The sequence below is a fragment of the Molothrus ater genome, chromosome 10 (assembly GCF_012460135.2).
Source record: "Molothrus ater isolate BHLD 08-10-18 breed brown headed cowbird chromosome 10, BPBGC_Mater_1.1, whole genome shotgun sequence".
NCBI lineage: Eukaryota > Metazoa > Chordata > Aves > Passeriformes > Icteridae > Molothrus > Molothrus ater.
The window spans coordinates 12,935,877-13,007,965 of NC_050487.2; the positions used below are offsets into that span (position 1 = coordinate 12,935,877).

The 72,089-nt window shown below is 38.7% G+C and overlaps 1 long non-coding RNA gene across 1 annotated transcript; it reads right to left on the reverse strand.

Moving 5' to 3' along the window:
- Positions 1 to 18,961: 18,961 nt before the first annotated feature.
- On the reverse strand, positions 18,962 to 53,284 carry LOC129046779 (uncharacterized). The gene is made up of 3 exons (XR_008508550.1): positions 53,227 to 53,284; positions 29,663 to 29,786; positions 18,962 to 18,977 (listed from the first exon to the last, which is right to left on the reverse strand). It is a non-coding gene; the product is annotated as an uncharacterized LOC129046779 (long non-coding RNA).
- Between the last annotated feature and the right edge of the window lie 18,805 nt (positions 53,285 to 72,089).

Sequence of the window (72,089 nt, forward strand, 5' to 3'; positions counted from 1 at the left end):
AACTAATAAACTAGCTGACAAATTGAGATAAGGAATGCCTAATATCCAAGGTGTTTTCAGTGAGCAGGTAAGGACTCACTGCTGCTGTGGTTTCAGATGTGTAATAGTAAAAGCCATCCTACTGCAGTGTTTCACAGACCAGTTTAAAACTCATAACATGTGTCTGTGACATTTGCCTTCTGCAAACAGGCTTGGAGCCTTGCTGTCAGAAAACACAGGATGAAAGACTGTGCTCAAAGCAAATTTGCTTAAAAAATCAGTAAAAATGCCTTAAAACACTGGGACAAGTTGCATAGCCTGAAGGCAAGGAACTCCTTCAGTAACGTTTCTAGCTAATGCTTCTGAAGCATGCAAAAATGTAATGCAATTTTGTTTAAAAGCTGTAAAAAAAAGATGATTATTTTTGTGTTTTGGATGCATTGGAGACAGTAACATGTCTACTCAGGGCAGCATTCTGCCTCCTGTGTACCTCATTCTTGGTGCTCTACCAGAAGACGCTTGCCAATTACAGCAACAGAGAAGCTGAAACTAGAATTCAAGAAGCCTGTAGAGATGTGTGGACATGGTATTAAAACAAAAGGAGAAAAAAAGCTGTTTGAAGCAGGCTTAGGTAGCTCTGCCCTCGAGCTCAAGCCAACAACTTTCTATAGAGCAACAGGAAAGCAAATAAATCACTATAATTTATTTATACTAACTTTTAAAATAGTTCATTCTGATTCTTTTTGAGTACCATCTCACAAACCTGGTTGTTAAATATAAATTAAAAGTATTTGAGAGGTAATATTTGCAAAGCACTTTTGCATCCGCAGATGAATGCTGCTGTATAATATGAACATTGACATATTTGACAAGGCAACAGAGTTAAGTGTGATACAGAGTCAGACAAAAGATTTTTTTTCTTGTCTGAAAAGCCCTTGTTTTGTTGCTAATATTAGAGCTACAGCAGCCTATTTGACAAAAAGCACCTCCTAATTTGAGAGCTGTAGCTCTTAAGCTCCATAGTAGCAGCTATTTACCTGGTTGGCTCACTCTTCACAAAATGTGCCCATTAAGCTCAGGGGATAAAGCAAAAAAAAAAGCCAACCACTCTACTGAGCATGACTGAACAAACAACTGTGCTGGTATGTGTATGATAAGAGACAGCAGAGGAAAAGGAGATAAACCTTGGGGTGCAAGACAGGAGTTACATATTCTATTTAGAGCAAAAGGGAAGGCTATTATTGACTTTACTGGGAATAACTCATGGTAGCACAAATTCTGGTTGCTGGTGTTGGGAGGATTTTCCCTGAGGGAAGGTTTATGGTATATATACATACATACATATACAACACCAGTTTATGTCTAGGGAATTTATGCATGCAATCTCAACCAAGAGTAAATTTTAGCCCTTTTTTTCTTCACTGATGTTTTACAAGCATTTTCCCAGCTTGGCAGGGCTAAATTAAATTGGGCAACGTTCTGTGTGTGTTTGATGTCTGCTAAATGAAGTGAGGGTCCAATTCGTCATATTTACTCAAGCTCACTCAACTCTACTAAAAATTAAAATGTTCCAGTTAATTTAACGAGATAATTCAGCTCTCTGAAATCTTTCTTGCTCAACATTTGTTGCCATTTAGAAGTTGAGGGTATGTGCTGCCATGTAATTCTTTGGACAGATCTGAGGACTTAGTAATAAACAGTAGGCTTTTAAGACACTGGACTGACTTTGTATTTAATCTCAAGCAAGTTCCTGAACTGCCACTGGAGAGGGGAAGTCTAGGATCAGACCCTTTAGGTTCATTATATAGAGAAAAGGGATCACACAGAAAAAGCCATGGAATGTTTAGGCAAAAATCAGGCTGACTTAGGTAGCTGTTGGAAGATGAAAATTAAAAAACTGCCATGTTGAGTAACTTGGATAAAAAATATAGAGTAGGCAAGGGCTGTAAGAACCAAAATAATCAAGTATCCACTCATGCTTGGTACTTGGAAACAACAGCTCTGCCTTGAGGTGAATACAATTCTTGATCTTGCACTCTCAATTTTACGTCAATACAGACAACAGAGCCAAAACATCATGCAGTATTTGTGGTACATATGTGATAAAGTCCACTGAAATTATTACTCCGTGAAACAAACCAAGACTGAGAATTTACAATTCCCATACCCATAGGACTGAGATCTACTCACAGGAACTTGCAATATTGTCTCTCTGCAAACTGGCAGCACTTGAGCATTCCTCATGGACGAGGGGAAACCCAGAGAGATCAGCCTCCTGATAGTGCTGGGTGTCTAAAGCTAAGCAGAACCATTCCAAGCAGAACCATTCAGATGCCTTCAAACACCCTGCCTTCAGTCCTTCAACTTTCTATGAGACTGTGGAGGAGACAGAGGCACTTAGGTAAGAATCCATTAGGCATCTCAGCAGCTTGGCAATGTTCAGTACACTTTGAAGAATACACAGGTAGGTGAAATGTAAAAAGCCAGTACACAAATGCAGAGCAATTTAAGCATATTGGTGCTGGGGATTTGAACAAAATTACAGCGATGTGCTACTCTTGCTGCAGAATCAAAAGCAATGCAGAGCACACCTGGTTTCATTAGAAAAACCATGAGCAGCCAAAGATGACTATCATTCACCCCTGGAGAGATGTAAGTCAGATGGGTGAAGAGCGACCATGATAATAAATCTATTTTAATGTGCAAATATATGGGGTTTTTTTCAGGCTTTTTGTTTTCTTCTAGTGATTCTTAAAATGTTTTCATTTTCTATTCAGAAAGACAAATGACATAAGCATTATCAGTGATAGTACTGAATTGCAGTGAAAAAAACAGCAAGTACATTTGAAAAAATTAAAATATCACTAAATTACTTTATCAATAATAAAGCTCTTTCAGAAATACATCATTATTTCTAATCACTTTGAGCAAAAGGTGTGATGTAGAGGTAAATTGGAACCTGATTTAAAAAAATTCGATAATTACGAATAGCAAGAATTTCAAAAAAACTCAAACCAACTCTCACCTGAAGAAAAGTTAAAAACACAGGGTTATTTACATTAGAAAGGAGACACGTAAGAAGGACATGATCCAAGTATGAAAATGGAATAGCTGGAAAAGGTTAGAAACTTCACCTTAGAACAAGGGGTTTACTGAAATGAAAAGATGGCAAATGCAATAATGATAAAAAGAAACTTATTATCTTCATTCCCTAATTGAACTATGGTAGAGAGCTGAATAAAATATTTTTCAGTTTTCTGTTGTATGGTGCACTGTAGTAAAAATAGGAGCATTTGAAATAAAGTATCAATAACAATATTTACAAATGTTATAAATATAACAAGCACTGTCCAAAGAAAGTAATATATTACATTTAAACTTGAATGTGTTGATTCATTGTCTTTCATTGTATCCTATATGAGATAAATGGTAAAAAGAAACAATCAAATGCTATTGAAGCAAATTATCTCAGTGATCAACAATTAATATTCTGCAGCAATAATGGGAATGGGAATTCTTGAGAATTTTTTCTTTCAATTTTTGTTTTTTATATTTGCGAAATGGAAATTCTCATTTCCAACTACTTTGGTGGTCACTAACACTAGATTTCTTTGAGAGCAATAATTTACCACAGCTGAACGTTAAAAAAGGAAAGAATATCCACAGTGATTGGAGAGAATGGGAAATAATACTTTGTAAAGAGCATTAATTCTCTGAGACTTCCCCTACTTTCAGGCACTCTGACTTGGTTCCTGGGCTGGTTTACTGTGTTTGCCACTAAAACTGTTTCCTCCATAGCAACTGTTGGAAAAAGGACACAGGGCTGGAAGGAGCACTGAGTGTAATGGACTCATGGTCCAGCTAGGCCAGTTCCTCAGACATGCAGTGCTGATAGGAACCCATGAGTTCAGGATATCAACCTGTCTTTTCTGTCAACAACAGGGGAAACAGCTCCCTGGAATGATGCTGGAGCTTTGCAACTCTCCTGGGAATGAAGGAGAGAGCTGACACCAAAGGAATTTGGCCAAACGCTGCCCTTTAGTACCCAAGAACTCAAAGCTCGTAACAAAAATGAAAGAATAAAACTGGAGCCAGAAGTGGAGATAGCAGAATAAAATACATTTTCAGTTCTTTAGAGATTGAAAAAACCTATTGTCTGCCCCCTATGCTGAAGATGGAAAAAGAACACACATGAGCTGAGTTCATAGGCTGAGCGTTACTTGAAGCTCTGTCAGATGATGAAAAATGCAGATGAGGCTGATAAGACGACTCAGGGGTTTCTGCTGGGTGCTGCAGCATGAAGAGGTTGCCTTTCATACAGGACAGAAAGCCAAATTAGGTCCATGTAACTGTTCAAAATTCATTAGAATGACCTTAGTTAAGCTTTGCTTCCATGCATGCTATGGTATATGATAACATAGCCTGGAGCAACAGCAGTAGTGGTGGTAACACTTTCTGAAATATTTCCACTACTTGAAAGCCATTGGATTTGTTAAAATTTCTAAAAGGATTATAACAGGATGAACTGGGTTTTTCCCTTTTACTTTCTCAAAGCCACTATAATAATATTACACAGAGCTTTTCATCTTCAAAGATCTTTACAAATCTTAGCAATTCACAGTAGCTGAGCAGTTATAAAACTATAGTAAAACTCATTTTTGCTGTCTTGCTAATTTTTTCATATTATTTTTAAGAATTAACTTTACATAGCAATAATTTCTTTCATTGCACTTGTTCTGCAAATGTAACATGAATCTCATTACTAAGGGAATTTGAACAGTCACATCCCCCATATAATCATTAGTCATAATACTAATAAAAATAAAATATATTCTGACTCCCTGCTATTCCAACAGAAGGTGACACACTTTCGGTGTAGACATTTAATTCATTTCTCTTTCACTATTTAAACCACATGCAGGAATAACATTGAAACAAGCATTACCAAAAAAATCATTTTACCAGGTATGACCATATATAATATCTGTGTAAGGTAAGAACAAAAAGTAATTTTGTTATTCCCCTTTCAATTTCTAAGCAGTTGCTATACTAACATCTAAAATATCGCCACAACATTCGAGTCATTGCTGCACAAATAGGCAATTTCACTACTTAACACTAAAGGTCTGAGCTTGCCCACTGTGGGCAAACACCCTCTGCTCCTGCTCATGTCAGTGGATGCTGAAGGCACCCACCAAGCGACAGGACTGACTCGTCTGGGCTTTACTTCACATCAAAGAAGTGCATTACAGAACATAGGGTGTTTCTCAGTGCAGGGAAGGGAATCTGCATCCAGGCCTCGATGGAGCAGATTTGTGCACCTGAAGACTCCCAGGCACCTTTGCCCACTTATTCCCAGCAGCACGAGGGGAGCTCAAAGGCCCCCAGCCTGCTCTGGGTACAAGTGTTCCAGTTTGAACATTCTAATAATACTTAGCAATAACTTCTTTGAAGCCAAAATAGGGGTCAGGCTTTTGGTGGCCCTAAAACATTTCCTAAATGAGGCCAAATTCTGCAGCCCTTTCTCACACTTAACTAGTGCTAGTAGGACTTAACTGTCCCAGTGATGACAAGGTGACAGCTTGCATGGAATTGTCACTGCAGAGGCAGAGAAAGAAAATGTAAAAACTAAATTTAATCATAGAATAACTGGGCAAGGATGAAATACCTGAGTCTTATGTGTCACTCATTCCTTTGTCTTAGCTTGCTCCACAGTAAGAAGGCATTTCATATCATCAAACTTCCCTTTGCACAAGGGTCCAACAAGGTCCCATGAACATTTCATAAACCCTAGAACTGCCCTAGAGAAAAATAAACTCCTTTCAATGTTCTTCATTGCAAATAGAGTAGGGAGGAGAGAAACAGGATCTCCTGACTTCTGGACCAACTCTGGTCTTGTAGCTCAATGCAAAATGTGGAGAGGAGCAGAACAGCAGAATACATACCTAAAATAATAGAAAACAGAAGAGTGGCAGGTCATGATCATAAAAAAGTCTGCAAAGGAAAAAACACTCTTTTTTTTTTTCTCACAACATCCTTGCCAATATGGGTTTTTTCCTGCCAACTGCTTCCAATCCTGAACACTAAAGCCTGGGTTCTGGCCTCCTGGTAATAAGTAATTTGCAAGAGCCTGGTCACACAGACGTCAGAAAACCATGTAAATTGCTTGGATGGGAAAGCCTCTTTCACAGGAGAGAGCTGTAGGTGGTAGAGAGGCTCCCTGCCACAATTTTACATTCCCTGGACACAGTGATATAGAAAGAGACAACAGAGCAATGCTGATCTTCTGCCATCGGGCAACCTCCGCCTGCCCTCTGCAGCAGGGATGGGTAAATAGTGTGAGTGGCTCCTGTTCTTTAGAGCAACAACCTCAACACACCTTTTAGAGGTTGGGCTGTTTTAAACAGTGTCCAAAGGCTGAAAATGTTATAGTGAGTTTTACTGTATAGTTGCACATATTTAATTTTTACTGTCACTTACCCATAGCAGGGGATTTACTTCCTGTATTTGACAAGGTTTACTCCTAAGGGATTTAATGTGGTGTTTGCATTTAATTCCACTATGAATGCAGTCTGTGATATGAGGAAAACAGAAGCTAACAGAGCATGCTCTAGGAGCTCCTATTTCTTCAGCCGGAGTTATTCTCATCCATATGCAGAACCAAGCTGATGGCTTTATCTGGGGTAACTGTTAGAGGGAAAGACCTAATTCATGGAAAAGCAACATTCTGGCACGCTCTTCACTTCTGGCCTACCTGAGAGGACCAGGACCATTTTCCATGGCTCTTATCTCCTCTCCCATGCCATGCTGTTGGCCTCCTCCATTCTCTCTGCAGACCTTCTGGGAACATGGCTGGGTCAATAATGGGAAACACTTGAGTAAGGAGCGGATACTGACATGATGCACAAACCCCACTTCCAGGTTATGCAGCTTCCTTCCACGTCAAACAAATGTCTCACACTGAGCATATGGCAAAATGAGCACTCAACTCTGCCAACTCCATTGTTCAGCTGCATCTCAAATCTTGCTTCTTTGGTGATGGAATTACAGCAACCGTGCCGAATGAGACTAAAATATTTTTACCTGTCAAGATACATGTCCTGAATATTGTCTTTTAGATCTCACTAAATACACAACAAGCCACAAAATACCTCAATCAGCATTATACATTGTATTACTACCAAAACAGAAATGTCAGAATCAAATGCAGTTGTAGCACAATAAACACCATTACATCTCCCTTCTAAGGTCATTTCTTAACCAACCTTTCTGCTAAAATCAACATGGCTAGTCTGTGTTATTTAATTATTGTCTAGGCTCAAAGATCACCCTTTTCTTTTCTTTAATTTGAAAAAAGAAAAGCCTTTTTTTTTGGATTAACAAAAATATTAAACAGCAAGACTGTGGAACATAAAGGCCATCGGTTGCATTTTGCACAGGATAGGTTCTGGTTGAATGAGATCTGGGATGTGTGCCAAATTAATAGAAAAAATCCTGTTCTTCCTCTCCAATAGCCACAATGTTCATTATTAAGAAAAGCATATGAACCGCAGGATTTGATTTTAATAACACCAATGTCTTCATTAATCTGTACTTTCCATTTAGCCTCATTATTAAGTAAATGCTGAGTTAATGCAGCACCTATTATTGTTGGATTTTCCATGAAAAACCTCCTTTCTCTCTTCTTTTCTAATTCATTCAAGGACTATCAGGTGTGTGTGTCATGTTTTTAAACAGGCCATCCTCTGTCAATGGCTGTTTTCTTCCCTCAGGTCTATGCAGCTACTCCACTAACGTGTGGTCTACAAAGCTGAAGAGTTACAAAAAAAAAAACCAAAACAGCCCAAGAGAACAAAACCCTGATAAACCCGCTCCTAACTCAAAACTGTATTTGTTTTGGTGGTGTTTTAAATGCTGTCATGTGAAGGAGCCTCTTACTATCACCTGCAACTGAGCTGATCTTCCCTGGATGCTCCACGCAGCCTCCTTCTAAATCACAATTCCTGATGGCCAACACTGCTTTGTATCTGCCGAACAAATAGTGGCCTTTTGTCCAGCACAAGTTCCTAAACAAACTTAATCTCTCTAACACTGTGACAGATGACATTTAGATGTCCTTGTTACCCTTAAAATGAGTTTTATTGACAATCAGAGAACAAAAAGAAGGCCCAGATAAAGCCCAATGTTTTATAGGCCTGCTAACAACATCTTAGTTCTTAGTGCAGAGGGTGTAGAGAAAGCCTGGAGTTGCCCCCATTTTCCCCTGCTTTGCTATATCACCATGACAACAGATATAGAAATCACTTAGTGACTCCTAGAAAGAAAACACAGTGACACAGTACCCCTTGTATGGCGAATCAAACTAAAGCTTGCATTCAAATGGCTATTCAGCTTGGGCATTCATGTAGAGGATGGGGTGGATTTTACACAGGTAACAACAACAGAAAGGCCAGCAAGCACTCCAGCCACAGCATATGGTAAAGTCTCTGTTTAATTAATGCATCCTCAATAGAATTTATCCATTTTAAATTTGTTTTCTTTTACTTGAAACATCATTAATGTAAAGGGCAACATTAATCAACATCTTACAACTTAAAAGGGCATTAAAAAGTGATCTTTCCCCCTCCACGCCACAGAATCTTTTCAAGTACTTTTGCTCACTGCGACTGATTCCAGGCAGTCGGAGTTCTTAATCATAAGGCAAATCTAGAGAGGCCTCTACTGGCCAGCCTCTCCAGCTGCAATTTTTCCATTTTTAAATGACTTGGAAAAGCGAGCAGTGGAGTAGCTGCAAGCTTTTATCTTAAAGTTGCACACAGAACGGATTACTGATAAATATATGGTGCAAAACACAGGATAATTGTGCTTTTTTGAAGCTATCATGTAAGGTATAACTTTGCTGTTTTAAAAAAGTAAGAAGAGTAGAAAGGTTTATCCTGACTGTGATGTGTTTGCCTCCATGACATTTTGAAACATTTTAAGATTATAGGTCTAAAAATTAATGGGTAATCATTTTTCTTTGTGGACAGGGCTCTCCTTAAAGTTGGGGCTTAAATCCATTTACACTTGAAATTCTCATATGTATGTGGCATTTTATATATGCATTTCTCACAACTGGAGTAAAATATACATCAAAGCTCAGAGAAATGAAATCAAGAGCACAAGAAAAGGAACTTACTGAATGACAGAGGATCCCTGCTTCTGTGGGCTTTCCACAGTGACAGGATAAAGACAAAGAACTTTAAAAACCCCTTTTGGGCAAAATTTAATGTTTCAGGCAATGGTCAGTGTGCTTTGTGCTAATATCAGCAATTTTGTTTGGAAAATAGAAGAGTTTCTGCTGTATCCTTTAAACAATAATATGCTGTGTGAGTTTGAAGACATTTAAACTAAATTGACTTTCTTCCTTTAATTTTTTTTTAATTCTACTTATCAACCACATAGCATGGGAATAAAAAGTACCTACTAGGCAGAGAATGCAATTCACTAGGTTTTAAGTTATTGCTGTGAAGATAGGAAACTTCTAAACACCAAAACACATGGAGAATGGGCAAACTGACAGATCTGGTGAAATGAATCCCAAAGTTGAAGAAGACACTGATTCTAAAAACAAACTGCAAAATATTGATGGAAAATACAGTTACAAGGTAACCTACATACCTTGGATTGTGGTAGGCTGCTCCAAAATCTTAGGCTAACTCACTAAGATTATTTTTTTCTGTGGAAAATACACACCTTGGCATCTCCTAATACTATTATATTTTTTTAAGTCTACAATCTCTAATAAATGCTTAGGAATCCTTAGGAATTCATACAGGTTATTTATATTATACTTACAGTTAAAAAATTTTCAACCCATGGGTGATCTGCAAGTACACTTTTTTTTTCTTAATAGAAGAGGATTTAATAAATATCAAATATCTTAAGAGTATTATCTAGTAAAATTTACATTTATAATAAACATATACAAAATGTTTAACATTTACATAAATTCATCTGCCCTTCAACTTGAAAAGTATTAAAATGAAAGAAAAGTTATAGCAGGACAACTCCTCCCTGACCCAATACGATTTTTACAAACACCTAAAGAATAGGCAAAAAAAACCCAAAACAATTATTTTAACAATCCTGGATTAGTTTGTATTTCTCACAGTACCCAGCACCGAATATCTTTTTGTATAATTTCTATTTGTCCATAACACGGTACAAGGCAGCAGCTGATTTACCTGCGGTTACCTCAGGCGGGAAGGGCAGGGAAGGAGGCGTAGCCCAGGGCAGCTCCCCCCTGACGGTCACGGCAGCCGGTCCCAGGCCGGGGCGCTGGAGCTCGCCCGGCCGGTGCCCACAGTGCCCACAGTGACCCCTCCTGGGCCAACAGTGCCCGCAGTGCCCACAGTGACCCCTCCTGGGCCAAGAGTGCCCACAGTGCCCACAGTGACCCCTCCTGGGCCAACAGCGTCCACAAGTGCCCACAGTGACCCCCCCTGGGCCCGCGGCCCCCAGCGCCGCTCGCCCCTGCCCGGCCGCGCCGGCAGCGCGCCAGGCCCGGGCCTCGGCCGCGCCGGGGAACCGCAGCACTGCCGGGAGGAACACGAGCAGCCCCCTTTAGTTACACCCGTTTAGTGAGGCAAGAACAGCAGCCAGCGGCCGTGGGGACGGACAGTGTGAAACACTAATGTTATCCTTCAGGTATTTCCTTAAAAAAAGGGATTCTGTTTGGAAAGTGGTGTTCCAGGAATAGTTCAGGGGTATGTCCAACAACTGTGCCCACAGCGCAGGGCTAACATTAGACTTTACTGCTTTTAGTGGGTTTGGTTTGGTTTGGTTTGGTTTGGTGGGGTTATTTGTTTGGGATTTATTTTTGTTGGTTTGTTTCTTTGTGGTTTGTTTGTTTCTTTGCTGTTTGTTTCTTGTTTTGGTTTGTTTGTTTCTCGTTTTGGTTTGTTTATTTCTTGTTTTGGTTTGGTTTTGTGTAGTGTAAGCTCACCTATGCAGAAAAGCTGGAAACATTTTAAATGACAATTTCAAGTGGTCTCGCAGCATTTCATGCTTAACTTTTAAAAACTACAGGACAGATAGCTTACAGTCTGCAAGTGCAGTTCTGCAAACTCTAGGTAACAGGCGCAGATCTTCAAACAGCAGGAACCCAGTAAGGACTGCTCATCACAAAGATTTTGTCACAAGTCACAGTGTCCTGAACGCAAATTGATAAAACTGGATTGGAAGAAAAACATATTGCAAATATGCCTGGATTTAGAATATCCTTTACTTGCATTTGAATTAAAACAGAGGAAAAAATCGCAAGTTTAACTCAAGACCACCCCATTGCAAGAGGAGCAGTTTTTCCTTTAGATACTCACAGAATTAATGTTGGATAAAATTATTACCAATCAGTTCATAATGACCAAGATATCCGCAGTGGTCTTAGATGTCAGACTAATAAAAATAAATCTTAAGAATCGTACATTTTTAGGAATATGGACTGTCAGCATTACATCGAGGAATCTCTGGCATGTGGTAATTTCCTGGCAGAGATAGAATTACACAGATTTGGTGACATCAAAGTGTAAAAGAGCTCACACAAATTGGTTGAGAGGGTTTTTGTTTTCTTATTTCTACTGAGTTCCTTATTACTATTTAAAAATCGAAACAAACAGCATATGAAATACCAATTAATAAACATTTTCAGTATATGAATTTCCAGGAAATTGTGTGAACAAAAGTGATCTCAAAATGATACACAATTCCAGTCAAATCTAACAAGTGATCTGACGGCTTTTTGGGAACTAGCACAATAGAAAGTGCATAGAAGCACCCAGGGGGAAAAATCTCTACAGATCTGCTTTTGCAGGTAAAGCTGCAGTGGAATGCAATAGAATTTTCTGCATTTTTTATTATAATAATTCACAAATATGCAATTTACTAATTATAACAAACAATCCAGAATTAATAAACTGGAAGTTAGAAATCCACAAAGGAGAAGTTAATCACCACTCAAGAAATGGGTTTTTTTTCAAATCAGCTAGGCAAAAAAAGGGAAACAATGCAAAAAATATATAATATTATTAGCTGATTGAATAAAAAGCCCAAGAGTTTTACTTATGAGTATGTTTTTTAAATATAATTCTTCTAATTTTGTTCAATGAAACATTTTTAAAAGAAATATTTTATATTGGCTGCATAGCAAAATATGTATCTAATAGAAGAAATAATGTTTGAAAAGATTTTAAGATAATTGTATTCACATGTTCAATACAGAATATGCAGAATTACTTAAAACTGTATTTTGTACACCTTCTTTATATTTTAAAGCAGAATTGAATTACAGGTAAACTGGGAGAAAAAAAATCTGCCATTTCTGTGTGAAGTACAGAACTCATCTTTTTTTGATCTTATAGTTATATTTAAGATACTGTGTTGACTTTCTGATGGTGTGATGTTGTTAATATATCATAAAGAGAGTACAGTCAAAGTGTTTGCACAAACCACAGATGGAGTAGCAAAGATAAAAGAGTTAAAAAAAAAAAAAAAAAAGCGGGGGAGGGGGGAGAGAACTAAGACTAATACCTGGGGCTGTACCTGGCTCTGCCTTTGTGATGAATATTACAGCTTAGGGAAACCAAAAATTGTGAAATGGCCAAAGTTTCCCCAGGTACCTGAAGCAGTAATTCACCTAATGTCTACAACAGCCAGGGAACAGATTCCCTCTCTGCTCTAGAAGAGCCCATTTATCTGTTTCACAGGGGATTTGTGCAGTGCAAAGCTTCCCAAAGCCCATGGGCTGACAGAGGGAAATGGCATCCAGCAGCACAGGGCAGCCCAGGCAGCCCATCAAGAGCAAAGCTACAAAACAGAGCCAGAGGCAGCTCCAAGGCTGCCAACACAACTGCCTACAAAAGCTGCCAACGAGCCAGAAACTGCTTGTGGGAAAATATCACTTACCCTTAGCATCTGGGTCCCGTGATTACTGTCCAAAGAAACACAGGCTGGTAAGATAATGGCAGGATAAACAGCACTTCATTGCTCCTTTTTCTCCCCCTTCACTCCCAAACATTTTTGATACATCACCTCCCAAACTGGGAACAATTTTTTAAAAAATCAGTTGTTTTAATCTTTGTGTTACTCATGAAGTAAAATGAGTCTTCCTGCCTGATCTCTAAAAATAGCTTTCGCACGCGCTTCCCCTGGCTCTCGATGTACGACACATAGTGGGGCCATTTGTTACCATTATTGACATGTTTGTGGTGAACTGCAAACGTGTTTACAGTAGAAATGAAGTCCCTGCTCTCTTGGAGGTAATCCTGGGGTGTCTAAAAGACTCATGGGAGTCCTTGACATGGATTCTCTGAAATGAATTTCTGTTCCCATATAAATAAATTATCTCAGGGCCAAATATTTATATTTTCCTTCTATTTCAGGAAGGCAGCAGATGCGAAGGCTCCTGATGGTTCTAGCAATAGTGCCCTGCACAAGCTGTCTGCTGTTGGATGTAAGGATGAATGGGAGCAAAAGAGGAAGAGGAGGGCTTTGCACTTACCCCTTGCAGTGTAACAGAATGAGAAATGGGGCTTTTGCAGTTAGTAAATAGGGCAAAGTGAGAACTGGCTCCCTGAGGTGATGGGTGTCAAAAATGCTAGGGGACCTAAAGGCCAGAGATGCCTCATGGCGAGTGAATTGGCCCTAACTTCCCCAAATTATCCCAAAGGTTGACCAGAAAATTTTACAGTCATTAGCTTTTGATCGGAGTGGATAGATTGCCATTTCTGTTCACTGCAGTTTCTATTAAAAGTACACAATTTTGCCATCTTACCAGCATAGTAAGGATTTTATTCCTGCAGAAATTCACTAAAAGAAGTAAACTGCAACCAGAATTGCAGTTTGTACATTTGTACCACACTGAAACACACCCAGGCAATCACTCATTAAAACTGTCCAGTTATGTGTAACATATATGGGACTGTGCAACATGCCAGGTGTTAAACAAAACATGAGGTGACATCATTCTGCAGACTGGGCTATAGAAAATACAGTCTCTTGGTGATCTACAGAGAAAAAACTCACTGCTTTTTGGGGAATTTAATAGAAAATGACAGAAGAGTTGTTACTGTCATATATTTTGAAATTGGGAAAATCTGTTTCTGCATTCACAAATTCATGTTTATAAGCAGCAAGCCTACACTAAATCTGTTATTAAAAATATTCTTTCCAGTAAGGAATAAGGAGCTTAGAGTAAAATGAACAAAATGTATGGGAATATCTGTGAGCTGCAGATAGATTTAAGAGTACAGCCAGCAAGAAAATATCCAAGGAAGGCTAACCAATAATATAAGAGGAAACTGTAAACTGAAGTTCTTGTATAGTAAACAATATGGAGCAATATGGATTCAATGCCACAATCTGTTTTCCTGTGGTTTTTTAATCCTCAAAGACAGAAAGATGTTTGGCTACAGCTCCTTTGATTGATAGATTATTTGATCAAATGTTGCTGAGAGATGATTATTTCTATTCCTGTGCAAACTAATGAATTCCAAAACCTGCTCAGATTTGTAGTGTTATTAGTGCCTTCATTAAACAAACAGCAAACGTCATTGCTAAACAGTTCAGCTCCCCCTGATCCCTTGGACAAGGACTATATTCAGAACCAAATGTATCTCCACTGTGAGGCCTGAGCTCTGAGAGGAAGTTACTGTGCATATCATTAATATTAGCTAGTCTTGTCCTTGGAAACAAGAGAAGAAATAGATGTGCAAATACATTTGTGTCAGTGAAGCAAAGTACAGAAAACTCACCAAGGTACCCATGATGGACTATGTGACTCTTGCTTTCAATGCTGTGGGAAGATGAGTACAGAAAATGTTGTTTAATAGCTCTGAGTATGGTGAGGAGAAAACATATCTCAGACAACATCACATGTATGACAAGAGACAGATGATAGGCTAACTCAGCTCTACATTAAGCAGAGAAGTTGACAGTAGTATAAAACCACTAAAAGGCTGTAGCTAAAGTCAGGCTTTACATGCAGGCTTTTGATGCAGTACCATAGTACTGGATTTAGAATAAATCAAGGAAGAAAAGTAGGTTATTTGTTCCTTTTAATAGGAAGCCACTACACACAGCATTTAGCTTGCTTTTTCTGTTCATGCACACTTTGTTTACTGCTTTTTTTTTAATCTTAGTGTCTTGAATATTTAGTGGTGTACAGATCTTGCTCACATTCAACATTTTCATATTTCATTGTTCATTTTAATTACTACAAAACCTTATGCATAAGCTGCATTGTAATATTATTTGCTTCCACTCCACTGAAAATCATGTTCAATTTCTTGATCATGGAAATATTTTAAATTTTTTAATATGGAGCTGTCTGAGAAGACAGTTTCAGCAGTGAGGCCTAGTGTTGCAAATGAAACACATACCTATGTTTTAGGACAAAAAAAAAAAAAGGCATTTTTGTCTTATGTATTTGAAAAGAATGCCAGTGCCGCTTCATCCTTCCAATCTTATAGTTCCTACATGACCAACAGAAAAATGTTGAAACTGTCACTAGTATTCATCAATAAAAAAAAGAAGATTTTGTCCTAAAATATGTTTATGTTTTTTCCTACAGAAAGACACGCTTCTATAAAGACAGATGTTTCTTTTCTCTTATGACATCAGCTGCAACTGCAGAGAACTAGTTAGCTGCACACACACACTCCATGTTCATCCTGTATTCTTTGGAATAACTGTCCAAATTGTATTAGGATTTTCTTATAATGATGTTATATGATGTCCTTGTGATACCTGCATATGTAGAGATCTTAATATTGATTTACTGTGTCTTTTGCCCATACTTGAGCAGTGTAGATAGCAATTACAGCTGTTGGTGGTATCTATTTTGTCTGTTCATAATTGTCATTTTTAGTTCTACTTAGGATTAAAATATGAAAATTGCATCACGTGCACATGAGCAGGGCTTTAGCCAAGTTATCAGCAATTTCACAGCAGCATCATCATTTTAAGCAGCATCCTCTTCATCTTGTTTATGAAAACCACATACTGTAACATAAACTTTTAGAAGGAATGTATCATCATAAGAGCTGCCCTGACAAGAAGCCCTCATTCAGATCATTAATATCTTCCCCCAAAAAATCATCAGGGACAGAGAAACACCTGTACAGCTGTACCAGATGTTTCTGAATAGTTCTGCTTGGGTTGCTGAGATTGATCAGTTCAACACTTCTCCTTAGCTGGATCTAAAATCGCTTACAAACTCCTTATTGTCAGCACTTTGCTCAGCTAAAGTTGCAAAAGTGCAGTGGCACATGCACTTTCTTAACTGCACAATGGATTTTTAAAAAGCAGTAAAAACAAACATTCTTATGAATAATAAACATCTGTTCATTCTTCCCAGTAATCAAAATAAAACATATTCCAAGGATGTACTGGAAAAGAGGTAGATAATATATGTAAAGAAACAGCAGAAAATATTTTTTAAAACTGCCCAAGTTTCTGTTTTTAGAGCAGTGATTTTCTTCAGGATTAGAGAAAGAAATCCTTGTGCAGGGTTGACTTGGTGCTGGTTTCTGTATATTCTGTTCATGTACAGTGCACAGCTGAGATAATGGAGAGCAAACATTACATGCAACATCCTCACAAGCATCAAGTTTGTGTACCAGTTCTCCCAAGCAGGGTATCTCCTCACTTGCCAACTTCTATTAAAAATTAAGTGGAACGAAGGAAAAACAATCTGAGAAGGTGTTTGGTTTTGTTTTTTGGTTTCGTGCCTTTTTGTTTTTTTAAATACACTCTGACTGGTATTTTAAAAGAACTTTTGCACACATTTGGATACAGATGAGAACAATTAAATGCCCTCTAATAATTGATGTATATGCAATCTATAGCGTGCATTCTCTTCTTATTAGAGGCTGTGGGTTTTTTGTTGCAATCTAGCTAATAAAGGCTTTCTTTTCCACAAGAGAATTTTGACAGGGTTGACTCCAGACGGCTTTCCAGCTGAGGTCTGGGGCCTTGCTGAACCTTCAAAATTTTCCCATTTGAGCTGCATCAAAGTGAAGGAAATTCAAGGATCACTAACGTCTCAGATGGTAGCACTTGCCCTAACAACCAAGGTTCAGGAATTCTTTGGAGCAGGCTGAGGTCATTTTTCTCCCCTTTTCTCCTAATGCTTTTCTCTATTAATCAGAGCTCACAGCTCAGATTGGTCTTCAACTTCCTCCCAATCCTTGCTAAGCCTGTCATTTCTAGCTATTATTTACTTTAATGGACTTTGGCTGATCCCTTATGAAGCTTTGGATCTGAGAATAATAAGGCTGGAGAGTAACGGGCACAGACATGGGTGTGGGTTTGCCTGCAGATTAACCGTGGCAGATGGGCTTTATTGCGGTTTCCTGTGTGCCGAGTGTTGATTGAGAGGGTATAATGAGAGAGGTGGTGTCTGCACAATGGCTGCAGCCACTTCATTGCACCTCGCGTCTAAACAACCCCATTTTTCTAAATCTTTGGGTTGTGAAATTTTAGGAAGTCAGAGCACAAGAACAAGTACAAAAACAACTGTAAATAACCATGAATGTTAATCCAACCCTAATTGGTCCCTTCTTTCATTATGGGTGCATTTTGCTGAGCTCCCCCCAACCCCCCCCCGCCTTTTTCTTTTAACGAATGATATGGACAGCTATGCATACATTTGACTTTTATAACAGTTTAACACAAATATTACTTCATATCAACTTATGTTATTATTAATATTAATTTCCCATTAGCTTTTGCATTATTAACATCAGCAGCAAAAGCTTATCTTGCGATCATCCTGTTATGCTTTAGGTTTTTGTCATCTTGGGAAAATTTGTTTGAATTAAATTATCTATTGTCTAGAGACTTATCAAAAATAACAGCAGGAAAATTGCTTAGTATCTGGCAGAATGAGTCAAAAATATGCTTTTCTAAGCCCAAATGCCATTAACTTTCAACAGCGATCAGATGATAAATTATTTTCAGCTATAGGTACTATCAAAAGATCTTTTACAAATTCCCCATTTTAAGGATTTTACTTAATTCCTCCCTTTCACTGATGGATTAAATCACAACTATTGATTCTTTTCTTCCTTTGGGGCTTTACCCATCTGTCCTAACGCTTTCATCCCAGCACCCCTTGGGCTGAGAGAAGTGTTCTACAAATGAACCAGTGAAAACCTGGAGAAGATTCCAGGTCAAGTTTGTGTACAAGAGTTTAAATTTTTAGTGACAGTCTTCCCTTAGCACAGACGAAAGTTTCCACACAGAGCCGCACAAGCTAGCCCCACCAATTATCCTCCTCCTTTGAAAACCATTATCAAGTTTTTCAAAACTTCTTTCATTTCACTGTTGTCACTGGATGAAAAGGAAACTAACCACCATGTCAAGACAACTCGGCTGCCTGGCAACCAAGGGCCACATTTTAATTCTGACTTGCTTCTGGTCTTGACTAATGGAAAGTGACTATGTTAAGCCAGTCAGAAGAGTTGTTTGTCACTTCTGAAATGCAAACAAAACTATATTGTTTCGAAAGTCCTGGGCGTGATTGATGTAAAGATTTACAGTAACATCATTCATTTGCCCTTGTGTTTTAGTGGGATTGATGTCATATCTTTTCATGCTTTATTAAATGCTTTCGGAGAACGCAAATATATGATGCTTTTTGTCCTAAAGAATCTAAAGAGATTTTTCTTAGGCAAGAAAACTGGACTCCAATATAAGAGATTAAATGATTTGATGCAACATATGACTGTAATTTAATAAGAAACATCAGTTGAGAAATGTGAATATACAACTTGATAAAAAGAAAAAGAAACCAAGACAGGGAAAAAAAAATAAAATCAACAGTTTGGGGGAGGGGAAGGAAAGATACACTTACTTGCCAGCAGTATAGCTTGTTTGGACAGCCATTCCCACAGCTGAGTTAATTTTTTTCACTTTTAATACCAGAAGAGAAGTCCAAATTCTGCTCCCCACCTCTTCAACTATAAATATATGCAGTCACAATTATAAAATATGCGTCCATTTTTCTATAAAAAATTACTGAAAATATTACAAGTAATATCAACATCAATTATCCTGACTAACTATGACAGATTCAAAGAGGTTTAAACAGCTTGTTTCCAAAGTCATTAAAAAAATCCCCTCCAAAAACAATTATATTACAAATTATTTTTGTAAAGGCCAGGTTGACTTTTCTATTCAATTAAGAATCAGGAAAGGATGAATGAGCCCACAGACAGTTTTCTTGTCTGCAACAGTGAGACAGACTCATACATTCTCTATGTACAGATACAATTTTTTGTCATTACACATGCAAAATATATATAAATAAATATATATGTGTGTGTGTGTGTATGTGGGAAACAGAAAGGAAAAAATAGCTGATATGGCAGTTTCTGTTCTATTTCAAGTATATAAATTACTCTTCAAATGCCTATTATGCTTTAAGGAAATAATGAATATTTAGGGTAGTAAGCTTATGCTTTTGAAAGTGTACTTTTATTAGCATCAATGTTATGCTAGAGCTATTTTCCAAAATGAGTACGATAGCTTTTTGCTGTTCTGACAATACCTGTTAATAAGCAGACCCTTGCCATTACCTTTTTTTTAAACAGATATTAAAATTTAAGCACAGTAATAACATACACTGTAATTACTGTTGCCATCTGGGATTCTTAGGGGTAGTCCAAGAGGACTCCAGCATGTCAATTCTCTGGGCAGAAATTCAGAAGTTTAGATGAATAGAAGGTGTGTGTGAAGAAAGGAGAAGCAATTCAGCCTTCCTGGTCCGTAGTGGATGGTGTTCTATTCCAAGCCCTCTGACAAATCAAGCTGTTCTTTACTCAGCCCATGCAATACCAAACCCCTGCCTAGAGCCCTGAGCTCATGAGATGTGGGACTTTATCCCCAGTGTTATCCAACCTTGAGAAACAAATGGTCCAAAATGTGAGTGGTCAGCTCAGCACCAGCACTGTGTTCTACAGGGGGAGAGGATAATGGGTATTGGTTACAGGTGTCTGTCAGGAGCTACTGCATGGCTTCAGTCCCCAGGACATGACAGTGCTGCTGTCAGTTGGGTGAGCAGCTGCCAGAGCTGTGTGAGCAGCTGAGGGCCATGGGGCAAGAGGGCAGAGCACAAGCAGAGGGAGCCCAGCACCAACAGCACCACTGCTGCGGCTGACCTGGGGAGAGAGAGGGACTCCTGGCACCAGACCTGTTGGTTTGCTGATGCACATCAATATGGATGCATCTCTGCTTTCCAGAAAATAATTAAGTTCTCTGTGTGGCCTGCTACTTCAGGATTGCTCACTGCATGATTAAATTGAAGCATTAGTGACCTCAAGGAAGGAGAAGGAGGAGAAGGAGAAGGAGGAAGGGAAGCAGCTGCCCAGTCTTTCCATTGAGGAAAAGTCAGGACTGGCTCGGGCACAATAACTCCATTGAATCAGGAAAATAAATATGCATTCATTCAGAAGATTATCTAATCAGTCTAGGTCTAGATACTAGGTCAATGGGTTACCTCAGTCCACCACCAGTCTCATCAAGCTCTGCATCTCCAAGAAGAAACGATTTAAGAACACGCACATTCCAGGATCACAGCATTTTTACAGTCCTCATCATAGCCAAAACGCAGAAGCTGGGTGTAAAACTGTCTCTCTACAGCCAAATTACATACAAAGCATGTTGTAAATCAGCCTCACCCCAGGGAAGGCAAGCTGTAAACTGCCTATCATTTTACACAGCTACGTCGAACCATCATGGCGGAGGAAGCCTGTAAAGGTCAAGAGATTTTTCTAAACTACCTGCACCTCCGGAGTAGCTCAAGAAGCCACATCATCTAAAGTCCTCAGATAGTATTTCTCTGACTTTTTTTTTTCCCTATGGAAACAACTGTGTAACATTCTAACTGCCTTCAGCTTCTGCGGAATTAAACACATTCCAGCGTCTCTAGAGCAGCACTCAGACAGTTGCACTTCCCTTTGCACTCTCCTGGGTAATCCTTCTGGGCGAAAGAATACATAACGAAGCCCTCAGCTGACAGTTTGGGAGGCCTGCCGCTGCTTATTGCCATCAGTTATTTTTCAACTGATTCAAAGATAACACAAGGGCTGAAAGCTTGTAGCTATTTCTTTTGAGAAAACAGTCCAAAGAAGCTCCTCTTAATCTGGGGGATTACTCAAGAGGTTCCAGTACTCTACCTTAGACCAACTCAAAATTCAAAAAAAAAGGAAAAGACATTCTTCTTTGCAGTATTTGAAGGCCCATGTTCCTTTCCAAAAACAAATATGCGAATAAAATTGCAGTGCAACTGACTGAAACTTTATACAATTGTTCCAGGTTCATAAACATTTCATGAACTCAGATTAAATTTCAATTACAATACAAGTACTTCCATGAGCGGCAGAATGAAAGATGCTGTTCTCCCCTGGCTTTGTGCTCATAGTTAGATTCCCTGGGACCTCAGGGGGTGCAAGTCTCCAATGGAAAGTGTTGCTCTAGGTGGAACATTCCCTGTTCTTCAAGGACTCCTGATACTTTTCCCTCATCAGAAATTATGTACATCTTCCCTTGCTACCAATTTCCACAAAACCTGTAGCAACTGCTCAGCAGATTCATTTCCCATAGGGCACAGACTGACACAGACATTAAATATACACGAAGATATGTGATTGTATAAAGCATATTTACAAACAGGATAAAAACTAGATTTCCTTGAGTCTAGACAAAACAGTAAGAAAAGGCCAAGGTTACACAGGCAAGGACTGACACAAACAGTGAATCAGTAGTGTCTCTCTCACAGAAAGCACCTTTTTCTCTGGCTCCTGGCTAAGCTGCCCTTCATCGGACTTGTCTGCCTTTCGATCTGGTTTAGCCAAAGCTCTTTCATCTTTTACCTTGCATACTGCAGCTTTCTCTCTTGGAGCCCTGCCTTTCACTGCTGCTGAGCTCACCTTCCCCCTGCACTGCAGGCACAGCGCCCGCTCTGATCCCCTCGCTAATCGCAGCCACGGCCCCCGGCAGGGCAGGCATTCCCTCCGCAGCCGCTGTTCCCATTCCCTGGGCTGTGCACAAGCCCTCACCTCACTAGTGGCAATGAGGGCTCTTCAGCTGGGCTCACACTGCCCCCTGTCCCAAGGCAGGCCCTTCCTGCCTCTGAAATCCCCATCTCCGGGAAGGGGATCACTACCTCCTGTAACTCCAGATGATGCACCGGTGCCTCACATTGTGCACGTTTGTCAGCTTTCCATTGTAGGTTCCTTTCAGCAATGAATGCAGCTTATTTGTGTTGCACATAGTGCCATGCAAATTTAGGGCACTATTTTAATGCATGATAAATAATTACTATAATTAACAGGAGGGAAAAAAAAAAGCCTCCTGGCAATTTGTCAGGACCAGACACCTCTTTTCATGCCAGATATTTTCATATGTATGACATGTACATATAAGATCCCTCTTGCCTCTGTGTGGGGACATGCATCTCCCATTAGCAGTAATGGGAATTATGTGTGTGCACTGAGGGGAAACTGTAGTCTACTCTGGCTGGTGTGCTTAGTTGTGCTTTATTGGATCATATGGAGCATGCCATATAAGAAAAGAAAAAACACCTTTCCATCTTCATTGTTGAGAGAGAAATATAGAGAAAGCTCCTGTACACAATCATGCTTTTAATTAAGTGCTATTTGCAGGTGCTGTTTGTCTCCAATTTCTTATAGCATTTCTAGAAGAGCAATAACACAAATAATCTGCAAAATAACATGATTAGGGATAAAAATTAGCTAGGGTTACTATTACTAGACTAATGAGAAATTTTTCTAAAAATGAGTATTTTTAATAAACCACATTTTGAAACTATAAACATCCTTGTATTGGTAGACGCTGCACTGCAAAATACTAAACTTCATTTCACTATCAATTTTCTGATTCATCTGAAGAAGTTCATTATCTGTTAAATTGAAGGCAAGCCTCCCACAGAGGAATGCTATCTAAAGATGGATGTGTTTGTGTGTGAAAGGATAGCCTTTCTTAGCTGTTTATCAAAGAGGACATTCACAGGGTAGGTACCGTACCTCACTACTTTGTAAATATAACGCACCATACAAGCATACATACAGTCATGACACTGGTTCATGTTTGTTGTCTGGTTGTAACACATTAACACAAATTTAGTCCAAACATCCAAAGTTATGCTGCTAGGAATGTTACCATCTGGTTTTAATGAATATCTGGGGTCCATTTTTCAGTTAAGCTTTTCATAGTGTGTTTGTATGTTGCTTTTTCCAAGCTATCTGCATAATTGCTTAAAGATTTTACTGCAAAATTAATATCCTCACTGTGAATGAGGGAGAAGGGCAAAAACCAGGATGACAAAGGCTGAAATGAGGTGAAAGGCAAATTCAATTTTTCCTTGCACCATAGAAACCTCGTCAGGACTAGCTTTATCTGGTAATCCACATTTAAACTTTAACCTGTAGGGGGGCTCTTTGTGTTAGTTAATGTAAGCATAAAAAGAGTCTGAACCACTAATCAGATTAATCATATTTTGTGAGACTCAAAAGCTTCATTAAAAGAACCTCGTTTCCAAGCTACACATTTCAGAAAGAGAAAAAAAGTTGGCTATGAAAAGGAAAAAGTAACACTGAAATTCAAAAAGACACAGACTGTGTGTCTCCTGGAATTAAACCAAAGACAGTTAAGAGCTGGAACAATATCCACCTTCATAAAACACACCTTGATGATGCCAAAATAATTAGGACATTTTGCTATTGAAATTATGCATTCTCTACATTTACAAAGCTTTATCTTATGCACAATAGAGAGCTCTTTAATAACCCTAACTACAATAAATGTCTTTCCTTTCCTCACATTTATGGAAGTCTCCCTCTCTGCTGAAGCAATCATATTTCCTGAGTACTTCAGGTGACCCCTCAGAGACAGGAGAATGTGAATATCAGAAGAATAAGAATCTGTCATCTCCAGTCAGGTTATTACACTCACACAAGAAGCACTCCACTTCTCTAATGAGCATGAAAGTGAGAGAGCAAGCTACTCTCCCAAATAGTGCGGCATTGTGCTCTCTTTCAAAAACAACAGAATATCTTCATTTTCAATAAACAAATAGTTTGCCACAAATGAAGCTTCAATGAGCTTTTGTTCATGCCTATGGCATAAAAACATGGTTTTCTTAAAGTTTTCATGAAGTTTAACAGGAACCATCTGCACTTAGGACAAACATTTTGCACTTAGTGTTAAACTCATTTCTATCTCAGCCTACCCTGCACTGATCTGGATTTAGTGGGCCTTTGAAATCAGGAGATGTTTTGAGGAAACATTAACAAAATTGAAAGTCTTTGAGTGATTATTCAATACTGGGCAAATGAAACTCATCAGAGCAGTTATATTCTCCCTAAAATATAATTAAGTGGTGAGAAATCAAGACATGACATCATGGGGAAAATAATTTGAAATACAGACTCATCCATTTTCCAACCTTGGGACTGCAGAACTAGAGTTAGCCTCATTTTTGTTTTCCAAGTCAGGAGGAGGAGCCTCCTGCTGTATCACAGCCAAACTCTTTGCTAGCTTTTCACCATTATGTGTTCATTTTTCTTTCCCCATAACTTGCCAAGGTAATCTTGCTCCCACCAGCTGCACAACCCTTTGCATGATCTGTATTCAACTGGTCCTTGACTTCTGGAAAAGTCAGGCAACCTAAAAAACATTGTTACGTACACATCTACAGTTCTACACTCGACATAAGGTTATGAGTTTAATTAGTAGCTTTCTAAATGTCTATTTCCAACTTTGTTTGTAATTGCACTGAGCCTGCACTGCTTGGCATGGTCAGTTATACCTAAAGGCACTACTTGTTCCCTGGCTAAGGTGACAGCAGGTGAGGAGTCTTCTGTAGGAAATTACCAGTCACCAAGGAATTGTTGCCACATGCAAAGCTCAGAAAGGAAGGTCAGAGCTTGGGTGGGCCAGTTCCCTCTCCCACCTTCACTCTTTCAGCTGATGTTTTCCAGTTGCTGCATGTGCTACAGAGGCTTTAAAAGAAGCACAATGGCCAAGCTGTCTGCACTTCACAGAGCAGACACTTCACACAAAGTTTTACCACAAGCTGTCATTGTATGGCTACATTTCTGAGCGAGTGCCATTGTGTGCCATCCTGTGCCCTGAGGTCTTCAGTGTTTCTTCATCAAACCAGGCAGCTGTCGAAATGTGCCTCAGCTCCATCCAGCACACATTCCCCAGCTTTCCTGTACAAGGAAAAGGAGGGGAGAAAGGACAGCAAGTACCAAGGTCTTGCTCCAGTGAGGAGCTGGGATGTGGCCAAGGACAGGCTCCCAGGTTCCTAGCGTAGATGCAGACTTTTATACCAATAAATTCTTCAGAGAATATCACACAAATCTAAGTTGTTTACGAGCTGCCTTCAGCACGTCTGCACCAGTGCAAAACTGAAGCAACTGCACCATCTTTGACAGAGTCCTTCTAAGTCTAAGCCAATGCAATCTGAAGCAGAATCAGTCCCTTTAGTTTGGATAATGATCGAGAAATGCTGCCCTAAAAATACCGAAACAAAGAATTTTCCTGAACACAAAGAGAATTGTTCATAGGTCTGACCCAAAGCTATGAATTTAAATGATCCAAATGTAACTCAAAGAGATTCAATCTTTGTATTAAGAAATATTTAGTAAAGCACTGGGATGCATTAAGACCACCAGTTTGTACTAGGTCAGGTTTTCTCAGCCTTCCCGATATTGTCTCACCTTGTTTTATGACAAGTTCCAGTGACATGCATATAAGTACTCCCAGAGTATGTTTTCATGCAGTGCAAAGAGTTATGGGAAAAAATATCCCCTATCAGGTTGTCATCTGAGCTGTGGTACTTCTCAGACTATAGCAGGGCAGAGTCAGAGGGATTAACTTCCAGCATTACTGCTAGTCTGCTAAAAATGCTGGAAATGGTTTAAGGCTGTCTGTTTGCCTCTGCCCTGAACTGCACTGGGGCTGTTCCTAAGCCAGGTTCTAGCTGACCTTAAGGACCAGCTGAGAGGAAGCAGCTACTGCGGCTGTCCTGAATATGCTCTGCATATTTCCCATTGTATAGGTTGGGAAAATGAGTCTCAGAGACATAAAAATCACACACTTGTGACCACAGTGTTTTGTGCTGGTGACCCTGACAGAGGCAGAGTCTTTGACCTCCAGGTGTACAATTCTTCCTCCTGCCTGAGCACTGTTTGCTTTCTGGGGGTATTGGCACAGGGTGCAGGACACAGGAACTCAATAGGGCAGGTTCATTTCACCAGAGATGGACCTACAGTGGCACAGCAGTCAATCGAATTCAAAGGCTGGGAGGATTCAAATTATACTCAGCATCTTACACTAAGTATGTTTGATATTTTTTTTCTCCCTCATTTTGATACTACTAGGTTCAGGTAATGGGCTCTCTAGTGAAACCATATTAAAAACTGGCCAAGTCTATACAAGCTTTCAGCCAGAATTATGTGTTTAGTTAATGAGATAAGTTTTTCACAATGAACTTGAGAATCTCAGTGAAAATAAGAAAATAATTTATGAAAGTCTGACCCTGCCTTGCTTTAAATTTTTGGGTCTGTTAAAACCAAAACAACTTTTGAGTTCATTACATAAATTGGATAAGGTCCACGTTCCCTGAACTGCATAACATGACTTGTCTCTACTCATTCCAGAATAGATTTTTTCTTTTCCTTTTCTTTTCTTCCTAGACACACACACACACACAAAACCCCCAAACAAACAAAAAACCCTCCAAACAGAAAAACAGCTTCCCCATTGCTTTGTTTCTATAACTGATAGTTATTTTAAACGGTAGTACAAACATTATAAATTCAAAGAAAGGCAACACTGGAATGCCCACCAGTGCTGCCCACAGTAAAGAAAACACATCCAGAGTTTTTATCACTTCAAATAAAAATTTCTGTTCTGCAAGGAGAAAATCCCCTCTCCTCTGTTGTTCCAGGCTCTACAGATCATTGGGTAGGTAAAGCAAACTTCTGATCTTTTGATCATCCACAGCTCTTTGGAAATAAGTTTCCCACAAGGCTCATGATGCTCTGAGTCACTTTTTTCTCTGTTCTGCAGCCTCCCTCTCTCCAAGTTAAAACTCATGCAGAACAAAACAGCACTCCTGAGCTCAGCAGCATCACGAAGGAGGAATCTCTGGCACCCTAAGGCCTGATTGTATAAAAACGTGTAACGTTACCAGAAAGGGGAGTGGGAAAACATTCCCATGACTGCTTGGTAGGGCTTCACCCCTATGAGGCATGTGTGAAGAGAGCTTCACACCTATGAATATTGTGGAGTCCAACCCTCATCTCTTCTCTGAGATCTTAAATAATGTTCCAGCTGGGGACCCAACTATAAACATTTTTTGCACTTAGAGAGCAATAAAAAAAGAACACATGGGATTGGAAACACTTGGTTAAATTTGCAGCTTTTCTCTTCATTATAAATAATGAGGATGCATCTTTTCCTTCCTCCTCCTGTCAGCCACCTTCTGTTCCCTTGTTTCTGCTGTACTGCCATCTAAACACTCCCATCTTTAATCTTTTAAGTACCTGGATTAACTTATAGCATCTAGAATACTTTGGGACATAAAATTGCATATGGCAAACTCCTACAGGAGAAGAGTAAACTTGACTCCCTCTTCTGTCAGAGCTGTCCCAAACACAGAGAGGATCCCAACCTATAAAATTCCTGACATATCTGACTCTGCACAGGGAACTGCAAGATTTTTCCATCTCACTCAGCGAGATTCTACAGAGAAAGTCTAAACCTAACTTGCCTAGATTGAGTTTGGGTGCATGTAATGACAAAAATGCAGAAAGATATTGTTCCTTGAGTATCATAAAAGATTTGAATGGAAATAGAGTACAAAAGATCAGACCAGGTCCTTAAATTGTGGCTGCAGTACAAACCAATCTGCAAATGTTTGGATTTTTGTTTGCCATTTCAAATCAGAAGAGGCATTTCACCAGAAAACCTGTTGATTTGATACCAGAGAACCTGCTGTATTTCAGAATGTTACTTCAGCTGGACAAACCAGCATTTTTGCAGCTGCAAACATGTTGAGTATCTTAAGGTTTTAGGGACAAAGTGGCATTGTGTCCTTAAGACATTATATTCCCATAGTAGAGTATATATTCCTATAGTTTTATTCAGATTATCAGAGAAATAAAAGAATAGTTTTCTCTTACTGGAATTGCTATTGAACCAAACAGCTCATTTCTCTACTCCTCAATGAAGAGAAATAAGGTATTTTTTCCTGTTCTTGGCACTGGAATTTTTGGGTATTTTTAGAATGTTTCCGGTTATGGACCCATCTATTGCACCATTACTGCACTAAGGAAAGAGAAGTAGAACTGCATAATAACAGAGGGACAAAGAAATTTCTCCTCCTATGCCCTCCTATCTCTTAACATGAAAACAGATTTCTAAGTATTATCACCTACCATCTCATTTGAGAGGCTGCACTTCACCAGAGATGAATTTACTCTATTGAAATCACAGTATAGGCACATTGCTAAACTCAGGTTTGCAAGCTAGCATCAACTAAATTACAGTTTTATGACACAGTATTGGAAAAAAAGATTATGAACAGTGAACCTGATTTTAACTGGGAATGTAATACTCAATTTAGTAGGGAAATTTAGTCATTGAGGGAAGTGTTTTTAAAAGCCATATTGTCTGGAGGAACAGATACATCCCTATCTTTCAAACTATCTTCTCATGGGTCTTAATAATAGTACTTTTCAAACAGCTTTTTGTAATGAAATAAGCATTAACCCACATGCATAGATTGAACACAGGTCTCACTTTTTATAGCACAATCCCACTCTCCTTCTCACTCATCTCATATTGCAACTTTCCTGCTTTAAAGGGGTAGACTTCCCCATAACAGATTTGATTGTAAATCTATTAAACCCTTTATAACACAATGCTTCAGCCAGGGGCTATATCTTTAGCCTGCTGCACATGAGGCCCCAAAAGGCTGAACAAGCTGCCTGAGTTTATACAGTAAGTTAGCGTGAGAATGGAAAGATGAGGTTTATTTTCCTTCCAGTTCTATACTTAGGCTACAGTTTCTACAATAACATAAACAGAATCTGTGCAGAGCTTAGACAAAGTCTGCTGCATTTGCCTGCTAATTCATTTTTAAATAGACAGAGATTATTTGTCTCTCCTTTCCTGCAGGTACAGTTTGAGATGATCTTAAAAAGGCTCAAACTAAATTTTTGAAAACTTTCCCTAAAACTATCTTTATTTTCAGTTTGAAAGTAAATACTGGCTTCTCTGTGTGCCTGGTGGATCCCTGATGTCAGTAGGTGAATCCCCTCTCCTCCCTATCCCACCAAAGCATTTCTCTATCCTTTGGTGAGAGAACAAGTGAGAGCTGTGCCCTGAATGTCACATGCCAGTGGAGGAATAACTCTTTCTTCCAGGAAAATGTGCACTTCCAAACGTACTCATGCAGAGTAAGCCAAAGACACTAATATTGATACTGATGGTTATGTGACCTGTGTGAAAACATGTTTAGTTCAGAAATTAGGATAATGAAGTGTTGCATGAATGTTGTTTTATTATAAGAAAGAAATATAGTTTGGAATCTAAAGGACATTTCTCTTACCCTTCACAGTAGCTCCCTCAGCTCTCCATACAGGTGAATTTTCTGTCTCCTTGAAACAGTAATCACAAGGGTGAATTTTCCAGTGGCTTTTCAAATGATTGCAAAACTATTTTGCAAAGCCGTCCTGTGGGAAAATGCATAAATGGTCTTTAATGCAGCACAAACTTTTATACCTACCAGAAAAACAAATACATTTCTGTGAAAATCAACAATTTTACAGTCAGGTGTGAGCATGGATTTGCTCAGCTGGCTGGTGGTGGATCACCCACAAAAGAGTTTGAAGGGTCTCTGTTAAGAACTGGGAAGTTAGGATTAGAAATGTGTCTGACTTAAGAGGGAGTTTTAAGCAATTAACTCTGCAAACACACAAAAGTGAAGCACAAAGAAACACTAATGGGAAGAGATCATTAATGCAATCCATCCACATTCTCCATCTATACGCTCATTACCTGCTGACAACGCCAATAGGATTTGCCTATATGAGGAAATTGGCCAAAATAGCTATTGCAGAGTAAGCCATTCTTCAACAGCTTTCTGTTTGTCCCTGTGTAGACACTGTAGGAATAATTAGTGCACTTATTCTGTTCTAGAATAATTGCTGCACTAATTATTCCAGACTAAAGTATCTTTTATTCCAAAACAATTTGTCCACAAGGGGAGCTATTGTGAAATTGCTTGTGCTCCTCTGCTCAATTTCCATGTGTAAAAAGGCCATAATCCGTGCACTGGGAATAGCTGTACCCCAGACTCCAGGAGCAAATCAAACCATAGACAAGTTCCAACCCACATTGCTCAGGATGGTTTTCTTAAAGTAATTGAATACATAGAGTTGTTGTGTAAACAGGATTCAGCTGTATGGCAATGAGTAAGCTCTTCTTTTAAGAGCTTTTCCTTTATAAAATTATTTCAGGCACATTTGCATCCAAGCTTATTGGACTGGATTTAAGGGTTGTACTGAGTAGAGGCTGACATGGTAGATGGGACTTCGCCCACTCTTTTGCAAAGTGTGAAATGCTGAAATTGGATAAGCACATAGTGTAATTAGCTAATTTGATAGGCTAGCTTTATCCAGTCAGTGTGTTTAGAAACACCACTGATGTCACATTTTTTTGTGATGATTTGCAATTAAACTAAAGACAGATATGCCTAGACAATGACCCTACAACACTGTTAAAAACCTTTTAAAATGAAGGATGGAAATGGTGATGTCAGATCTTCCTAAACTGGAAGGAGAGTACCAATTCTCTAGTCTACTGCTGCCCTCCTTTCTGACAGATTCAAACCTCTGTTTCTGTCTGTTTCTGGGCTACTTTTTGTTTGGTTGTTTTTAAAAAAATCTTTCCATTTTCTCAAGGGAAGAATAACCTTATCAGAAAAACCTGTTCCCTCCTTTTAGCTCAGGAAATGGCAGAAACAAACAATGAAATAGGTTCCCCCAAACCCTACCCCACACAGGAGAACTGTATACCTACCTGTAATCCTACCCTATATTTGAGAACTGTAATGGTCAGATAGCAAGGCTGTGTAATACCCTACTTTTTGTGAAACTGCATACAAGGTATTTATATGCAATAAATATAAATTTTCCACTCCAATATTTCATATGGGTGGCACTGTTCCACCATTCAATCTCTGCCTTTTCTGCTCTGGAGAGAAATCAAAACCAATTTGGGATATGTTTCAAAATAAGTGGCATTATTTTTTAGCATGTATTTTTAATGACATTGGCAATAGTCATGGGGTATGGTTTGCATAGCATTTTCCAATCTCTCCTGTGTCTAGCTAGGTCTAGGAGGTCTTATAATAACTTTCAAATGATGTTTTGAAGCATCCAGCCCCTGCTCACTGTATTATTTTGCTATAAATCCCTCAGCCATTGATCTTGAAGTTTATTTAAGCCAAGATATAATGTTAACCAATAATTGCTCAAAATTTACTACTAAAATTTCTTTCTGCAACATTCTAAGAATGGACTGACGTGCACTGATTTCTATCATAAACAGAATTCAGCATAAGAAAATTCTCATTAAAATGCTCCTTAACAGAAGAAAATATTGTCATGTTCAACATCTGTAGCTACAGAAAGCTCTGCTGATGGATTTATTTTCACTTTACCAATCTAATAGCATGAATTTGATTTATTACAAATAACATTTGTCTATCAAAGCCTCATAAGACAGCTTTTTGAGATTCTTGTGATAACTTTTTTGTCAATTAAAGTTTCTGTTCATTTATGAGATGGATGCAATTAGAAATACAAGATGTTCAGTATTCTCAGCTCAAACTCTTTTATTATCTTGTGTTTCTCATGTGCTACTGTAGCTGTTCTACCCTGAATTGAACTAGATTATGATTACTAGTTAAGAACTGAAAACACTACCACTTTTTACTTTTCTCTGTTACTTTGTAAATAAATACTTTCAATTACAAAATTGCTCCCAAAGAAATAGGAATTATGTTGAAAGTACCCCACTGCTGCTGTAACAGTTTCAGATTTATTGAATCCTTCTCACTGTATTACAATAACTCCTGCTGTTTTACCTGGACTGCAGCAATACCAGACTCCAGCCTTGTATTTTGCAATGTTTCAAACCATCTGGGACAAAAAAACACCCCTCAGCTTTCTTCTATCTTCAAATTTTTTTGATTATAATCTGAATGGAAATGCTATGAAAAAATAGCAAAGAAGTTTTACAGTTATCTCAGATTTTACATGCAAGAGTCTAATTTTATTTGTGTTTATAAAGGGCAACTCTAGCATAGCAGCACAGGCAATACAGCTGAGTGAGGTTGGTGAGAGAAACAACATGTTTAGCATTAAAATGATGCTGAACTTGGAGAGACATCCTTCCTCATCTGCAGCTTTCCTATACCTAGTGCTCTGCTTTTAAAGTCATTCTTGTGAGGAAGTTTCATATCAGGTTTCTTGGTCTGATTGTCATAATGATTAAAGAATGCATACAGGCCCTGGATATGGGCTCTATCACTATATGAAGGTATGGCAAAAATTCAGATGTTTGGACAATTTCACCATCCTGTTGCTTTAGTACTGGATCACTCTCATTTCTTTTCCAACACACCAGTAATTTCCAAATAAAAACTGTGTGATGATGCTCTTTCTTCCTTATCTATACTGACCTTTGTATTCAAACTCTGGCTCAGTCTTTGAAATTGCTTCTTTAATTTAGGTCATGGAAACTGCAAGTTTTAGCTTGTTTACTGACCACTGCATCCCAAACAGCAAAGACAAAAATCCAAACTAGCAAAGGTTCCAGAATGAAGAAGTACCAACTTGGTTTTACATTATAAATAACTCCAATGGACCCTTGTAGTGCACCAAGGGGAACCATTTTATTTCTATGTAATCTTTGTAGTCCTTGTTGTATACATGCATGGAAGAGAGGAAAAACCTGTTCCCACCTGCTACTCCTTTGTTCTTTCTCATTTGAGCACCTAGTAATCTAAAGCCTAAAATATTATTCTCCTATTTTAATTGTATCACTGAGTTTAAAGGGATTATTTACTTGCCAAAACTGGTCCTAAGTAAATAAGAGAACTAAATGATACTTAGAGATTGTTCCAAAACAATATAAACAAAACCAGATCAGCTGTCTCTCCAGTTGCTCACACAGAGATTCCAGAAAAGCTATCCATAACACATCAAATTCTTTCTTTTTATTTTCATTTTTGACAAACTATTCTTTCATGAACACAAGGGCAGGAAAAAAATCAAATGCCAGATGGTGAGCTAGGGTATCAGCTATTGGATCCAACGGCACATTGAAAGCAGCCAACATTCTCAAGGAAAGACATTTAATGGTACCTGAAAGAAAAAGCACCCAATTTCAGGGAAAAAAGGAAAATAGAATCAATGAAATAGAGAACTGCAAAGCAAATCCACGAAGAGAATCACTGTGTAAGCCGAGATCAGAGGAAACTGAAATAGATTCAAGAAAGCTGTTTGGACAGTGACTTTTATAATAAATCACATACACAGAGCAAGTCCTGCAAATAACCAGCTTTCCATGCCAGGACAACAGGGAGTCTGTATAGAAATTTAGGCTGAATTTTTCAGAAGTGCATGACATCTTTGGCTTTTGTGACATGCCTGTCCCTGTTTTTCACTGGTATTCTCTTCGCTCCCAAAAGCATTACAGAATGCTTCCTCTGTTCCATCCCTTGCCACCTTTGCAGATGCATTCACATTACTGAAACTAGCCCTCCATGAGATCCTGGCAGTTTAGAACAGCCTCAAGCAGAGAAAGAGATAAACACATATTTGTATAACTATGAAATGCCTCAGTTGAAGGTAAGCAAAGAAATTAGACTTGGAGAGTTCATAAGGGGAATGCAGATTGTAAAATCCACAGACTCCCTGAGATAAAAATAATGACCAAGCACTTTAAGCCTTTAAAACACAGAAGATCATACAAAATGAGCGTGGCAAAGCACAATACACAGAACAGTCATTTGCAAACACCATACCACGCTCAAATCAGGGAATCATTCCATATAACCTCACTGATTTGGGTATTTGTTTTATGGTGGGATATAGAGTGAATTTCCAAATGCATGGTCAAATCAGACCCTCATCTCTATTTACAAGCTGAACTTGTTTCCTTTTTGAGTTTCTTACCAAATCCCAGCTCCCTGCCTGAGATTTAAAATGGGTTTAGATTTTCTTTTTGCAATTAGAAGTTTAAAATTTTTTCCCACCACTCAAGTGTAAGCAGTGTCTTCAAACATAGTAACTCAAGCAACTACAATGGAGTGACTCCAGACATCCACTAGTTTAACCAAGACAAACATTTGGCCTATAGAGAACTAGTAACCCTCGCACCGTCTGTTTTGAAATGTTTGTTGAACTTAACAGATGCAACACGAAGATACCTCTAGACTATGACAGTAGGAAGTTTGAGAAAGAAACCAGCTTCATATGAGAATCTCATTTCTGTCTCTTGCATGTCAGAGAAAAAAATTCTCAGAGTTCAGTTTATTGTCTGACTATTGATGATAGAGTAATTTACTTTCCTCTGAAACACACTCCTCTGGTTCCTTCCAGTCATTGGACTAAGTGTACCACATGCGAAATAAAAAGGAAATAACATGGATATTTACACACTTCCATTTTCATTTATGGACCTAGCAAGAAAATGACCTTGTAAAATTACATTTTTCCAATCGATATCTAATGCTTTTTACTATTCTTTGCACAGTCCAAATTGAAGACCAGCTGACATCCAGATTTCCCACAGAGTTACATATATACCATCAAAGAATAGGAAGGGAACAGGATCCATTGTTATGTCCCACTTCGGTGGTACATAAATGCAGGACAGAAGGGTGGAAAAGCAGGACCATGGCTGAAATTCACCCAATGTTTTGGCTATCAGAACTGGCTGACAATATAAACAGAAAGATTTTTCATCCTCTGAAGTGGAGCAGCAGAGTGACAACTACTTTGGGCTGCCAGGACACCCAGTAGGGTTTCTGCATTTCAAGACATGAGTCCTTGAGGCAATATGACTGAAGGGATCCGGCTCCCTCCAGTGCAGGGTTCTGCTTAAATGCAACACTGAGCCCTGGAAAAAGATATTAACTCATTCCTCATTTGAGCTGCCAAACGTACCAGGAATACCTGGCAGCATCTCCCTGCCATGCTGCCAACCATTCTAGGTACACAGCTGGCTCTTTCAGTGATTTCAGAAGAACCCAGAGGATTTACAGCACAGCAGCAGCAGCAGTGGGGGAACAAAACCAGCATTTAATTCTTTGCACAGAGCTCTATCCCAGAGAACTTAAACCAACCCAGGCACCGACCTCCAGAATTAAGCAATGTCCTGCATGGCCCAAGCCCAGGTTCAACTCCCTCTCTATAAATCAGATAATTAAACAGCTCATACCAAACAACTGCCTCTTCCATTCTCAGAATGTTTTATGTTCACATCACAAGCAATCCTGCAAAGCCTTGATAGGTATATTCATTATTTATGGTCTGACATAATTATATTTGGTACTTCTAGCTTAGCCTGCAGGAGGCAGTGTCAGCTGTGCAAAGCAGAACTTGTCAATGCTAATGAACTTTTTCAGGGGTTTTAAAAACTATGCTTTCTCTTAAAACCAAGAAATTCAAAATGGCAAGAAATTTTTTAAGAACATCTGGTCTAGGGCAAAACCAGAAAGGTTGCATGAGTTTAAAACATGAGGGTTTACCCTCAATTTCTTTTCCCCTCCAAGTAAAAACTGCAACCAATCTTGTAGTTTCTACTTTTATGGTGTCCCTGTTCTCAGTTCTTTGCATAAATTTGCACAGACTGCTCTGGAGTTTCTTAATAGCAAGATATTTAGGCAGAAGCCAGTACTCACCTTTAGGCTGGAGCTAGCTACCACTCACTGGCAACATCTAATCTGCCTGCTTTTGAATGTTAAAAACAAAATAGTGGTAAATCTGGATGGAGATATCTCTCTATATTTTTCCTAATGAAATTTCAGTGAATAAAATTTAAGAAAGTGGCTGGCAGTCATACAAAGAAACATTGTTCCTATTGGTATCTATAGGCCCAGTGACACCTCTATAAAATTATAGTTATAAAAAGTTTATAAAAGATTATATAAAAGATTATAAAAAGTTGAAAAGCATTAAGGTCGGCAGTGTAAAGGAGGAAGAGGGCTTCAGACTACATGGTACCCTATGGCTATGGCAGAAACTGTTCAAATCAAGAAGCTGGTGAGACAAGTAAGGTTTCAAATACAAACACTCAGCTTTGAACTGAACCAGTGAAGAAAATGATAAAACAGACACTCAGCAAAGGCTCTTCACAGAATGCCAGACAAAGTTTCAGATACTCTTTTTTTAAGTCTGCTAATTTGTGTTTATCATCATAATGAAAGGTTGGCATGGAAAAATACTCAGAACTTAAAAGCTAAAACTGGACTGTCTACATTTCATCCTTTTTTTATTAACCATCAGCAAGTGTTCTGCACAGACATAGCCCATGAAGGTAATAATAGAGGTAAATTAATTAGATGACTATATTTCAATCATGGGGTTTTCTTGACATTTTATACCAAAGGAATGCAGCTCAAGCAGTTTGTAACTGACAGCAATGCCATGAAATTGCACTACAGCCTTGATAATTATCCTCTTCATTATTTTTATAATATATAAAGAGATAAAGTACAACATGCCCCTTTCATTTTATAATAGTATGCAGTATAATGGAAGCAGCTGAAGGGGGATGTTTGTCTTACAATGCTACAGTTTAAATCTAGTGACAAGAAGTATCACATTAATGATGCACAGAGAAGAGCTCTACAAGCAGCCATCCTTTATATAATTATTGTGTGAAAGCTGTAAACATATGGGATAGATTATATATCCCAAACTTTTTTCCTTCCTCTTTCCTTAACATTCAAGAAATATCAATGGCAACTCATTAGAAGGACAAATATATTTTTTCATTTACAAGCATTTCCTTCATTGTTAAAAGTTAGTGTAATCAAAGCTGAACAAAACATTAATGACACAGAAAAGCTGATAATTTCTTTTGTACAGCAGTACCAAGCACTTGTGTACTACACAAGCCCAGATAATTAATTGAAAGGGGAAGAGTCCTTTTGGATCCAGATGGAGACACTAAAAGAGTAGAGGTCTTATCAAGTATTATGGATAACTTTAATTAGGAAGAGTAGTAGTAAAGCAGTAACAATTCCATAAAATGGCAAACTCTTTTGGATAATATGCAGAAAATGTAGATAGGGAAGTCTCAGCTGGAACATGACAAACATGTACAAAAAGATGAGAAGTTACTCTTTTCCTGTCTGCCACAGCATCAGCTGAGCTTGGTATATGAACAACAGAAGTCAGCTCCAGATGGCTACAAAAGAAGTCTGTTATCTTAGTAAGGCAGAGCTGGAAAACAGCAACTTTGCAGGTAGTTTCAGTAGAGGCTTCTGAATTAATCCTGTAGAGATATGGAGCACTTAAAGCAGCTGTGGTGAACAGTAACCTCCTGTCTCTGAATGAAGTTGGGATATTCTCTTGGTGCAACCCAAATAAAAAGTAAAATTTATTGAATCAAGGCAACATCAGGTTCTTAGTCTGAATTAATTTATCCTAATAACATGATGATACATGGTTCCTGTTGTAGATTGCCTGTCTCCAGGAGAGGAGCTAGATTTTTATTTTACTAATTAGAGTATCTTTAGAATTTTTTTCTTCAATCATTGTAAAGGAGCATGGCTTGCACATAACTGAAAATCCATTGGTAACTTTATAGTTTTTTCATATCACAAAGGAATGGGAGACCATGGTATCATGACTTCAAATAGGAGTGTTTGCAGCCACAGAATACAGACTTGGACCATATTTGCTGCATTATAAGGGCTTTAACTTCAGGGTTTCTGACTGAAGCTTGTTTTCATTATCCTTATGACATGCTTGTATGTGGGTGCTCTATGCCACTGTCACATCACTCAGTTTCCCTGAGGTTTTTTTCCATATTCAAGCTTTAAATGGATCTTTTAAAACTGTGGAAAAAAAGCCAGAAATATTTGGCTCTTTGCCCAGGTATTGTACATGTCATAAAACATATCTTTCTGCATTTTCAAAGCAGTGTGTTCTTTTAAACATACCTGACAGCTCTAAGTGTTTTGGCACCACATTTTTGCAGTGAGTTTTGGGTAAATCTACAACTTTAGTCATTCAGTCATTGGTTTGTGTGTCACATAGCGCCAGCTAAGCCTGTAGTTTTCTGGAAACATAGAGTCTAGGGGCAAGGGCAATGTCTGCTCTGCATTGCTTGCCTCTATAGCACAGAAATACAGCACATGGGGTAGGCAGGATGCTAAACACAAATCATATATGTAACCCACACATCCATGGCACTGCCAGTGTGTTCTCTGCACAGGCAAGACAGAGCTGATGCTTCCTCACCACAAAGGCTCACAGGGCATGAGATGCAGGGCCAGTCCACAAGTGTGTGCTGAGTACAGAGCTGTCAGATCTCTCGTGCATGCAGAGATCAGCTCAGTGTGAGCAGCACATCTCTGACACAAAATGAACCACTGCAATCTTGCCCGTGACACAGTGGAAGACAGCTTTAAACATATTTAGAGCCAACTTTATCACTAGGGGAAAGAAGTTTTCTGTTCTAAAACACACTATGCCTCTTCAAGAATGCTCTGTTCAGTTGGGTGTATACCCCAGCCATCTATTTTCATCGTTTTTCCATGGGTCAGAATAGATGATGACATTTTAGGGCCTACAAGGAGCTACAAGGAATCAGGCAATACCAGCTTTTGATCCTAAAGAACAAAAGGCCAGCATTAACCTATGTGCAAAGACAGAAGAGCTGACAAAATGGGGGGGTGGGAATGGGGGAGAGAGAGAGAATCTGGCAGATCTTTGAAGTAATCCAAGGTCAAAAGTTTCCCCTTAAGAATATATGAGCAATGTGAACTTACTGTACCCAGGAAGCCACCTCACAAGGTAAACACTTTCAGAAGACAGGTCCTTGAAACTCTTCATAGTGTCAAAGGTTGAAATGAGCAAAGCAGCAGCTGGTTTAAGGCATTTCTCCTTTGAAATTTCCAAACTTCCTTAATTTTCTGAGATATTTGGCAGATAATGACAACGGTTCCTTAGGTATATTTAAAAACCCCAAAACCCTGCACCCTTGAAATAAATAAAGGGATCCAAGATAAACTAAAAGGAAAAGAGAAACCAGAAAAACCCTCTGCACCACTCCAAAAAAAAAAAAAAAAAAAAAAGCCCCAGCCCAGTGGTCAGATACTTCTCAAAAATTAATGTAACTTGTGTATCCAAAAATGTGAGCTATCAAAATTGCCCATTAGAACACAATCAGAGAGTGCTTTAGAAGTAGCTGAAGCATTGAAGACCTTCCCACCCATCAGGTGTTCATTATTTGCCTCAGCTGAATTTCCAGAGCAGCTCCCATGAACTTGCCAGTGCCCAGTGCTCACATCACTCTCTATGCAGTTTCTGCTGAGGGTGAGTTTACACAGAGCTGACAGCAGGTGTGCACACAAACCCTTTTAGCATTTTAGCAAAGAGTTAATGAAGGTTACCTGGAAGGAACCAAAACATCCTCCTGTTTTAAATTGTAGAATTCTGTACTTTTATGTATAAACATAAAAATATTCAGACTTATGGGAACTACAGTGTAACAAGACTTCCAAACAGCTGTTGCTTACATAGGCATACATTGTTTTCATTTATTGAAACTAAAGTTAGTATTTTCACATTTTCCATTGCTAAATCAGTAGGATATTAAGCACATGAAAAGCCTTTAGCACATGGATAGGACCATTTGATTAGGCCTGTTCACATAGGTACTACAATTTCCCACTGACTTAAGTACTTAAAAGAGATCTACAATTAGAAGAGAAACAAAGAGAGAAAGTTTCTTAAAATGAAAGCTTGAAGGGACATAAAGTATACAGCAGATACACTATCAGATTTCTTCAAATAGAGGCACTGCTGCAACTGTATTGTTTCTTCAAAGTGATAACCCCTCAACAACATAAAAATATACAGATTTTCAAACACAGTGAAATATTTTCTAATATGAACATCCTAAAAAGGGGAAATCAATAAATGGCATGAAAAACTTCAAAGACAGACCTCCTGTCAATGACAGAGGTTCTTCAGCAATGTAAAGTCTTTGAAGAAGGACTCCCAGTGCTGGGAAAGCTTTGAAGTGACAGAAAGCAGACATTTATAATTACAGAAAGGTGCGGTGTCCAGCAGAGATAGTAAAAAGATATAACTGGGGTATGTGTGGGGGAGGTTGAGCAGTGGCTTGGGCCCTGAGTGACCCTGTTCACTTGAAGCCTAAAAGCCTGCAAGGTCAAGCCTATATCCATATGAAAGAGACAATTTGTGAATTGGAGATGTGGGTAGGGCTTAGAAACCAAATTACTGCAGCTTTCACACTTCTGGCATATGTTTATTAAACAAGGCATCTCTCTCTTCTCACTACCTCAGATTCCAGCACACACATACCCACACAGCCCCTTCTCAGTTTGCAGCCACAGTTCCCTGAGGAGAGAGTGAGGCTTGCTGTGTCCATTGGCTCAGGAGCTGACCGAAAGTGAGGCAAGCCAGCTTTACTTATATTTATCTATATGATTTTCATGAGTATATCATTCCTGAAATTTTTACTTCATTCTTCTCCCTGCTTCCTGGTTATTTCTTGATAAAGTGATATAGAAATCCAGAAAAGTGAAATATTATATTCTGGAAAAAAACTGAACTGTCTGGATTCTGGAGTTCTTTGAATTCATGTGTGCTTGAAAGGGAAAATGTGAAAGTTTAATTTACATTAATAGATTTTTTTTCTTCCCTCAGAGTACAAGGCAAGTCTCTGCTGTGTCTTTGGAGCAGAGCAGGGTCTGCCCACACTCTGAGAGCAAAGTCATTTCAGCATGGTATTGAACTCACACTTTTGTGCCCAGCTGAGAGACAGAGGAATTGGCTCACACTTGTCCCTGCCTTTCATATATTCACAGATGCTGCTTCTCCTGAAGCACAGGGTCAGGTCTTTTGCTTATACCACAAAGATCACACAGCTACATTCCAAATATTCACTTTTAGTTATTTTCCGGTGACATGCTAAATACATAGCATTTATAGAAAAAAACCAAAACAAAACAAAACAAATCAGCATCTGATGCAGGCCAAGATTTCCTGGGAAGATGAAATGAAAGACAAGAAAATGAATCAGCAGGTGTTGTCATCTTTTTGAACTCATCTGTTCTTTCTTGTATAAGAGCAGGATCTGGAAGCAGGACTGCTCAGAGTGGGCTGAAATGGGACCAGAGTCGAGAGCTCTGTATTCCTGAGGAGGACACCAGAGAATCCTCTCCTCAGTGACCTAGAGCTCCACCTGTGAGCCTCAAATCCATACAGTCCCTTGGCCAGAAGGAAGTGAGCTATCAAAAAAGGAAACACCAGCTCCCACAGTCTTGCACAGCTAAGAACTTCCAAGCAAAGGCTGGTAGAAGATGGCACCCTTTAAACCCTGAAATAAACACATGAACAACGATGCTGCATTACTTTTACACACATGTGACATCCACAGATTTCAAACCAGTGAGTAACCCAGCTTGTGAGTGGAAAAACTGAGGCACTGGAAAGAAATTCAGGCTGGCTTTGTAGAAAATGAAGTCTTAGCATAAACATGCCAACATTTATTTATGAAGGAAATTTGGAATATTCAGCATTGAGACTATTTTTGTCTTCACATAAATTCCAGTCCCAGGTCAAAGTCAGAACCAGAGAAAATAGTACCAAAGTCCAATGGAGTCTTCAGAGAATTGCTGAAGCTTATTTTGTTGAACTCTTCTTTTGCTGGCCAGGCAGCAACCACGTAATTAGGATAATTATGCAATAGTGGTTTTAAGGGAGAGCTATAGAGAAAAATTCAAACTACAGTACATATAAAAGCACTGTATTTGTTTTCTCATGCATCAACAATTCAGTTTTTCTTCTGTTCAGGAGGTTGGCCCGGAGGGAATGGAAATCACAGAGATTATTACCTTTTTATAACTATCTTTCTAAAAGTTATGGCATCGGCTACATGAGGTGTGTAGTAAAAAGGAAAAAAAATTCTAAATGCCAATGGAGAGACCGTATGGAAACTCAGAAGCAATTATCATGCAGACAAAATTTTTAAGAGTAGTGATGAAATTAAGCATTATTGCCAGAAGATGTTTACTAAAAATATCTTTCAGGTCTTTCAAAATTTTGCTTGGAGGATTTGGCATGACAAAGAAAGCAGATGTCAGATAACACATAACACATCAAGAAAACAATAATATATTCTGAGCTTAAGAGTCCTGCTGGTGATATGGGACAAAAATATGCCTGGGCAATCTGAAATAGCTTTTAAATAAAACAAAATCAAAACAAATTGAGATGTTTTGAAGTGCCTACATAGCATGTAAATTTTGTGCTAAAAAAGTTAGGCAACAGACAGGATAAACTCAGCAAAAACTGATATTACCCAAATGCAACAGATAAGTGGAAATTATTTTCTGATCTGTAGTATTTGCTATCTGTGTAATATGCATTGTAAGATTCAGATCATTCTGAAGCAAGGTACACAGTGCTGTTTATAGCACAAGTGTTAAATGCCAACACTTTCATATAATAAGCCTCCTAAATCCACAGCTGAACATCATTAAAAGTGGAGGGTGCAAACATAAAGAGCTTTTCCAACTGAGAAGTAAGGATATGTTCCTCATGGCTCAATGATGAGCCTTTTGCCTGCATAGCAGTGCCACATTCTGGATGCTCTGGCACAAGACACAACATGGCAAGATCCACACCCTTCCAGACACCTGACTTTTCTCCTTCTGTCTCTGTTACTGGGCTCCTTCACATACAAGGTGTTCCTCCCTGTCACATCCTGGATTCTAGGATATTTCTGTGGTCAGTTTAGCAGAGCACAGGTTACTAAGAGCAGCAGCTTTCCCCCTGGACAATGGGGACACATTCTGGTCTGCTGGTGATTCCAACGTCCAGTATCCAATATCCCAAAATCCAATGGCAGCAACAGTACCCCTTGGACACCAGCACAGAACCAGAGGTCATTGTACCACCACAGCCAATGGAGCAATGTCTCCCTTGTAAATAAGGCCAGAGAAAAACAAAATTATGTTGAATGCACCAATTACACACAGGGACATACTATATTTTAAGAAAGGGTGAGCATCCACTGAGGAACCAGTCCTGGGGTCTTAAAAATAGGAACAAAACCAACCTGAATTTAATAACATAAAACAGACTAAGAGCAGAGAGCACTATGATTCAGAAGAGGAAAGTTGCAATACCACTAGTATCAGTATTTCTGTCAAATGGAAAAACCTCCAGGCTCATTTCCAGGGCAGACAGCTGCTATCATTTGTGTTGCAGGTAACAGGAATTTAACAGGCTCAGTGGGAAGATAGGAGGGACTACTAATTATTCATGTATTTAAAAGGAAAAAAATGTCAAATTCCTTTTCCAAAAATGTCACAGTCTAAAAATCAAGAGAAAAAATAGCATAGAATGACCTAAAGTTACATGCCTGGTTGATATTCCAGGTTTTTGTTGTAGATGATAATAAGTTTGGCGAGTTTGCCAAGATGTCATCTTTGTCATATTCCTTTTTGCTGTTCTTTCCTTATATTTTCCCTGAGAACACAAGAATCAGATTTATGAAAAATGTATGCTGTTGTCAAGTACATACAAGTAATTTCTGTGAAGTGTTAACTAAGAAGGACTTAGCTGCCAAAATTTAAGTATATGTTTGTTTTTAAGCACTTTTTATTTTCATTCTACTGTGGGAATCATCAAAATATGATAATATATTGTTTAAATTCCAAACTTCAAATATAATAAACTAACCTGAGACAGGACTAATGCTGAGAACTCAGTAATTCTTCTTATACCCATTGCATTTCAGGCACCTCTCAAGCTCCAAAATGTACTTCAGATTCTAGAGCTGTCTCACAAAAATAACAAACAATCAAAACCAAAATACAGACTTTTCATTTTTTTCAAATATCAGTCAGAATACTTTGTTTACTTAATAAGATAGATTTTTCCAAACATACAGGAGCTGCACATAATGAAATATTGAAATGCTGTATTAGCAGCTGACAGTGTAAATCTATAAGAAGCAGACATTATAAAATTTCTCCAACACAGAGACATCAAATATATTTAATTCAATCAGGTAACACCTATATACAGGTCTCATAATAAGTTCTTTAAAAAAAATATTGCTAAGAAAGAAAGACATGGGTGAGACATCTAGACATGACAAATCACAAACAGGAGAGAATCCCTTGCTCTGACAAGTGCATCGTGTTTTGATCTTATGTGATCATCAAAAGGTGATGCACATGTGAAATCCAAAATCACTAACTGTGAAACTAATTTTATCAATATTAATGAAATCTACTTTTGAATATTAACTGCTTAGCAGGATTGACTTAACACATGAAACAGAACAGAAAGGAGAGGATAAAAGTCACCATGGAACATAAAATGTTATTCAGTTTAGTTGCAGCTTTCTCAGGACTTTTGCTGTTTCTGTCTCCAATCTGTGTGTCTCCCATGCAAGACAAGCATTTGAAATGAAAAGCAGTGGACAAGGGTAAGACTTCAAAGACTACAGCATCAAGATTTCTATGGCTTTTCAGGCATTAAGTATTAAATGGATATTCAGCTCTTTAGCAGTGAAAAGGAAGTAGAAGATGTCAGATATGATATGGGACAGGTAGATGTCAGAATTTCCTGGAACAGCAGACAGGTCAGCAGAACAGGGCTTCTTAAATGGAACTAACCTGCTGTGTGGTGGCAACTGAATGCTCCTGCAGCATGTGGGGATCCAGCTCTGAAGTGCAACCCAGAAAATCTCTCCAAGTCCCTGTAAGCACTGATGTGTTTTGCCTGCAAGTTTCCTGTGAACACCTTAAGACTTGTCCCTTCACTCTGGACATGTAGAGTGCATTGATTTAGGATCCACAGATTACAGGATATACTGTGTAACAAATTCAACATGCCAATCTCACTAAACATAGGAGCTGCTGAAAGTTCCCTCAAGGACTTGAACAATAAAGCTCACTGTCACTTTTAGTCCCACAGTGTTTATTCAGGATTTGGAGGATAGTAACATTGCTTTCTGCACTGAAGTGATGCCCATTGAAGCCCCCTAGCTACTGGCATTATTTAGGAATTAAGTGATTACCCACTTGTATATGTCTAACTATATTTATGTGCTTTTATGGAGAGGGGCCAGGGACAACACTCTGCAGATCATTTAATTGTTGTGCTGCTCCCTGAGCATCCAGTCCATTGCTCAGTCACTCATTTCTCTCTGCCTGACGGGTCACCCTTCCCTCCAAAACCAGGATTCAACATCTGCATGACAAAAGCCTGAACCCAACACCCTGAGTGAGTCAGATCACAGCCCGGGTGTGCACTGATGTCCCACAGCTCAGGTGACACGGTCACACTGTGTCTCAGTGGTGACAACTCCCCCTCCTCAGGCGTGTTGGGGTGGGAACAGACCCAAACAATTAGGGGGTTGTAGCTGCTGGGATGAGGAGGGCTGTCTATGACACCAGGCAAAATGAATTCAATCCCACAGCTGCTAAATGACAAAGACTTCAGAGACACTACTCCTTCACTTTGAAGGATGGCAGGATACTGAACAGGATGGGAAGAGGTGAGCCTCATCCTACAGGAAGGATGGCCACTTAGACTCTCCTCTCTGCTATTTTATTTCTAAAAAGAAACCACAGGGACCAAAAAGCCACAGGTGAAAAGTATACTAATAAGGGAACAGAAGATTGTTTTTCTGAATGCTCTAGATTCCTTGAGAATAGCAGAGTTTTGTTGTGTTACAGGTAAACTGGGCATCTGGCTGGAGTCCTCTGGCAAAAGTCAGAACCTGAAGTGTGTAGGTCTTTGACCTTAACTGATTTTCAAGGTCATTTTTCTCAGCTCTTTTGCAAACTGTTATCTCAATTTCTGTGACAGTATCAACCTAAATTCCCAAGCACAAAATTTAGATATGTCCTAGACTGTTTGCTTTTTTATTTTACTGTCAATATTATAATACAATAGATTCAGACTCTAACTTTTAGAGGGTTTAGAATTAACCTGTTCAAATTGTTATTGTTTGAAGAACATGCATTTTTCCAAGAATCACCTGCCTCTCATATCCATAAACTATGCATAGTATGGTGAGCTGGATAACATCAAAGGAAGCAGATCTTTTTCAGTAATATATCTTATTCCGTAAATCAGCTTGAAAGGTATTTTTCAGCTCATTTTGATTTTTATGCTTTCTTTTTCCTGCTGCTTGATGTAAAACTGACAAAGTAAAACTGACAATAAGCTGCAGAGAGATGCAAGCTTCCTGGTACAGAGGAGTAAACATTTCTCCTAACAGATGGAGTAATTTTCACTTCTATTATCATTAACAAACTTCAAAACTCTGTGCAAGTGGAGAAGCCAGCAAGCTAGCATCGTACCCCTGGATGCTCCTTTACTGCTATATTTTTACAGATACTTGTATCTTTAGATCATGTAAGTTAAGAATTATCAGCTACATATTGGGCATCCTCTCAGCCTATAGTCCAACGCTTTAAGCAGCGTCACAGTAATTGGACTGTGAAGGACAAGACAGACTCTTTGAGTAACTAAACTCTCATCATTCAAAAGCCAGTGTTTTCCACCCCACAGCAGCATTGGGCTGCAGTTATTGCCTGCTCTGTCACAGAACAGCTGCATTTTCCTGTGGAGCAGGAGTGACAGTACCAATGTGAATGTGTAGGTGGCCAGTGGGGCAGCCACACAGACAGAGCCACAGCTGGCATGGGGTGAGGAAGTGCTTGGGGGAAGCAAATCCCAGGGGAGACCTGATGCCTGAGCTGGCAAAGCTGTGCAACTGAACTGCATTTGCCCCAAAATGTCCACAATTTCAAGTTTTCTTTGACCCATGAATCTTTTTGAATCTTCCCCATGTAAAGCACCCCATTCCTTTCCACAGCAAAAGAAGGTTCTTATTCTCAGCCCACAGTCTATTGCTAGTAATGTGTGTGTTACTGAAAGCACCATCATACAGTGATGAAATTCTTCTTTCAATTAGTAAAATTACTATAAATATTCTTTTTTTTTTTTTTGCTGTTAGCCTTTTTCTGTCTACAATACATGTATTTTTTTCTAATGCATAAAGACATCTAGCACCTGGAGTTGTTTTACATAAATTATTTTTGAAAGGAATACACATTACGAATCACAGGGGCTTAAAACTTTAACTGCATTTACAGACTCATTGAAACTGTCCCAAAATTTAAACATAAAAGCTCCTTATACAGTGTTTTCTTTAAAAAATCCATTATTTTATATATTCAAGCTGGTGGTAAATTGTAAACATGGATAAAACCTGTTGAGATCTTTTTATAAAGAGTTTAAGAAGCCATTGAAATTTTAGACATTTAAGACATTATTAATTTATTTCAGCATTTGCAAGATGTAGGACTGTGGCTATAGCACTTTGTTTTCTTGTGAAGTTGTAGACTTTACTCATCATAAAAAAGGGGCATTTTTGTATTCACAACAATTTTCCCTCCGCATTTCTTTTAGCTACAGACTAATCTGTAAAAGCATTTTGTTTGACTGAAATGGGCAGCAATTTAATTTTCTTTTTGCTTCTTTAATGTATCAGCAGAATCAGCTAGATGCTGCAAATTACTAAGGAAGAATAATATCCAGAGAAAATTACCAAAATAAAGAGTAAATAACTCAGTGTTAAAGAAGAATTAATATAATGGGATCACTCAGAAACTATCAGGATCATTAATAAAATTAAAGTATAACCCATACTAATTTAAAAATTCAGTTAAAGGCTACATTTAAAATTACTGAGTGTCAGGGGAATATATTTAAATTATGAAAATTATTATAAAGCTCTGACTGGAAAGTGCCCATTTACACAAGCCTTGAGTCACTCATTGAGTTTATATGCATTGATACACTATATTATTGAGCAGAAAATTATTAAGGGAAATGGCTTAGTTCCATTTACTTTTAAATATAGTTACGATACAAATACAGATACAAACACAATTCTAGTGTATTTCTTGCATTGCTTCCATCTGACTTTTATGAAAAATACTTTTAAATTAATTTGGCTTTCTGAAATATGTGCAATTGTTCATGTACTTAGGGGATAGATTTACTAACAATATGTTGGGTAGTAAGGGGGTTGTAGCTTCATATTGGGGATGAGGCTGAATCGCTCCTGGTTCTTTGAATTCCTCTCCCTCATACACTTCACACTTACACCCACCCCCAACCCCCCTTTAAAGCCCATGCAAACACAACCATCTGTGGTGCACTGACCAAGATGTCTGTGCTAATACCAGCAAAATTTTCTAACATGATCTTTAAAAACTCACAAGATTTTTTTGACTGTACTCTACAAGGAGGTTGGCAAATTGTTAAACTCTGAGAAAGGGGGCTGGAACTCCTGCTACAGTGAGAGACTAAAACAGCTGAAGAAATGATTAATACCTGTCAGGTTCCCAAGGTGACATCTTAAGCCCATGGATTGTTGACTGATGTTCAATGGAGAGAACCCTGGATTTTACCCACAGTTTATGGGAGTTTAGGAAGAAAAGCTTATAGACAGAAGTAGCACCAGTTATTTGATAAGAGTCACTGAATAGTTGAATCTAAAAAAGCTTTCCTTTCTTTACACAACCACTGGAGGATTTTAAGCCACTTGAAGCCCATCAATCAAGTCTGTATGTCTTCACTCAGCTCCTACAGTTCAACCAAAGCCAGTGTCAATAATGGAAAATGCATGCCAAATTCTAGGCTGTGCTCATGCAGAAAGTCTAAGAAATTCTTTTCAATCCTTTCTGTTAGATGTAGAGTCTAATGCTGATACTTAACTCACAATTTGTTTCACAGACATGGCGCTGTCACATTTTAAATCCTGGAAATGCTACCAGTAGATCTACCTTCTTCCTTAATGGCCCATGTCTTCCCTAATTAAGTTTGTGTTGTTCCCCATGTATTTCCTGTTTGTCCAAGAATAAGGATAAGTGTGGGAGAACTGAAGGTGGCAGCAAAGGAGTTGAAAAGACCATATCCTTCAGGGGTTTTAGAAAGTCCAATGACAACAATAGACTAAATAATGCCTTTGTGCACTGTACAGCAATTACAGTATTTGCTGTCAGTGACAGCCTTCTGGCCATCTCCACAGTCATTCCACAGTTACAACAAATTGCTAAGACACCAAAAATCAGACATTAAACATGCCAATAAATATGTAACATTTGAATTATCTTGCTGACCACAATGGAGGTATTCCAATGTTCGAACAGCAAAACTACAGCCAGACTCCAGATATACATGACAAATTATTTTAAATAATATGTTTCAGAAGTCTGGATGCACTCTCTGCAACCTCTTCAAATGTAGTCAAATGAGCACTCCCAGTCAATTACAGCACTATTAAAACATACAATCAGAATGATCATGATCTCTCAAATATAATTGCTTTTGTCCAGTTTGTGGAAAATGTTTTAGGAGATAAGTTGAGAGAGGTTTTGTGTTGGATTTTTCTGTTGTTTTAAGTGACCTCATGATTTATTTCCAAATCTGGAACAGTTTGTTCTTTTCCTTTGAAAACAAACTGAAAAACAAACCACTCTAAAAACAAAAACAAATCTACAGAAAGACTTTACTGAGTGTGTTTCTCCTTCATTCTATTTGAGATGATCAAACGGCAGTTTTTCTTTGAAAGTGTTCATTGGCTCTTATAGCTGCTATATTTGGTTGTATTTAATGTACTTTAAAGGTACATTAAAAATGTGGAACAGAAGGATGAAAGGAAGGGAAAGGTCATTACCCCATTGCAGATGAGTCAAAATTATTTTGGTGTCCAGGGAAGTTTACAACTTGAATTCTTTGATGGCACTTTAAGAAAAATAAAAGTAGTTATTAACACAAGCACACATGCACTCACACACACAGAGATATATGTATATTTGGGATGAATCATGTGTATGGATATAATATATATATATAGAAGGAATTTAGTGATATCAATAAATAAATAAATTCTTGCTATCAATTACTGAGATATTTTGCTTGCCTTGTTGTCACTATGTGATTCTATCCCTTTTCCTATAAAGTTTTTACAAATGCAACTTCCATAAAAACAGTGGAGGCAAAAAGGAAAAGAGAGAGAAAAGGAAACAAAACCACATTTTCTTTGCAATATGCAAACCTAGCTAGAAAAAAACCCCAACACAACACCTCACTTGAAGCCAGGTTTTTTAAATGTAACTGCAAAATACCAAATGCAAAGTCCAGACTGTTCAGTAAATCACCTCCAGCCCCTGACAATCAGAGAGCAAGCAGAGCAGGAAGCAAACAGCAAGAGGCTTCTTTGTTCACAGATCCAAATGCTTCCTTGCCAGGGCTCATCTCACATCACTCTGCCTCTCCTTCACTCTCTTTGCTCTCTCCCAGAGCAGCACCAGCAGTGATTCTGCAGAAAACAGCCTGGGTTTTCATCCTTGTTTCTCACTGCCCATGGCCCAGCTACTCACAGGCATGGTCCTGTCAAACTGCCCTGCAAAATCCTTCCACACATGTAACTCAGCTTCTCTCTGATCTGCTGTGTGGTTTTGCTTTGCATTCCCAATAAATTCAGGGTTTTTTACTCTAAATATGACTTTTATTATATCTTCAATTCACTCTTCATTGTCAGGTAGCTGTCAGAGGCTGCTTTCTTTAAAATCACTGTTCAAACAGTGGTGCATGAGAAGAATAAAGCTCCTTGCAGGTGTGTTTAGTAACAGACTGAAAGCAGGTCTTAAAAAAAGAAAAATATCTAAAGGGACAGAGTTTATGAAATCTAATTAAAAAAAAAAAACTTTCATTTTAAAATGTTTCAAGTTGCATGGGCCTCAGAAAGAACCAATGCTAACATTTTCAAAAGCTCCAGGTTAATTTTTAAAATACTACTGGAAGCATATATTACTTTTGGGCTCTTAAGATGTAAAATATGGAAAGGTATAAAATATGGCTTAACTTGTTTAAAAGGCAGTTCAAATTTGTTAAAAGGCACTAGTGGTAGCATTTCACTGAACTGCTCTGCAGCTGAGAGCCAAGAAGAACTGTGCCTTAATTCCTGAGTTTCTCCTGAGCTTTCTGGTTACTTCACTAATTCCTGCCTGAGTTTACCGGTGGGTCACTAAAAGGAGGGAGTCATGTGGATTTTTGTTGGACCTCATAATTCCTGACTTAAGAGATCTTCCACTGGATTTGAGTTCAGGCATCAAGAGAGAATTTTGCCCCAAAGAGTTGGCCTATAAGTAGTTGACAAAGAAAAACACCTGATAAGAAGTTCTGTTGTTTCAGAATGGGTAGGGGATAAAACAAGTCAGAATAACTGGACTCACTGAAGAGAATTTGGTCAAAAAACCACAGGTGAGCAAGGGTAACCATTCAGTGTGAGTTTACTTGAAACCAAACCAAACAAGTAATCTCAAGCAAAAACTGCCTGTATGTAAAGAAGCAAAGTATAAAATAGCAGCTGCAAAAATCACTACAATGTGGACTCCTCCATGAAAATTATTACTACCATGATGCTAATATATATATAACACACAGGAACAATCCATGCATTTGCAGTAGAGCAAAACAGATGGGAACTTTCTTTTCCTTGCTTTAGCAACATTAAAATAATTACTTATAATAATCATGTTTACTAACCTTAATGCATGCACAGTATATTAAATATTGCTCTGCTTCATTGTGAGACTGTCTACCCTTCTTCCTTCACCTCATCCAGCCCAGACTTTCTTCTCTGCCCCAGCCCACAACTACTGCTGCTTTACTACCAGCAAGGCTCCAGCACATCCTGACCCCAGGATTTTACTATGGAAATTTTTCTCATTCCTATCTGTCTGGCGTTTCCTTGTCTCTTTGAGCTCATCTTTATCATAGTCCCACTGTGACAGTCCCCTATCTACAGGAAGTCCAATTTCTACAACTACACCAACTTGTTAGTGATTACTGACCTGAACTCAGACTAGATCTGCCATTTGTGAAGTTTCTCTCAATGTTTTGTTCTGTCAGCAGCCATTTCCTCTACTGATTTCACTGTTCATTTGACTTTCTGTGCCACTGCCCTCATGCACAGAACTCCTTGACAGCTTACAAAGAGAGGCCTTTTTTCCACACCACCATAACTTGCAGACTCTCCTACTACCTTATTCCTCCAGGGGCTTCCAAACATAGCAGGCATCTAACTTCCCTAATTGCCCTGTCATAGAAAAAGCAAAGGCAAATGCCTTTCAAACTGCTGGTAACTTTCCCATCCAAGGGAAATAGTCAAGTTGCTATTGCCTGAATTGTTCAAACCAGACAGTACAAAGCATCACACCACACACATGGGAAAACCCAAATATTCACAGGGGACTAATTTGGCAACCTAAAAGGTGTTTTCTGTCTCCGCTTTTTGTGATATCCTGAACTGCTTTCCTGCACTAAGCTAGAAATTGGCACTTGGAGGTGAAGCCTTCTTCCAGTATAAATAATGGCTCTTGGTTCCTTCATGCAACTTTACTTCCTTGCCTTAGGTCTGCATCTGCAACTGTCAGTTCAATTATCTTTAGTGATTTTATTAGTTACTATTCCTCTAGTACCTGTGAAAGATCATCTTTTGTTTCCTGCTCAGTGGAGTGATTTAACAGAGTAAAATCCCATCTCTGAGGCCACCTTTAAGAAACTGGTCTGTCCAAGCTCTGCACTGAATGTCACAGTGCTGGTCACCTCTCAGAGCATGTTCTGCCTTTACCAAATGCTGAAAAATTGGCATGCTTCCATGAGTGGAGGCAGGACAGCACTGTGGGGAAGGCATGGGGAGCAGGCACATTTGTGTACCACATGGGAATGTAGATGCCTAAGGAAACACAGAGGAGGAGGATGAGCGAAGTCAGGATCCGTAACCAAGCCGTACCTTTTTTCCCCACGGAGCTGGAGTGCAGGAAGAATGCCTCCAGGTCTCTTGGCTCCACAGCTCCTCTCTGACCAGATGGGTGCTTTCTTCACACATGCAAACCTTCAGGCTTTAGCAAAGTATTCACCCTGTGACCAGAAATAGGTTAGACCTGAACTGTAACTCCTACAATTAGCTCTCAGAGCCTTCATTTTATTGTATTAAACCCTAATATGTACATTTGTATTCGACTCAACCAACAGGGCTCTTCTATTAATTTGTGCACCAATTTTAGATTTTTCTCTGAGGTAGTTAAGGAATTTCAGCTGCTGGTGGAAAGAAACAAACGGAAAAGCCAGTGAACATGCCAAGGGGAGAGCAGGGCTAATATCCTGTAGCCTTTATACATCTACTGAGGGTCTGTGTAAATTGTAAGGCCTCTTGTTTTACTGCACACTGTTGGCATAGTTGGAGACAGAGTCTTGTAATGTCAGCCAAGAGGACCCACACACGGACACTGAAGCCCCAGGGAGAAAAGAATTAACAGCTTTCAAAAGTGGAAAAGTTTTAAAAAGAGATATTTAAAAGGTTTGACTTGCAGCCAAGTGTTAAACAGTAAATACAAGTTTTAAGTGTCTTAACGATTGAGATGAAGTATCATAATTCAGCAGCATGGAATGGGACCTCTTACTGGGAGAAGCTAAAGAAGAAAAATGAACCAGCACAAAAAGGAACCCCCTCTAGGGAAGATCTCACACATTTGGGTCTGGAGTCTAGTTAGAGTAGGCCAAAACCTGATACTTTTATCTCCAACCTTTGACCCTGACATCTGGAAACTTAGTTTGAGTCAAACAGAAGGAAGTTTTCTTTTCTATTTCAAATACTTTATAGAAGAAAAACTTCAAGTATCTACAGTCAAGTCTGTTAGTACAAACTACTTCTATTTGTGCACTTGTAGTGAACTCTAAAATATGGAACATTTGTGCAGGAAATGCATGCGTCAGAACTTTTGGGAAAAGAGAGTAACTTGGTGAGACTGGCACATTGTTCGATGCTTGTATGGGATCCAGATAACAGCCCAGATAAACATCTCCAAGGGGGTGCTGAAGAGTATAAAAGGTCCAGTTCCTTTGATGTTCTTAGATGTTCTCATTTAATAGCTATCAGCCCTGGTGCCAGAAATAACAACATGTTTAAACATTCTGTATCAAAACACAAATTAAATTCATTTAGCGTAACCTGTTTCCAAAGTTAATTTTCATCTTTAGCTGGAACACTAAGTGTGATGTAACTGATGTTCTTCCTGGCAGTTATTTTCATTATTATGTTTATTACTCATTTAAGGGACTTTTTTTTTTTTTGAACAGAGGGATTAATGAATTTAGACTGCACATTATAACATCAAAAGCTTTGGTTTCAAATAAGCCCATCTGAGCTACAGGAGATTTTCTCCCCTTATACGAAGCTAAACAGCAACTTCAAAAACATATCTCAGTTATAGTATTATTTTCTACTTGAGTGAAGTCATGGGTTTTATGTCAACCTGTTATATTTGCATATAATAAATGACTACTTATTTGTATTGTCCAAGTGACTCCTCTGACTCCTTTAACCCACAATCTGTTCAGGAGTCAGATGCTTTCCACAGATACCAGCTCTCTCCTCAGGAGGATTTCTCATCATGTGAAAGAACAAAAATAATAATAAAGCAACCTCTTTTTCAGGATTCAAATAATTGTTTGAGATCAGATGATCAGAAGGGGGTAAGACACATGCCAGCATTTTAACATCATGTTGTTCAGGCAATAAAAATAATAAAATAGGAAATAAAGAGCACAATACATAACAGTTAGCAAAAGTATTTCTTCCCTAACATGATGCTTTTTATCACTGTCTTCTATTTACAAGTGAAATTTTTTTCACTCAGTATTGATTAACATCAAACTCTCATAGGATATGCATACAGAGGTCTCAGAAATCCACCTGGATTTATAAATGAAGGCAGAAATCTGCAGAATTTCTGTTTAATAGTGCTCTCTAGGATATCAGAAGTCCCTCGTCAGTTATTTTACTAGAAATAATAGAATATTGCTTAACATGCTGGCTGAATTACTTTATTTTTACTAATTAATACTAAGTTACTGCATGCAAAATATTTTCCTAATTATTTTCAGTGATTATAGGGAGGTTTGCAGCACTGCTTTTTAAAGAGAGTAATGTCTGAGTTAAAGGTTCTGCCTCTGCTTTTCCCCATATGGACAAAATACCTCTCCCATCAGTGGAAGATACAGGCCTCAGCTAAGGAAAAGATTTCTAAAGCATCACTTTTTATTGTGCTGAGAATTTCACAGTGTTTGAAGGGATTCAGGAAGTAGGAAGCAGCAATACAGATCTTCAGTGAGAACCAGGGTATTGTCTCTGAGACTGTTTGAAATTCACTGATATATCTGGAAGTCACTGTGGATAAACACCACGAAATGCCAATTTTTTTAGAAAAGACCATCAAAGTTCTCTTTGGAAGGAAGTGCATGCATAACTGTTTCTGGTCTAGAAAAGGCACCCTTGCAGGGAACATAAGCAAGTGGAAAATAGCTCTATCATTTTGAACTACAAAATCAGAGTTCTGCTCCATATTGTTTTACTCAAGACTGCATGAAACATTTGCAGTGGCTGAGAGTTCCATCATGCTCTCAAAATCACCTCCCATACTAGAACACCCAATATCACTGTATGAAATGCCCCTCATGATTTCCTCCTTGGTTTCAACCTGCCCCCCATTATATCTCTCTTCATGCGCAGTTGTCCACTACATCTCCATTTTCCATAAAGGTGGCCAAACAGATGAAAGCACACAGTCACTAAAATATTCACTCTGGCAACATAACCAGACCACCCCAGTTAATATTTACGTTATGGAAGAGTAAAATTTGTCTTATCTTTGGGCACATCATCTCAGGTAGCAGAATGCTTCTCTCCTCATCTCTTTGGTCCTCAGGAAAGGCCACCCACGTGAGTGGGGTGCTCTCCAACCAGCAGCCTGTTCCCACAGCTCTGGCTGGCATGGCATTTGGCTCATCACTTGTAGGTGACTCAGGCTCTAGGAGGAAGGCCATGCTGTTCAGATTAAAGGCTTTGGTTTAATAAAACAGCACTCACGGTTTCCTTGTTGAACCCAGAGCTGTGGCAGATGATCATTTCCAGGTTTGCAGGTAGGGCTGCAGCTATTGATGCACATATTCATATTACCTAGACCTCTTCCCAATCCTTACAATGAATTCTTTTCAATTCTTACATTAGCATGCTCCAATCTCACACTGCACCAGAAGATTTAAGGTCAGGTGGCCTTTTGGTCAGTGGTCCATCCCTCATCCAACCTGAGTGGCTCAGTTGGCAAAGTTTTATTTTACATGCAAGTGTTGGAAGGAAAAGGTTAATACAGAAATCAAGGCAAGTAAGGGGAAAAACACATAAATAATTTGATATTTTAGTATGATATTTGGTAACTTGATAGAAATTGATAAAGTGATATTAATAAACTGATATTTTAGTATGCAGGAAAAAAACCCAACCAAAAATAGAGAGATTTCTTTGTAAATGAATATAGATAACATCTATATTTATTTTCTTTGTAAATAAATAGCAGGAGTGTCAAGGCAGATGGGTTTTTCAGTTTTCTAAATTTTCTTACCTCTTGACTCTACAGTAGAGCAAGGGGCATATTCTCATTTTGAAGCCCAGACCTAGCATTAACATTTATGGGAGCTATACACACACCAAAAGAAAAACCTACATTAAGCAATTTATAATCTGAATATTTTTTCTCTGACCAGTGCAATTGCAGGATTTATCTAAAGGAAATTGCAATAATTTCTCATGTTATTTCTGCTGCTGAGTACCTGTATGGTGGGAGAAAGAGAGGAGCTAGAGAGCAAGTATGAGAGAGAGAGAAAGAGAGAGAGAGAGAGAGAGAGAGAGAGAGAGAGAGAGGCAGAATGAGGGTGAGAAGGAGACTGAGAGAGAGAAACACGCTCCTGAGATCTGAAAACTACTTAGAACAGTTTCTATTCTTCTTGATATGTTTTCCTTAGCCTTTGAGGGATCCAAAGCACATTTGCATATATTTAGAACTATATGTAGAAGTGCTTCCCTTCCTTACAAGACTTTTTCAATTTTTTTCCTCCTTTAAGGAATGTGTACATGGCACAAGTTCACAACGTTTAAACCCTTTGTACATAATGCCATGAAGGACTGGTACTCCCATTTTTTCAGTGTCTTCTGATACAACAAATTGATGAGTGTTCCCATCGCTATTTTGTGATTAAACCCCCTTGATCTTTACATGCAAAAAAGGATTCCTTAGTCATACTTTCCTATTCAAGAGGGCTGATTAAAGGAGTCCCTTTTTCTGATCCATTCTATGCCTTTCTTAGTGAAATAACCACTTCCTTTTCCTTGCTTCTTCCTTGGTTATTTTTAACAGATTTTGCCATATTCTATTAGATTTTAACATATTCTTTTTTATCTGATGTATAAATTTAAATTCAGCAATAAGAGTAAACTTCAGCTCTTCCTTTAGAGGAGTAAGGTGTCTCTGTCACCATTAAATAATTTTACAATAAGTTCATATTAAATTTGTGCTTGGCCATAGGGCCAAAAATCCCTGGTGAGAATCTTTTCAATCTCAGCTTTGGATTAATAGGGTTAGTGAATCAGAGATGCTTCAAGAAAACTTTCTAGGATTCACAAATAAGTACTTTTCAATGATACCATGTTGCTGCTATTAAAGACAAGACTTGCAATTCTGAGACAGGATTATATGTGAGTTTTCAGTACTGTGAGGGACCTTGGTTGTCTTCTCTGTCTGTAAACCACATCTCACCACCCATACTCAGACCACCAGTTAGTATTAGGTTTTTATGCATTTGCAGTGCTAAACCCCACAATTCTCCATTCCATTTCTCACTATATTGTTTAGTCCCTCGAGAGGGGCTTTATTTCATGAGCTGTATAGTAAATTAACCCCAAAAAAGTATTGGAATGCTGTGGCTGGGGTGATGTGGTTCCTGATAACATCTCAGGGGTACCTCCACATTCTCCTGCAATGTGGGCCCTACTTTAGCCCGAAGACTCAGGCAAGAGATCTTTCCTATAAAATATCTTACCTGTTACCACCTATTTTTAGAAAAATGAGACCTGAGGCATGGTCATTTGAACATTTTTGCACTGCAGATGTTTTCTATACCTGTTTCTGGCTGCAAAATATTATTTTTCCATCAAGCAGAAAACGAAAGCTGGCAAAAGTATAGCAAATGAGGTGTTTCCTCAAAATATGACTGATGTTGACATGAGGTTTGCTGCTCTCTTAAAAAATAGTGACAAAATATTAACCAGGCTGTCAGACAGATATACAGTGATATGTTTGCATTACAAAATCACTGCATAAAAATATGAAGATTTCCTTGACAAAACTTTGCAAATCCAAGACAAGTTAACATATACAAGCCAATTAATAAAACAAAATTACAAAAGTAGTAGTTGGCATATTAGTCGCTATTTGGGTGCTAGTGATCAGATTCTATGAAATAAAAAAGAATTTTACATGTAAGTTAAAACATTTATTACAGGTGCTTAATCATGAAATCCGCTTAATCGGGACATTTCCCAGGGAACCAAATTAAGCCTAATGATACTTAATGGCAAGGACTGCTGCTTAATTGGGGTGGTAATTCCAGTTAATTGGGATTCCTGCAGGTGAGTAAATGGTACTCAAATAGAGATACTGTATCTGGCCTTCATGATGTTCCAGTATTGGTGGTGCTTTGTCTTCCCTCAAACAGCCTCTCCAGCCACTGGATCAGCAAAGCAAAATTACTTCTGTGCTTCCATTTTGGTCCTTTCAAACATTGCTTAAAGTTACAATCACTCTCTCTGGGCTGGAAATACAAGAGGACTGCTTTGAAGTTCAGCAAATCTGAATGTGTGTATTTATTTGAATTCCACCAGGATTTTGGAATGATCACACTCAACCTTTTGCTTGACCAAGGAGAAGCTTTTTAATAAATCTTCAGACATCATGGAGATGCCACAAAGATATTTGAAAACTGTTTGTCACAACTTCCACTGCAGAACAGCATGTCCTGATTAGGTTTCTGTACTGGCTTATGGGAATAAATATTTTAGTACCAAAAAACCCCTAATATACATCCTTTCTTCAATACTAAGAAAGTGAAAGACATACACTGTTGTGGCACACTGCTCAAGGTTTTAGTTTAATCCTTCACACACACACACTGGGCCACATGCTAAAATACTTGAATTTTTTTTTTTTATTTTACTCATTATTAAAATATGTTTAAATATTATTCAGGCTTTTACACAGCACCAGAGACACTGAAAATGAAAACTGCTAATGGCATTCAGCTTATTAGAAAGATCTGTTTTCATCATTACTTCTTGAGGTGCTGGTGCTCTCGGGAGGAGCCAGCGCTCAGTGCGCTGCGCTGTCGCTGGCTGGGTTGGAGACAGGCAAGCTGCCAGCTCTGGGAGAGGGAGCTGGAGCTGCAGTGCCTGCAGCTACCTGGGGACAGCCACTATTCCCTGTAGGTCTTTACAAGCACAGCAGAGAGCCTGCCTCCAGAGCTACTGCGTCTCACAAATCCACAATAGGCTCCGCAGCTCCTGGGCTGTCTTGGGAATTTTGGGCAGAGAGGAAATCTTGTTTGCTCTAGTTCCTGCAAAACCCAGGCTGGCACTGAGCCTGTGTTCCCCAGTGTGCAGGTGGGGCTGCCCAGCCCTGCCCAGCCCAGGGCTGCTGGCTGGAAGGAGAAGACCAACTGAAAGAGGTGGTTGCAAGACCCAGGCTGCTGGAAAAGAGCATCCCCAGGTGAGTTCAGGCTTCACTGGAGCCAGGAGATCCCCAGACAACAGACTTTGGCTTTTCAGAGTGACACATTCCCCTTTGTGAGATTGAGGGGGACTGCTGCAGCTCCAGCAGTGCTGACAAGCAGGAAGAACAGGCTATTACCATGAGCTGGGACCCCAGAGCCCCCATTTCATACAAAAATGAAGATTGCACCTCTGTCAGAATCAGCAGCTCCTGACTCCTGGCTCCTGCTGAGATCAAAACCATACCTGATTTTCCCCCTCCACTTCAAGCAGTGGTTCATTTTCTCAAAACCTTTCACAACAGAGGTGCTCTGAACAGAAAAGGAAACATTCTGAAAATACTTGGCAGAGCTGGTTTTTCTATTAGCACAGTGTACCCAGCTCTAAGGACTGGTACATTCCACTGCTCCCATGGGTGAATGCCAGCAGGAGCTCCAGTTTGTACAGCTAGGGAGTAGTACCTCTGCACAAATTTCCCTGAGCCTCTGTGAACCTCCTTAGTCCCAAACCAACACACAATACCTGATTTTGATTTATCTTTACAGTGGAGTTTCAGAATGAGAAGTCAAGACTCAGAGAGAAATGCTATCCAATGAAAGCACCAAAGTCAGGTTTCAGGAGTGCGGTGCTTTGTGTTCTCAGACATCTATAAGTTGCAGATATATTTGAAGTTCTAGCAATCAGCACTTGCAAAAGGAAAACAAGAATGATAACTTCAGAACTAAAACAATTTGATCTTTGTGGTGGAGCTGTTTAAATGCTGTAGTTAAAACAGTGAAATTCTCAGGTGAAGTACGGCAAAAGATTTCGCTTCAGTTTTTCTCCCTCACATCTCTTTCATGTCACTACAGATAAACTAAAATGACAGGACAATGAAATGATTGGGCCAAAATTAGGAAGAATGTCTGTTGATCTACTGCTAAAAGGTCTTTCTTCAGTACAACACATAAAATCTGTACTGTAACAATTAACCTCGTTCTTAATTTATACCTAGTCATATGTACTGCATCAAATGAGCAAGAGCACAGTTATGAAATAGTGAATACACTCAGGGAAAGCTAAATGGAAGCCATTTTTCATGCTGATCTCATGCTTGAATTTACAGATTCTTCACAAAGCTTATCATGAAATATTCACAGAACTACAAGAATATCAGTGTTAGTGAATTATTCAGTCAAACGTTGACTTGAAGTAGCAGCTTTTTCTCTTCTTCAGAGCACCCAGGCACAGAAAATGAGTCACTGTGTAAACCAAAGATCCATCTTACACATGGGACTACCTTTGATGCAGGATTTGACCAACAATATTGCCCTACATTTCCTCTGCACTGGCAGAAATCAGGATTGCTGCCAAGGTTCCCATCAGAGGCAGAATAGCACCAGCAGAGATAACATCAATACACAGCTAAAACAGTGGAAACAGAATGATTTTTCTGTTTGAAATTCCTGATCAAACTTAAACTGTTTTCTACTGGTTCCTGTATGCTGCCAGTTCCAAGCCAAAGATATATCAGGATTACTTAGCCTCAAAAAATGCTACTCTAGCAACAAGAACTTGCATAGATTGCCAGAACCCACCAGGAATTAGATGAGGGATTTTAATGGACTCTACAGCAATTTTCACTGTTTAAGGGGAAGAAATGATATGAGTTTAAATAAGTAAAATGTAAATTATTAATCATCATCATCATGAAAAACATTGAAGTGTCAGAAAAAAATTCTGTAACTGAAGATTAATGAGGACAACAAAAGAAAAAGGAGAAAAAAGAAAATAAACAATTATTAGAAAAGTCAAGATTGTTAGTATTAGAAATTAGTTATTGCAATGAAATACCAGGGCTCAAAATGATTGAGCCAGCAGGTGATCAAAACCATAAATGAATATTAAAATAATGAAGGACAATAAGTCAAGGTGAACTAACTGAAAATCAAGCCAGAATGATTTTAAGGCATTAGTAATGAAGAAAAGGGGACAGCTCCTCAGCAGGTAGAAACCCACCAGAACTATGCTGATTTAGACCAGCTAAAGTGGTGTCTGTGGGCTGCCAGTGAATAGGAAAAACCTCACCTCTCACTCCTGCATCTGAAATGGAAGAAAGAAAAGGTGGCAGCCACCCAGATGAATTTCTGCCAGGAGTACAGCATGCTAAAACTTTTCCATTTGTAATTTATTCACTCAGAAAAGCAATCAGGTCTGCCATACCTATCTGCCAACTTGGACCTCATTCACCAGGCAGCACTGGTCAAAAAAATTAAATCCAGAACCCATGCAATTCTGAAACATTTTATTTCAATGTTTCTGAAAGCATTATTGAGTTTTTTATACAAAGTATTTTAAACTGACAAAAATTAATATCAGAAAGAAGTTAAAAATCCAATTCAGGTTGAAAAATGTTTCACTTGAGCTAAAATAATTTGGGGGGTTCATTTTGTTCAGAAAATTGAAAATCCATTCTTTTCACAGCTCTGTACCTTAGACCATTTATGGAGACTCATATTTGCTCTAATCTCAGAAGCATCTAAAATACAATCAAAACCTATATATTTCCAGTGTGTACAAATGATTACCCTTTAAACAATGCAATATGCATAAATGGAAAACCCTACTCCAACAAAGAAATTTATTTTAGGAACACGACTTCTTAAATAAATGGAAGATTTTGTGCTGTGAACCATGAATAAACTTAGCATAAGATACCTCTACATATGGAGATACTTAGCAATGTAGACAAAATTATTACTGAAAAGTATTTTGCAAATTAGAAAGCACAAAATTTACATGATGTCACTTATGAATTTATTTGAATTTTTGAATTTATTACTCACATCATACCATATAGTAATTCAGTTAAGGAATGTCTTTTCTAATTGGCAACACTACCAGAGTGGCAGACTTAATTTCATTTAAAGGCTTCAAACAAGGAGGGAATTAAAGCTGGGCATGGCTTTCCATAGGTGCTTACCTAGAGATGTTGAGAAGCTTCTCCAAAACACAGTAATAAAGTAATTATCTAATACAGGGCAAGCATAAGATTCTAAACTGTTGTTCCCTTAGAGTCCCAAGTAAAAAGCTGAGCAAAAGACTGATCTGGCCACAAAAAGGAGTTTTAGACAGTAAAGAAATGGTGTGAGAATAAAAATAGTGACACTAGCTATCCTGAGAGGAAGAGGGCCAGCAGCACAGTGAGACAATCATTCTTCTGTGTTCCACACGGAATTTCTTTCTCTTCTCAAGCCCCCTGGTGAGCGTCGTGAGCAATACCACTGACACCCAGAGCTGCAGGTCCATTTGAAACCTGGTGTAACTCACTAGGGAACTTGCCTCCAGTCCCTGACAGCAAGAATCAAGCTCTTCTATCACTCACATGACTTAAGTCCTCAGCTACCACCTGACACATTCACAATGAATTTTGCCAGCTCCTTGGCAAAGGTGTGCCAGGTTGTTGCACCAGACACTGCAACATCTCAGATCAAACTTTGCCTTGACTCTGTCACTGCCCCAGGGAAAAGTGTCCCAGCAGAGAGGCTAAAGCAGGGAATCAACAAACCTAGACTTTCTTCTCACTACTAACTACTTTACTATGTGTTCCTGTACTTTCAACACTGGCATGCTTCGTTTTTCAAAAGAAAATTCATTAAATGCTTATAAAGAATTCTGGGATTCTCTAAGGGAAATCGTTACCGACATTCAATATTATTAGAAATAGCATGTAGAATAAGCTAAAGCAATCTATCTCAATTTAAGTCAATATACACATTTTTGTATCATCTCCCCAGCATAATCTCGCTGCTAACTGCTGGTAAATTACTGCTTTCTAAGACTGGTTTAAAAAATTGTTCACACAATCAGAACTGCATCATGTGCATTTTAAACAAGACTAGAGCCAGAAGCAAACTTCAATTCCACCCTCCCCTGCCTCACCCAGTGAAGTCCACAGTAATGTACATTTTCAATTACTCTCCATTCAAAATTCAACAACTCAACAAACTGTCATATTAGAAACAATTGTAGCTCGTTGGCAAAACCTAACACTATTATTACACAGAAACTGTCAGCACAAAAATAGTGTCATTTCTCATTGAAAGAAATGTTCTTGTAGAGGTCCATCCAGCAGCAATGGATGGTACAATTTAGGCTATATGGTTTCTAAGCAGAGTAGGGTCATTTAAATATCATTTTCAAGCAATCACTATCTCTGCCTCAGAAAATATTGTACTATCCAATATCTAATCATTATTCTAAAACATTCCACACACTGTATCTTGGAACAACATGAAAACTAACTTCTTTTCTATTCAAACATTGCATAGTTTAATGTTATGATAAATCAGACTGAACCGGAATTAATAACTACCAGGTGCAGAATATTATTATCCTAATTCATAAAGCACAATTCACATTTTCCAGTATGATGAATTATCTTGCTAATGAGGGCTGCAATATAATAGAGTAGCTAATAGACAGATTCTTTAAAGTCATGCAATATAAGTTACTTCCCACTCAGTTACTTAGTTTAATCAGGTAAAGTATTATTGTATTAAATTTCCAAGTTCCCTGGGGAGATTGTGTCTCTTTTGATGGAAAGCAAGGTTACTTTGGAATAACAGATCATCATCAACTGAGGACATCATCTAAATTGTCTCAAGGCTTCTACAAGTTTGGGAACACAATAAGCAATTACTAACAGCCAGCTGATGGGTGGTAACTTGCAGAAACACTGCCTGCACAGTTACTGCTTCTAACTCCACAGTAAACAGAATATAATTTGAGATTATTTCTTAAAAAGAAGGGTAAATTGTGTCTGGTATACTCCATCCATAAGCACAGAAGGGCTGATCCCCCATTTCTTCTTTACATGGCCATACTGTGTATTCATTTTATTTAAAATGGGAACAAGACAGGGAGAAGATTGGCCAGAATCTCAGAAAGATGCATTCCCTATCTTAGGCATTGGGAAAGGCCAAATCACCATGCTGGGAATGGGACAAAATACCACACAATTTAGCATAGTATCATATTTGATCAAAACAAAAATTCTGCCTCAGGATTGTGTGCAAAATTTGCAACTGGATGTGATAACACTACTCAATATGTAATGGACGTCATGTGATGTCACAAATTTGCACATGGAAGAACTACTAGAATTAATGGAACCCAGTTTGATAATAGCCAGGGTGCATGGTTGTACACATCACAGCACAGTTCTGTTCCTAAATCAGAGAGACTTGATTGTATTTTTCAATTTCCTTGAACCCCAAGCTGCAAGCTACACTGCTGTCCACTGAAAGACACTCACAGAAATGTTTCCAACAACCCTAACAAATGAAAACCACAATACTCTGCACAGCTCTTTTCTGCTAATGCAGTCCCAGTCACATCTGGTGCTCCTTTTATCCTAAAACAAAGATAAATTCATATGTGAGAACAAAGAGATATCCATGTCATTTGGTGTTATTTTACAAAAGAGAAAAAAAAAGAAAAAAACAACAAAACCTTTCTGGTTTTCCCATGTCAGCAATCAGAGCTTTAAATCCATGAAAGGAGATTTGCATTCATTATTTAACCACAAGGCAAGACAATATTTTTAGAAAGCATCCAAGATTGACTAAACTTCCCCTTGGGTCTCCTTTCAGACATATCTTCTGCAACCCCTCACACTACAAACATCACCCTAGAAAAATGCATCTGCCAGGTTTTAAGACCTCTGCAATGCACCTTATTAGCATATTATTTTCCTAGCCCACCTCCAATCAATAATACTTACCTTTCTCTTACAGCATTTGATAGTTCTTAATCCATCCTACAGTATCTCAGTCAGCCTGCAGCCCTGGATGTGTCCTGATTTCAGAGTTTGTCATCCCTGAACATACCTCAGATAATTGTTTGATTCTCCTCCTAAATCCACCTGCAATTTTGGATACTTGCATTACAAAAAAAAAAAAAAAAAAAAGAAAAATAGGAATTCCTTTAGCTTCAAAAGTGCTGTTATTAATTATTACCATGGAAAATGTTATTTAGTGACTTAGGGCCCAATCCTGGACCCACTGAAGTCAATTGAAAAACTCCCATCACCTTCAGAGAAAGTAGGATCAGGTTTTAACTTCCAAAGGCTTAAATATTTAAATTAGTAGAGTTGGAATAGACTTTAGAGCATATTTTTGCTTTGCTCAGGAATCCTATAAGAGATCAGTACGTTCAAATGCTGAACTCCAATGCTGAGACATTTGACATTGGGTGAATGCTGTAGGTTATTTTATTTCTGCACTCTGGTGTGTGTCAGTGCAACTGCTGCAGAGAGTGCTGAAAATAAAACTGCTGCAAGTAACTCCTGATGCACAGTTTGGTACTGGGCAGAGTCTCATAAACACTGCAAGACAACCTGAGTAATCTAAGAATGAAGGAGGAAATGGGGTGGTGGGGTTGAAATTTCCTGGCATCACATGAGTCTGGAGCAAGACTCTAAATCCCTTCTTAAACTTTTCCTTGTTCTGTAGAAACCATCACAAGCAAGGCAATACTATAGAAATGGCATTACTCCCCCACCAAATGAAGAGGGAAATGCTTCATATACAAACATTCAGGGCATATTATAATTGGCCTTTGCACTATGAAAATTTGTGTTCTGTTCTGGAAAATCATTTCTCACATGCTTGTTCAACTGTGTGCACCTCTGTGCCCCACTGAATTCAAATGTGAAGTTAGGCATATGTATAATTATGTTTAGGATTATCACTTTGACTTTAGGCTCCTGGGCCAGGCTGTGTTTACATCGTTATGCATTACAAAGTAGAGTTTGTAGTAGCAAGTAATGCTGTGATAGTTGTGTGCTGAATTATAGAGCTCATGATAGGGAAAATCACAAATTCTGAGTTGGAAGGGACCACAAGGGTCATCAAGTCCAACTCCTGTCCCTGCCCAGCACCATGCCCAAGAGTCACACCATGTGCCTGAGACCATTGCCCAAACTCTTCTTGAGCTCTGCCAGGCTGGTGCTGTGACCCCTGCCCTGGGGAGCCTGTTCCAGCCCAACCACCCTCTGGGGACAGAACCTTTTCCTAATATCAACCTAAACCTCTCCTGACACAGCTTCAGGCCACTCCCTCAGGTCCTGTCACTGTCAGCACAGAGAGGAGATCAGGGCCTGCCCCTCTTCTTCCCCTCAGGAGGAAGCTGTGACTGCAGAGTCTCCCTCAGCCTCCTCCAGGCTGAGCAGACCAAGTGCCCTCAGCTGCTCCAGTTTCCCCTCAAGGTCTTCACCATTCACAGCCCTCCTTTGGATGCTCTCTAATGGTTTGGTGTCTTTCTTGCATTGTGGTGCCCCAAACTGCCCCAGCACTTGAGGTGAGGCTGCCCCAGAGCAGAGCAGAGCAGGACAATCCCCTCCCGTGCCCAGCTGGCCATGCTGGGCCTCAGACATCCCAATTAAGAACATGGATTCTGTTCACATATTATCATTGTTGTTGTGTTTATTTTTAAACTATAAGGACCTTCCACACTAAGTTACTCAAATGCTTAAATTTGTCCCTGGATGAAACATGTGAGACTTGATTTACTTAACAGATCTATTGCATATGGTTTGGATTATATCTGGGGGCTGCACATTTAGATTTCGATTTGGCAATCAGAGTCACATGTGCTGACATGTAAATTTACACAGGCTTAAGCCAGAATCTCCTTTTTTGGCAAAACTCTACATCTGATCCCCTTTCCCACAAACACCAATACAACTAAAACCCCCCTGAGTAGAGTGGAAACTACCTAAGCCTTATCTCACTTAGTGATAGCTATCAACATTACAAAATGCTGGACGGTATATCTACATCAGCATTCTGTTTCAAATCCAGAATTCATTTTTCTCCCTTGTCATCCCCATTCACCAGATTTTGCCTCATACTGCAGGGCACTCTCAGGCTGCACAATCCCCTGGATGAAACCCGAGGCATCTCCTGTGCACTTGCTGCTAAAGGGCATTCAGCCCACAGGACCTGGAGAGACAGGCAGTCTAACTGAAATCCCCAGCACTTGTGATGAACATTGGGGCCTTACCTGTATCACTCTATGGATCAGATTTTACTTTCAGAGCTCACCAGAACACTCAGGTGTTCATATTTAATTCCCTATCATATTCCTCTATACCAGGACTTGTATTGTTGTTTCCTCCAAATATGGGGACTGATCAGAGGGTACTCAATGAGCCTAAACATTCAGTTGTATAGGTATTATTTCTTTCAATTTCAATTTCAATTTCAAGTTCCTCTGCAAAGACATAACTAAAAACTGGTGGAAATGTTCAGGAGCACTACATTAGGTTATGCTAAACTGAACACAGCTTTGTCCTAAATTTCTGGGGTTTCTTACTGTTTAGCACCAACTGTTAATACAAATACCATTTCAGCCTTTCTACTAGCAATGTAGATGATGTCCCTTAAACCAGCAGTTCTCATACCATGATACCTATGAGGAAACGAATGATATCTGAATCAGAACATCCTTTCCACTCACTACTCTTTGTGGCAATTTGCAGAGCCCAATTTGTCTTTTTGCTCAGTTTCACTAATCCAAGATGAAGATCTTAAAATCTCCCAAGAGGCCTTTAATTAATGACTGACATGAATACACAAACACTCTCACTCAGACTGACACTGGAAGTTAACAAATATATCTGCAGTCCCTCAGGATTTATTGACAGTCTTTTCTTTAGTTGCAGCTTGCTGAGCTGCTGCTTATTTGCCCTCTAAACATTTTGGTTAAAATGTGGCCAGAATGCCTCCTCCTTCTTCAAACAGTGACATAACTTCATGAAGGAAAACAGTTAGGTTTTAGTTCACTTGTCTTCTGTTCTACTTTGTAAAGAAGCACATCAAGTACATCTACAGTAAGGACAGGTACTCTCCAGTATGTTTAGAACTCGAGCTTCAGCTCTTAAAATGCTTTCTCAGGAAAACTCTTCTTTCTTTCTTTCTTTCTTTCTATCTCTTTTCCAAGGATATATCATCCCAGACATGGAAAGACAGGCCAATGACTCATACAAAAATAGAAAGATAATTTGTATACTTCCGACTGATTCATAGATGTCAATGCAGTGTGTACAGCCACTCTGCTGCAGCATTACACAAGCACATGATGACTTTCTTGACATCTGCATTAGTTAACAGAGATGTCAGAGAAATGCATTCTTGTGGAGTGCTGTTGACAGGATCAGAATGTTATTGCTAATGCTTCTCCTTCCTTCCCACAGTTCAGCAAAGCTGTTTGTGTTTATAACAAATATATATATATATATATATATTTATAAAAGATCTCTAATCCCTCTTTCTTTACAGAAGCTCACATCAGTAAGCAAGGAAATGAATATTTTAATAGGCTGTAGTTGGTGTTCAGAACATGCTACTTCTTTGCAGGGATCCCACTCAGGAGTGGAAATTACAGCCTGCTCCCCCTGGTAGGCTCACCCCAGAACTGCTCTGTGCACTCAGGGGAACATGTCCCTACTATAATGCCAAGAAAGGGACCAAGCCACGTAATACTCACTTCACTGCTGTCACAATTTAGCACACATCAAATACAAAAGTGGTCTTTAAAGCAGCAGCAAGATCCTACAGAATAAATCTTTATCACCTTATTCAGCATGACCTGAAGAAGCAAAGGGCATTAAGTAAAGGAGGAATATCTAAAGCAGCGTGGGATCTGCCATGAAATATAAGCAAAATACTGTTACAATAAGTAACACTTAGTGACTAAGCTGGGCAAGTGAGGTAAAGAAAGAGTCCAAGATACTGAAAACCTCAGTTTCATCCTGTGGGATATGTAACCCAGCACTTTAGCTTTATGGGTACCACCTCAGCCTGGGCTTCTTCAGCTCAGCAGCAGGAAACTAATTTCACAGAAAGAATGTTTCATTTCTCAGAAACTGCTCATGGGGAAATGAGTACTTGCAAAAGTTAAAAAAAAAAAAAAGGTGTGGGTGTTCTTTTAAAACAAAAACCCAAAAAGCAAAAAAAAAGCCAAAAAAACCCCAACAACAAAACACACACACACACAAAAAGAAGTGAAAAACCTGTAATTACTTCATAGCAGCTAGTATAAGTAACAATACTGAACAAATTGCAGTGATTACAAAATCCTCTATAAATATGGGTAGCACTATTCTTGACAATAATTAGTGTACAGCATCTTCTCAATAGTATCATGATTAATATTTATTCTGATGTCGTTTTTGTTCTGGGAGCTAGGGGGGGAGAAAGGGAAGGGAGACAGCCTTCTAAGAGAGCTGAGTATGTTTGAGAAGCAGAACCAAAAGAAAAAAAAATCTGCTTTATTTTTCTGCTTACTGTCATTTCCCCTCCCCTCAAAAAGGCAATGCAAATGGTGCTTTACTGGTTTTAAAAGTAAAGACAGAAATTATGTGGAGTTGGGACTGCTGAATTATTCATGAGTTCTGATTGAATGGGATCATTATCTCTGGCCTTACAAGCTAATAAATACTGTCTAATGCCTGGGTACTGTTTTGATCTAATAGTGTCAGAGAAAAAAAAAGACAAAAAAAAAAAAAAAGACTTCTTTTTTGCAAGCTAGAGCCTAAATTAGGGAGGAGCTCCCTGATGAGCTCATTGCAGGAAAACCATGGGGTTTTTTTCCCTTCCATTGACTACAAGGTTCACTTTGCAGTTCTCAGTCTCATTTGCTGCAAAGTCATTTTAACTTGGGCATGAGGTTAAGATGTTGCTCAGTGGTATCTACACAATTACTCATAAATTTTTATTCCTTTCTTATCCTCAATAGTCTTATCCTCCTCCCCCCCTCCCCCACCCCAAGGTTTTCCAGTCTCTTGCACCTTGCAGTAGAAAATACCCAAAAACCAGAGTACTTTCAGAGGCAGACACAGCACAGGAAATGATTATACTATCTAATCATCTGCCTGTCAGCAGTCAAATAATCTTAAATTGCATTGTTCTGTGATTTATTTCAGGATTGATTGTCCTGAGTCTATACTCACTTGATTTAATAGCATAAACTAAACATTTTGTATGGAACCTGAATTAAGGTTCTGCTCAGAGAGCCATCAAAAAAGAAGAGGAATTTGTTAGAGTACAATACAAAACAATATTTTTTGATAATATTTGAAACAACAATAACAAAAAATAATGGTTCAAAGCCCATGTAAATTAAAATTAAAACCAAGGTATTTCATTGGATATTTTTCCATATGCTTTCTTGAGGATTACTATTAGAACAAGACTTGTTTCAATAAGAGGAAATAATTAGGATATTATTACAAGTTTAAAAACCCCTCATAATTAGATAGGGATTAGTAACTTCGTTTTCATATGATTAACACAATAAAACCCATTTTTCCCCAAAGTAATCTGAGGCCTATTAAGCAACATGAGATCATATATCAAGGGGCCTTTTAGTAATTCAGCAGTTTGTAACATTTATGCAGAGTGAGAGTCTTCCACAAAACAGCTGGCTTCTTTCTATCAAAAAAACCATGGTTTTGGGCACATTTATTTCAAGGTCTAACACAGTCCTTGGAATCATAATATTTAATTAAGGATTTTTTTTAACACCAGTTAGAACTGTGTGAACAGCTAGGGGGAAAGTGTGAATGCTTTCTCAGATTGTGTATAAATAATGGAGCTCTCTGCTCTTAGTCTAGCATGGAAAGACCCACCTAGTACATCTGGATTTTAAGGACTATCTCCTAATAATTGGCACATTTAAGTTTAAAAATGCCCATTTTTATGGTGTTTTTTAGTCTAATAATGTTAAGTGCTTAGCTCCACTATGATAACTAGGCTAAATATGAAGCAAATTATTGACACATTTGCCATTTGCACACACAACTCATAAACAATAAGTAATAAAGAACAGATGTGGCAAAAATTTAGGTTTGTGGGTCTATTCAGTGGAATAATTCTCCAAACATTACCTTTTGAGTCTGTCTTCTTAGTGCTTTTATCATCAGCAAAAACACAGAACTGTTCCTTTTGTTGTTA